The sequence below is a fragment of the Pezoporus wallicus genome, unplaced genomic scaffold, assembly GCF_028554395.1.
Source record: "Pezoporus wallicus isolate ANWC-B61680 ecotype Strahan unplaced genomic scaffold, APGP_CSIRO_Pwel_v1 contig_13954, whole genome shotgun sequence".
Taxonomy (NCBI): Eukaryota; Metazoa; Chordata; class Aves; order Psittaciformes; family Psittacidae; genus Pezoporus; species Pezoporus wallicus.
In genome coordinates, this window is record NW_026638000.1 from 1 (window position 1) to 52,325 (window position 52,325).

Sequence of the window (52,325 nt, forward strand, 5' to 3'; positions counted from 1 at the left end):
TTCCCTCAGCGTGGCCCCGGGAGAGGCAAAGAAGCAGCAACTGTTATTACCATAGATCACCCCTGGCTGGAGACCCTCCTCCTGCTGGTGCTTCTGACAGCACATTTGAGGTCTATCTGGCTGCTGCCACCTCAGGACCTGGGGGAGGCCTGGGCCAATGGGAAAAGCTTTTGGGGAGCAAACAGCACTCACCAAAGGGTCTCCCTTGCCTCCAGTGGCTTCAACCCACTCATGCTGCTGGCAGCACCAAAGGCCACTGTGCTGCCATGCTGCTGCTGGGTACTGTACATGTGCCTCTTGGATTAGGACAGGAAAGAGGCAGAAGCAGCAGGATGTAGGGCAGGGTAAGAGGGACTGGAAAGGGGCAAAGAGGGACTTCAGTAGAAAGAGGTAGAAGGATACGCAGAGAAATGTGGAAGTTTAAGGAGAAGGGAAGGATGAACAATAGTGCAATAGAGCAATGGAAGGAGCAAACTGGAAGGTGAAAATGCTGGTGCAGAGTATGCAGTATTTTGGCATTGGGGCTGAGTGAATCACAGGAGTACTGGGGGCTTTGTACAGGATTTATGGATGGTTTCAGAACTTTTAGGGCTGTTTTAGTGGTGGTGGAGAAGCATATAAGGTGGAAGGAAGAGGGCTGCCTCAGAGGGTCAGCAGGGGAGTCCCACCCCCGAGAGATGCTGAGTGCATGTGCGTCCTGCGGTTGTCTGCGCGCCCGTAGAGAGCAGAGGGCTCGCAGGCCGCAGCGCCTGGGCGCAGGCTCAGGGAAGGCTTTACTTGCTTAGAGCGCCGCCAGCTACCCGGCGGTCGGGAGACGGTTTTTACCAGTAACAGCTCTCCAGTAACTCTCTCACGGTTGCAGTTATTGTACCTCGATCAACCATTCTCAAATCTGCTCGGCCGTTCAGCTTTAAACTTCCTTTCGCCTGGCCAGCCATGTCGGGTCGGCGTCCACGGCAAGCCCGTCCTGCTACAGGCCCTGCCCCTCCTGCTACAGGCCCTGCCCGCCGCTCCCCGCGTCCCCAGCGCCGAGACACCAGGACCCTCACGGCAGGACATGGCTGGGACACACACACCCCCCCCTCCCCCCCGCTCACCGCGTTCCTGGCCTGAGCGCCCGCTGCGGGCCGCCTCCGGAGCCCGGGAACCACCCGCCGCTACCGCAGCGCCCCGCTCGCTTCACCGGTGTCAGCGCATGCGCTGACCGGAAGTGAGGCGTCGCTGCAGGGTTACGGTGCGGGATGGGCGCGGAGCTGTTCCTCCATCGCCGGGGCTCGGTCCGACCCTCGCTGCAGCACGGGGCGGGGGGGTGTAAGAAGCGTGCCTGCAGGCGTTATGCACGCCAGAACAGTGAGGAAGCAGCACTGCTCTCGGGGGAGGGGGTGCAGAGGGCAAGTTTGATACCTATTTGTACCGAAGGTTTATTTTTCTTTAGTTTCATATAAAAGTTCACATGGGAGACAGTTGCGTTATTTATCTACAATAGTAATCAATACAAAGAAATGAGATATAAAAGGTTTCTTGGTCAAAAGCTTATGCATTTGAAACACCTATGCTCTTATCACAAGAGTAATCAAATACAAAGAATGAAAGTGTAAAGCTTTCTGGCTTTCAAGAGCTGCCTTGACCATAAGGCAGAAGGGAGAAAAACAAAACAAAACAAAAACCAACCAAACAGAACTCCAGCAGCTATCTGCCTTGTTCTCAGAACAGACAGCAGCTGAACAGCACAAAGACTTAGAAAAAACTGATGCTCTGCCACTAAGCATATTTGCTATGAGTAACAGGATACAAAAAGAACGCAGCAGGTATTTAAATCTTCCCTTAGTTACCTGTGTTTTGAAGAATTCTATCTCTGGGAGAAGTCAGGTCAGTTTGCAAACACTAAGAAACAGAGTCAGAAATAAAAAAATAATCTCACAGATAGGATAATTTGGTATTTGTTGTACTGTGGAGTGACTGAGAACAATGTTCCTGAGGATGAAAACTAAACTCCATCTCCAGAGTGCCCTGAAGTCTGAACATCTCCAGGAACTATTTATAGCCCTGGGGCTTCCCGCTGCCCTCATGTTCTCAGTTGGTATTTCTCTGAGGGAGAGGCAGGCTCTCATGAAGATACTTCATGCTCCCATGCTCCGAGAAGTCAGAAACAACGTGATTGTCCCCCCTCAGCAACCACTTTGTAGTTAAGAGTCCTTCAATTCCCACTGGTCCACGTGCATGGATACGAGAAGTACTAATTCCCACTTCAGCACCTGCAGGAAACACACAAGATAAAAGACAGTTAATCTTCAGATGTTCACTTCATACTTACAAGTTTTGCACCTTTATGTAAAACCAGCTGCCTCTCAGTGACCTGCTTTTCTCTGCTCCCCTCAAAATGCCAGATGTTTACCTGATTTAAAAGTTAAGAGGAGCTTAACTATTACATTATAACTTATAATGTTTGTACTTCTGGCTGCTACAGTGTTACTTTTAGAGAGAAAGATGTGAAAGAAAAGGTACCTCTCATATGGATCTTATTTCCTGAGGGTTTAATCTCTTTTTTTTTTTTTTTAATTTTCAAACACTACATTAGTCACAATTGTAATCTCATCTTCTGTCCTTTGTAATCATGTTGAGGAGGTACTGCAAGACCCTAGCTAGAATTTTTTTAATCCAATAGAACACTAAATGTTCCAGCTGACACAGTAATAGCCTGCTATGGAGATTCCCGAGTTTCTGCCTCAGGAAGGAATGTTTCCCTTGTATTCTGCAATCAAGGTAGGTGCACCTCTTTATTTAAGCAACAGATACTCTGTTTGGTCCCGTCTTTCATTTTCAACACTGCACCACTGGCACACTGGACAGCAGCTCAGTCAGCCCAGCAGGAATGAAGTATGGCATTCCTTACAGCATCATTGGAAAGATAAGCAAAAGAAAAACTACTCACTAGTTTCAGATCCTGTGTTGCATTGTTCTAGCATTATGTGTCTACAGCATACTTTGTTCTGATTGGATAGAACTTCAAAAGATCCAAACCATCTTTGCTTCCTATGCTAAATTAATCTATAGTCTGTGTAGCAGTATTAGCTGGTGCTGACAGGAAAGAGGTACTAAACTCTGTCATTGCAGATGGATGAAATGTCTAGGCTTCAACTTTTCCTATGGTACCTTTCCTGAAAACCTTGTATTAGACAATAAGATCGGAGACTAATTCTGCCTTCCAGGATTCAGACTGCTACACTTTTCATACAACAGCAAATCCTGCAGTCACATCCCTGCAGTATTTTCTCCCTTACCAAGTCCAAATCTATAGCCATCAGAGAATCGGGTGCTGGCATTCCAGAAAACACATGCGCTGTCCACATGCTGGAGGAAGAACTCTGCTGTTTCCTCTGGGGAAGAGGCAGAGAAAATACAATCCAGTACACAGAGAATAATCATGCCCTCTAGTAAATACAACATAGTACAGTGAACAGGTAACAATACAACTTTCACATGGAGACTTATCAGACAGTATTTAAGCAGCCTGGGCTAAGACATGTTTATTTATACCATCTTCACAATATGCTTATCAAGTAGACACAGCTGCAAATGTTACAAGAAGCTTGCAAAGATTAGAAGAAAGCAAAAGCACTCCAATTCTAACCACGTCTTGCCCAGAACCTGCAAACAGGGATAGTTACATGACTGGGGAGAAAGGACAACTGCCTCAAACAGTATTTTCCAGTCAAACTGAGACAGTTAAACTACAGAGTCAGCTCTCCATTAAATCTCAGACATGGAATTGTTCCAGATAATAAAAAATCCTAAGCTTAACTGCTATTGCAGGTAATACTTGGGAAATACCCAACTGCAGAAATACCCCATGAAATCAGCTAACTAAATCTGTTTAACACAGAACATGCAAGACCTGAGCAAGCTCAAGCAGAATTATACAAGTCTTAGTCCTCTGGAGGACTCCGTTCTCTGTAAGACTGAGAGCTGCAGGTCAGTCATCCTTAGTGACAAGGACAACTTATAAACTTAGTATGACCACAGATCTTTGTGACATTAAGTTTATATTAAGCTATATTAAAGATCAGCTATATTTCCGGTACACTCCCTAGCAAATCACTAGTGCACAGGCCCCATGGCAGTAGGTTATGGTATCAAATGCATACCTTTTAGTGACGCTCATTTAAACTCAGCAAGAGGTACAGAAACAGAAGTCTGCTTGATTCACACATCTGCCCAGCCACAGACCAACATGAACTTAACTGCAGCTGATCCTCAGGAGTTCCAGGCTTGGTCTGGTTGGAGAATCAACCTTTGGCTGCAGCCCTAGCTACGTTTTGAACTGGCACAATGTTCAAACTGCATGTGGGGCAGGTGCTAGGGATGGGAGCAGCACAGAGCTGCAAAAAAAGGAGCACAGGTTCACAACTAAGAGGCAAGAATCTGCAAACTGAGATCAATGCAGCTTTTGTACTAGGGATGCAGAAGTGGGAAGTAAAGGACTGGAAGAGGTAGGGAGAAAACATCTGCGGTCCTTGTTTACAAGGCATAAAAATGACATAGGAAGACAAAGTGGATAAAGTCTCATCTTCCCTATAATCCTTATTCCCAGCAGCCTTTAGAGGCCTAAGGACATCTTCAGGATACAGGAGATGTTCCTGCAAAACCTTCTGATGCAGTAAGTCTGCATGATACAGGAACAGAAAGCAATTTGCCTGCAAGAGCGTGTGCTGACTTGCCATTGGCCATTCACTCAAGCATATTCCTTAAAATGGTGAATAAGGGTCAAACAACATGTTTTCTGTGAGCTAAACAGGACTGTAGGCACATTTAATTCATAGGCCTCCAGTTGGTTATGCCGACTACAGACCCGAGAAGAACAACTATTGCAATTTAAGTGGCTACACTAACACCAAGAATTGGCAAACTAAAACAGTAGCTTAAGGAAGCAGACTGATCACTAACCATTCTCTGTAATGATAACATCTGTGTGAGAACTTCCATACTTGTGGATGTGTTCAACAGCCTCTTGGACACTGTCCACCACCTCAATGCAGCACTCCAGGTCCCCATATTCTGTGCGGAGAGATTTCACTTCTGAAGGGCTGAACGTCAAGTAAGATGCAAACTTTGGGCCAGCGTGAATCTTCACCTACAATAACAGAAACATTTTGGGCTGCTGACCATACCAGTGTGTTCCAGGTGAAAGTGTGGCTTCTGGTACTCTGTGTGGGACAGAGTGAATTTTCTTCTCAGCAGCCCTATGGTGCTATGTTTTGCACTTGGGACTAAAACGGTTTTGAAAACAAACTAATATTTTTGGTTGTTGCTGAACACAGCTTGCACAGCATCAAGGCTTTCTCATCCCTAACCCCCACCACACTGTTCCCCAGGCAAAAAGGTTGGGATTGCGCAGGAAGTTGGGAGGGGACAGAACCACCACAGCTGACCTGAACTCACTAAAGGGATGTTACATGCCATATAAAATCATGCACGGCAATACAAACTGAGGGAAGGGTTTTTTGAAGAAGATAGGTGCTGCTCAGAGACTGGCTGGGATTTGGTCTGCATGTGGCAGATGGTGAGTAATTAGCTTTGCCTCACTTGCATGGGCTTTTGGGGGTTGGTTGTCCATTGCTGCCTCTCCTTCCCTCCTCCTTCCCCTTTCTTCTTCCTCTTTCTTTTGCATATCAAACTATCTATCTTTCAACCCACAATCACAGCAGTTGAGACACCTAAACAATGAGAGACAATATACAATCGATACAGCAGAGAAATCCCCATGCAAACAAAACACAGGAAATTTTGACAAGACAAGCATAAATGGGAAATACGGCACAAGTCTGCAAAACTTGAAGGCTTTTAAGAAGGTATCCATAGAATGGCATTTTCTTGTGCAACTGTAAATTACTTTACTTGCAAAATCCTGCTCAATCTGAAGGAGGCCTGCAAAAATGCTGGAGAGGGCCTCTTCATCAGGGACTGTGGCGACAGAACAAGGGGTGATGGGTTTAAACTAAAACAGGGGAAGTTCAGGTTAGACATAAGAAGAAGTTCTTTACTGTGAGGGTGGTGAGGCACTGGCACAGTTTGCCCAAAGAAGTGGTAAATGCTCCATCCCTGGCAGTGTTCAAGGCTAGGCTGGATAGAGCCTTGGGCAACATGGTCTAGTGTGAGGCATCCCTGCCCATGGCAGGATGTTGGAACTAGATGGTCTTAAGGTCCTTTCCAATCCAAACCAGGCTGGGATTCTGTATTTGCATGTTTCTTGTTGTCAGGTCATATCAGACAGAGGTAACATCCTCCCCACTGTATTAGGAGCTACATGGGTAGTGGTGGAAATGTACTAGTCCTCACACTCCCACCATCCAAAGTCTGGAGACCCACCTTTCACTCTGCCCTTCCCAATAAGCAACCAAATGACATTTAAAAAAAAAACAAAAATAAATCCATTAAGTGTGGACTTGCTCCTGATTATCTATCAGCTTCTTCTACTGTGACCCTTTCAATATCACCAGGACATATGGCCTCCCTAATTTAACTGCATTAATCACTGCCTGTATTTGCCAAACACACACTGCTGTGTGAAAATCCTTGATTTATGTGCAGTTCATGCTACTTCATGGATATTTCTCTCCCAGTGCATCTCTGCTACCTGTACTGAGAAAACATTACCCATGTCAAGACAACTAATTAGTATGCTGGCCTTTCACTGTTTCTTTGACATACTAGGAGGGTGGGGATAATGGGCAGGCAAGATGAAAAGTTTAAAAAATGGGGCTGAAGCATATTCATAAAGGAGAAAAACAGAAAGTGAATTCACTAAATTAATGGAGAAGAGGCCTTGCATCTGGGAGGTTAACAGCAATTAAATCATAATTAAGAAGGGTAGAGAAAGGGTTGTGTGTATGCTTTTCTAAGTCTGATGATTTGTGCTATATAAAAGGAAGTATTTGTATCCCAATAATGGCACATAGCTGTCCTGAAGAAGCTGCTTTCAGGTCATTTTTACAAAAAGCCTTGAGGTTGTGTGGAGAATTAGAGAAAGTTCTTCTGTAAGTTCATTTACATGTATGAAGAGACATGCAGATAACTTAAGTGTTACGCCATCATAAAACTAAATATGGCTACACTAGCCAGACCAAATGTTTCTAAAGTGCTAGGAAAAAAAAAAGGCAACAGAACAAAACACAAGTATGAGTGACTAACCTGTTCTACTCTCAACATGTCTATGATTTGATCGAACAATGGGGTTCTCAGCAAGTCTCGATGAATTAAGAGAGTTTCCAAAGCATTACAGGCAGCAGGATATTCACACTTTGAGTCTCTGACTGAGGTATAAGAGTAGATAATTGGTTACATAGCATTTACAACAAAAATTTTGAACAGCGTATGAATTATCAATTACCATCACCATATTGCATACTCAAGATATCAAGTTCAATTACATCCATGTGATTTAAGTCACACTCTCCCAGCTTACTTATTCGTGTAACCTTCTCAACGCTGGCATCTGTGTCCACATACACATGACAGATCCCTTCACTGTGTCCCATCACTGGGATTCCCTTAGCAGCTTTCTGGATATTTCTGACTAGCTGTGATGAACCACGTGGAATGATTAGGTCTATCAGCTTATCCAAACGACAGAGATCTTCTACTTCTTCTCTTGTGTTCACCTGTAGTAGTTGAATACAAACAATCGACAGTTTGAACACTCAAGTTCTGCCCATACTTTTTATACATACCACATCAAAGAAATCACTGATTTAATTCTAGGCTCTTACTAGTTGCACTGCATCTTTGACTCCATGAATGGAGAGTGCTTCTTGCGTCAGATGATGAAGGATTTGATTGCTATGTGCTGCCTCCTTCCCTCCTTTAAGAAGTAGGCCATTTCCACTGGCTATGGCCAAAGCAGACACCTATCAGAAAAGAATTTATTCGATGGGGGGTGTGTGCAGAAACAGAGTAATCTGTCTCTTCTATCAGAATAACACCCACAAAATAAGAACAGGATTTTTAGCCCTGTTGATTTACTCAATGTGAATTTACAGTTTTCATTCTACCACACACCAAAAAAAAAGAAAATCATTACAAATAACAGCACATTTAACTCCAGAAATGAAATGTGGTAAGTGTCTCAGGACCAAGCCTGAGTTTTCAGGGTACTATTGCCGGGGCAGACTGCAGCGGAGAAGTCAGAGAAAACCCTGGATGTAGACTCCAGTATGAATTAGGTAGCTATATGGGCAATCACCCCAAGGAGAATAATTTTAGGTGCAAGAACCTCTGTCCCCAATTATTCTCTCAGAAAACGGCTAAAGAGCTCTTCTATAAGCAGGAAGAACATTTTTATCGTGCTGTCTAAACAGACGTCACAATCAGACAACACTTGCTGCAAGTATGAGGAAAAAACATTGTAGACAATAGGCCCAGCATCACCTATATAGTTTTGCTTTCACGTTCCGAATCAGAAGCAACTGACTGATGCTGTTGCCTTTCCGTTTAAGGTGCCAGATTTCACCCATTTGAGACCAGCAACATGAGCAGACCATATTTCAAAAAGTGCTTTGAAAATGCCACTGCTTTTTGGAAGTTAGATAAAAAATTACTTCTGCTGTTGAAAATATATAACCAATTTGTTGAATCTCCAGACACTAGTTCTTATTGGTGTTTTCCCCACAAAACTGAAAAACAAGTGATGGTAGGTCTTACTGTTTCAGTTTTTTGTTCTTTTCTACAGAAGAGTGTGTCAGACACGACAAGGCTCTATTCCCAGACTTTTGTCATTTTTGTATCCCTTTTTGTCTTTCTCACCCCGATCCTATACACAATGGCCTCACAATTTGTCCATCTCTTTGGGAGAAGGGGGAGGGAAGCAAAAAAAAAAAAAAAATTACACTCCTTCATAAAACAGTCATCTCCTCTCCAGAACCAATGTGTGCAGCCATCCAGCCAATTCTTTAACCACCGAGCAGTCTATCCATCACACTGATGTCTCTCCAGTTTAGAGACAAGGATGTTGTGATGTTGTGTGAGATGGTGTCGAATGCTTTGCACAAGTCCAGGTAGATGACATCAACTGCTCTACCCCTGTCCATCAGTTCTGCAGCGCCATCATAGAAGGCCACCAAATTGGTCAGGCAGGATTTCCCCTTAGTGAAGCCACGCTGGCTGTCACCAAGCACCTTGTTGATTTTCGTGTGCCTTAGCATGCCTGCCAGGAGAATCTGCTCCATGATCCTGCCAGGCACAGAGGTGAGACTGACTGGCCTGTAGTTCTCTGGGTCATCCATTTTCCGCTTCTTGAAAATGGGGGTTATATTTCACTTTTCCCAGTCATCGGGAACTTCACCTGACTGCCATGATTTTTCAAATATGATGGCCAGTGGCTTAGCAACTTCAATCACCAGCTCCTTCAGGACCCGTGGATGGATCTCATCAGGTCCCATGGACTTGTGCACTTTCAGGTTTTTAAGATGGTCTCGAACCAGATCCTCTCCTACAGTGGGCCCAAGGTCTTCATTCTCACAGTCCCTGCATTTGTCTTCCAAGGCTTGGGTGGTGTGGTCAGAGCTTTTACCAGTGAAGACTGATGCAAGGAAGTCACTGCAAACCTCAGCCTTCTCCAAATCCAGGGTAGCCAGTTCTCCTGTTTGCTTCCAGAGAGGGCCCACATTACCCGCAGGCTTTGTTTTGGTGGCTACATACCTACAGATGCCCTTCCTGTTACCTTTATCATCCCTGCGCAGTCTCAATTCTAACTGGCCCTTACCCTTCCTGACCTGAGCCCTTGCTTCCTGGACAACATCCCTGTATCCTTCCTGGGCTGCCTGTCCTTGCTCCCACCTTGTATAAGCTTCATTTCCTCTTCTAAGTTTTCTCAGCACTTCCTTATGCATCCATGGAGGCCTCCTGGCCTTCTTGCCCCATTTCCTTCTTGTCAGCACACAACACTTCTGAGCTTGAAGCAGGTGATCCTTCAATATCAACCAACAGTCTTGGGCCCCCCTACCCTCTAGGGCTTTATGCCATGGAACCTTACTGAGCAGGGTCCTGAAGAGGCCCAAGTCTGCTCTCTTGAAGTGCAGGGCAGTGAGCTTGCTGCGTGCCCTTCTCACTGCCCTGAGGACCTCAAACTCCATCATCTTATGATTGCTGCAGCCAAGGCTGCCTTAGAGCATCATGTTCCCCACCAGCCCTTCCCTGTTGGTGAGCACGAGGTCAAGCACGGCCCCTCTCCTAGTTGGCTCCTCTATTACTTGCAGAAGGAAGTTGTCTTCCACACAATCGAGGAACCTCCTGGATTGCTTGTGTTGGGCCCCCCTGAGATATCAGGGTGGTTGAAGTCCCCTACAAGGACAAGGGCCTGCAAGCGTGAGGCTGCTAATAATGGTAGACATGGGAGATTAGTGCCTTGTCATTTCACAGGAACTTTGCCTAGAGCATACTCCCTTTCAATATGTGAAATGGGAAGCACTCACAAAATTTAGCCATGAAGTACCACACTGTCCACTGGTTGAATCCCTCTTCCTTCTAAAGTGTCTGTAACCATCACTTTCCCCTCAAACACCCGCTCATGTTAGAGAACCCTTTAATCCATCTTCCTAGACACTAATGTTAATGTGGGAAACAGCTTGTGTTAACTGTGAAGTTTTTTTTGTTTACTTATTAAAAATCTACTACAGCTGCTCAGTATAGTAGTTGGGAGTTAGAAAATAAGATTAAGGTTGCCTCTGTAATATTAGTTCAGTCCCCATATTTACATGCATTATAACAGCATTTACTGACAGCAACAGTCCCACACAGTGCTGCAGATGAAGGTATTTGATTTTTAAAATGCCTGCCTTATTCCCAGCACAATATAAATGACATTCACTTACAGTACACCAGTCAAGATTTCACCAGCCCTTCCAGAAATGTCAGTACCCAAGAACTCAGAACAGCATTCTTCCTCAAACCCATCTCACAGCAACTGAGTAACAGTTATCATTCTGCCTCACACAAGCAGTGTCAGTACAGGACAGACCTCTCAAAGCCTGCAACTTCTGTGCTTTCTGTGCTCAGCAATTTTTTATTGGTTTATTTTTTTAACCATGTATTCCTAAGAGTTACAGTTAATTGCTAGCATCTGTATTTCACAGTTCCTGTTTAATCCTAGCCTGCAGCTCAGCTGTACGCAGCATAGACAGATAAAACAAGTGCTCATTGGTAGGAGCCTCCCACGTATCAGTTAGGCACTGAACATAAATTTTTTAGACAAATGCAGAACTTTCATCATCTGAAAATAAGATCACTCTTATGCTGGGTTTATTAAAAACAAAACAAAAAAAAAAAAACAAAAACCCAAACCCAACAAAAACACACCAAAAAGAAACCCCAAAACCCCCAAAATGCAAAACAAATTAACAAAACAAAAAAACAAATAAACAAAACCCCCACAACCAAAACAACCCAGGCCTGAATATCTCCGCAGAAGGAAGTCCTAACAGTATTGCTGCAGGAAACACAGGGACGCCAACAAAACCAATTTTAGAATAATCTACACAAGAATCCTCCCAGTACTTCTCACAGCCTCCCAGTTGCCCACCCTTTATTTTGGCTTCAAAGAATTCGTAACAGTGTAAATATGCCTTCCTTACCTGTGGAAGGCAGTCAGGTCGGGACTCAAAGATCACAAGAAGGACGCCAATAGGCACTGTCACCTGCTCCAAATTCAGGTCTTTTGCTATTCGTGTTCGGCGAATTACACGGCCAACGCTGTCCTGTGAGGATGCCGCAATCTGACGCAGACCAATAGCCAAGCTGTTCAGCTTCGATGTAGACAGACTCAGACGTTTCAACAATGGAAGGGCCAATCTCCCTAAAAGCAAGGAAAAATTGTGCTGGAGACGGGGGGGCCCCTGCTACAAGAGAGACATTGAGGTGCTGGAGCGGGACCAGAGAAGGGCAATGGAGCTGGTGCAGGGCCTGGAGCACAAGTGTGATGGGGAATGGCTGAGGGACCTGGGGGGGTTCCATGTGGGGAAGAGAAGGCTCGGGGGGATCTGATCGCTCCCTACAACTGTCTGACAGGAGGTTGTAGTGAGGTGGGGTCAGTCTCCCAAGTAACAAGGAAAAGGACAAGAGGAAATAGCCTCAAGTTAAGCCGGGGAGGTTTAGACTGAATATTGGGAAAACTGCCTTCACCGAAAGGGCTGTCATGCATTGGAGCACGCTGTCCAGGGCAGTGGTGGAGTCACCGTCCCTAGACGGATTAGAAGTCATACAGATGTGGCACATGGTTTAGTGGTAGATATGGCAGTAGCAGATTTATGGTTGGACTTCATGATCTTAAAGGTCTTTTCCAACCTAAACAATTCTATGATTCTATAGATTGGTCTGCCTTGGCTCAAGCAAAAGCAACTTACGCAAGTGGTAAACCTAAGGAAAATTCAGTTATTTCCTACACCCTAGCAAGAAACCCACCTGAGATGAAAAATGCACAGCATTAAGTCCAGTCGCCACAATAAAACCGCTCAAACGTGACAATGATTTCACCCATCACCACATTTTCACTTAATGCGGTTTAAGTGATGTGTACATGAAGCAACATCAACATCCACAAAGATAAGTTTTTTTTTAATTTCTAGTACTGCTATATGTCTGAATTTCTTACAAATTTATACCTGGCAGTAGTTCTGGAAGGTTTGGGCAGTAATTTCATCTTTCTATATTACAGCTAGAAATCTCAAAGCACAGATGCATGCATAGCATTTCTGTACAGACTGCTCAACAACTGCCTGCATTTTCTAGTCTGAACATGTTCAGACAATAAGTTAACCCAGCTGCGTCCCCTCAAGTGCTCCGGTCAGTAACAAAACCAACCAAACAAAAAATGGTTCCATGGCTTCTTCCACAAAGTACTGCAATTCATGATATGTCATTTTCATACATTTGCTATCCCAATCCCAATTTCTGACTGAATGTTATCAGTGAAACACAGAAGAATGGGCTTAATCCAAGCTACCTAAAGGGAACCTTCCTCAGTCAGAAGGGGGCATGATGTTTTTTTGATACCAGCAATTTAAGTATAGAGACAATAGCTTTCTCTTCAGGAGCCAAAAATAATTTTAAGCAGCCCAGAAAATATTCACTTTATGCATGAAAGTATCAGAGGTGATGTTTGTCATATTTAATTTTTAAGCAAGCCTCCTTTGGCAAAATGGAGCACTGATTTTTTTTTTATTTATTTATTTATTACAATACACTGCTTTATGTTTTGCAAGGCCTCGGGATCTTCCCTGATGAAGGCATCTGTTTTAAGTAATTAAGGAAGCTGTAGCTGTCTACACTGAGAAAGTCTCAAGGTCCTGGGTTCACGACTCTGTGACAGTCATACCGCTCAATCCCAGGAGACGGAAGATGCTAGTTCTGCTCATTTCCTTTGAAGCCCCAAGAGGCTCGAGACAATAGGATTACCATGGAAGGACTTGAAATATTACCTTTATTTTCAGCCTCTTCTAAGTCCTTTTTGTTTGCCAAGAGAATTTCTTCTCTCTGGTCAGTCAGTAAGTCAGCAAGACGATAAATAATTTCTGCTCTCTGAAAGAGAAAACAGTTTCTGAACTGACTTCTTATACAAAGTCCACGTTAGTTGACATCTGGTCACCTTCAGTCCATTTATGTTGACCACCTCTCAGTGTCTTGACTCCCTGAATACTTGGGGCCTGCATCACATTGAAAAAATGAGGCTGAACACTGCTTCGGCCTTTGCTTTGCTGTTTATTATCTTGCTTTTCATGCCCAGTCTTCTTCCCCAAACCCAGAATGTTCTTTCTTTAAGACCACCTTCTCTTCTTTGCAACAGCTGCAACTATTCTACCCAGCTGCAGAGCAGTAATTGGTTGTCTGCATCTCCTCTTTTGCATACACTACCCACAGGATTGAATGGAGCAAGTTTTTCCAGACAATTCTTCAGCAGCAATGAGCACAATTAATTTCTGTGTGATATTCAACACTATTATCATTTTAAAAAACCCACATGAAAGCATATATTACTTCATAGCCCCAAGGTACATTATGTTTTTCTCATCTCTTTAAGCACACTCCAATCCAAATGATAGATCTGACACACAAAGAATTGATTCTTGTCCTAAGTGGACCATCTGTGTTATAAATCGATGTTGTAAAACTTGCCATACATTCACAACCTTAACAAGTGAGGCCATATTGTTCTGTCACCTGCTCAGGCTGTAGAGCGGCCAGGGTCCTGCCACCAGTTCGAGCCATTTCACCCTGCTGCTCTACTGTAGGACCTGCAAAAAAACAAAAAAAAATGATATACAAAGTAACAGCACATATGAAAGTAAACACTAGCCCCTCCATTTTCCACTTTTTTTTCTGCAGGAAAGAAGGTACAGAGTCTGAAACTGACATACTCAAGAAAACTGATGTACACTAGAACAGGAAAATCTGTACCTGATACAATACTACTGTGGTCCCCCAAGGCAGAGAGTCATGACAGAGATTCTGTAAGGTCACTGCATCAGAGGCAAGGGTGCACCTTGCATCAAAAAGACTTGACAAAGGGGAAAAGAACCAGGATTGCTAAGTCTCAGGCTACTGAAAGAAGAGGCAAACTTTGAAAAGTATTCAAATGAGGAAAACAGAAAGGATTATAAAATAGCATAGGAATGTATAAACAATTATGGAAGCCAAACCCCAACCTGAGTTAACAGTTCACAGAAAATTTGCTTTCCCCTGTCTCTCTTTGGACACAGTTCAGAAGAGCTCCTGCAGAAGAAGGGTGGGGTTTCTCTTTTTTTTTTTTTTTCCTGGCAGGATCTGAAACGATCCCTCTCAAACTGAAATGATACAGAACAGGTCAGTTGTTCCTATTTCTGAACAGGTCACCAGGTTCAAGCAGCACTTCCCCAAAGAGTCTGCAAGCAGCTCATGGATAAACCAAAGTGTGAATTTAAACTCCCCTAAAATTGCCCAGTTCTGGGCTCCCCAGTACAAAAGAGACATGAACACTAGGGGGAGAGTCTAATGAAGTGCAGCAAAGATGATGAAGGGATGGGAGCACCTCTTGTACAAGGAAAGGCTGAGAGAGCTGGAACTACTTAGCCTGGAGAAGAGGGTTTAGGGGGATCTCATCAGTATGTACCTAAGGGAAGGCTGTGAAGAAGATGAAGACAGGCTCTTTTCAGTGATGCTCAGCAACAGGAGAAGAGACAATGACACAAACTGAAGCACGGGAGGTGCCTCTCATCAGAAACTGCAAGGATGACCAAGCCCTGGCACAGGTTGCCCAGGGAGGCTGTGGAGTCCCAATTCTAGGAGATATTTAAAAGCTACCTGTACACAGTCCTGGGCAACCTGCTTGATAAGGGGTAGGACCAGATGACCCTGTCATCTGTCATATTCTCTCTTCCAACCTTGGCCATTCATTAATTACCACAGAATGGTTTTGGCTAGAAGGGACCTTAAAGCTCACCCAGTCTCAACCCCTGCCATGGGCAGGGACACCTTCCACTAGAGCAGCTTGCTCTAAGCCCCTGCGTCCAACCTGGCCTTGAACACTGCCAGGGATGAGGCAGCCACAGCTTCTCTGGGCACCCTGTGCCAGCGCCTCGGCACCCTCACAGGGAAGAGCTTCTGCCTAAGAGCTCATCTTAGTCTCCCCTCGGGCAGGTTAAAGCCATTCCCCTTGGCCTGTCCCTACAGGTCCTTGCTCAAAGCCCCTCTCCACGTTTCCTGCAGCCCCTTTAGGCACTGGAGCTGCTCTAAGGTCTCCCCTTCAGGAGCCTTCTCTTCTCCAGACTGACCCAGCCCAGCTCTCTCAGCCTGGCTCCAGAGCAGAGCTGCTCCAGCCCTTGCAGCATCTCCGTGGCCTCCTCTGGCCTTGCTCCAACAGCTCCACGTCCTTCTTGTGCTGCTGCTCCAGAGCTGGATCACGGCTGCAGGATCCCCTCCCTGAGCTGCTGCTCACACTCTGGGGGGGCAGCCCAGCACACTGGGGCGGTTCTAGGCTCAAGTGCACGCTGAAGCCAGGTCATTGGGAGCTTCTCACCCAATGCCCCCACGTCTTTCCGTGATTTCTTCTGCAGCCAAATTACTAAGCCACAAAAGGCCAAGTGTAATTCACACTAAATAAACATGAAGCAATGTAGAGGGGAAATGGAATAATCAGACCTTAATACTGTCACAAATAATATGAATTACTATGAAAACATCATCTTGGTGAACATCAACATCAAAAAGCAAATTAAATGTTTGGAATTATTAGGGCAATTAAAGAACAAAAAATATCAATCTTACTAAAACTCAGCTAGGTCCTGCCATCAGATAAATTAAAGCTTCATTTGCATCTTGAAATCTTGATTTTTGCCCATCTCAAAAAGATCACAACAGAATGAAAACAGTTTCAAACAAGAGAAACAGGGATGACCAAGTTTTTGGAACAGTGTCAGTACAAAATGTCTAAGACCAAACCTCTTTCACATGGAAGAGAGATGATGAGTGGAAAGACTATGTCTCACACCTATGAAGTTGAACAGGGGCTGATCACCCGTACAGGCAGTAGGGGCATTCAATGAAGCTATCAGGACGAAAATTCAAAGCCTTCTCCACCAACCCAAACATTATTTAAAGCAAGCAGTCTTCACATAATTCTAGATGCAGAGTTTACGCACAGTATCTAGTTAAGGTTCTTGACTATTGTGACACTGTGTATGCAAAGTCTTTACATGGGTTCAAAGGATGATCCAACAAATTCATACAAGAAATCAATTGAGGATTATTATAGACAAAGAAATTTGCTTGGCTTAAAGCTCAAGTCAAATGTGTCACTCTGTACTTGTCCTATTCAGCTAAGGACACATCTTTGGTCTGATTTTCTCCAGTGATTGTTAAAGTGATTCTCCAGTGACTGCTGAGCTGTGCCAGCAGCGTAGTGGCCAGAAAATATTTCTACCTACCATACCAGAAGACTGAGTTGTAAAAGGAACTTATGTTAAATAGAAGTAAACACTATCTTAGTTCAGCTGCTCATTCTATGTCCACATTTTCACACTGAAATCTTCAATGTTAGATGACAACCTCTAAAACTAAAAATGGCAACAACTCTACTCATTGCAGTTTATCAGCTGGAGGGAACCACAGCAGAGAATCCAAAATTTTCTATTCCTACTTTAGAAAATACCTTTCAAAATCCATTTTACAAACAGAGTGTGGCTTCCCAGTTATTGTACAGGTCTAGCCAAACTGTAAGTCTAACCTTTCACAAAATCTCTGCAAGTCTCAATGTACACATTACCTCTGTACTCACCTGCAGGTTTTACCTCTGAAAAAAAAGTTCCAACTTTTTTCCCTTCCACAATGTCTGTGATGACATGACCAGAGATCTTTGGGTGGGTTCCATTTGCAATCACTACAGAGGTGCCTCCCTGGAGGGCCCATAGAGCTGCTTTCACCTAGTGAAGGATAGAGCCAGTTTCAGGAAATTCACTTTTTATTTGAATCACCACTCTCAACAAGACTTTTTGCTCCACTTTGATGTCCAAATTCAAAGAACATTCAACACAATTCCAGGATTTCTATAATGATGTAGCATTGAATGAGATCACGTATTTGTGCCTTACCTTCCTTTCCTTAACTAGCTGCCCCTTTATGAGCATACTTCAAATTTTCCTAGCAGCCTGCTTTTGTCAAGACTTCTGCAAAGGCATTATGATCATATGTTATTTTTCACCATTACCTTCTGTTTCAAGTTCTTACTGTTTGAAGAAACCAATTTTTCTTTCTTTGTTTTTTCTTTGGTTTTTGTTTTTTGTGGTTTTGTTTGTTTGTTTTTTAAGATTCTGTTGCCAATTTCTCTGATATGGATCAGCCACTGATAATTAATCACTTTAAAAGATCGCAGAACACTACTTGCAATGCAGAGGACTGTTCTTGCTCCAGGCCTAGCCACTACCATATACCACTAAAATATTATTCAATACCTTTAGCTGTTCAAATTACTCCCTTAAAGTTTGAGCAGCTAAGCACTCCTTGTGGTTCTGGTTAAGATGTAGATATATTCTCATTGTTTATAACCCTCTGGTGAAGTTATTAAGTTTGTTGAAGAAGCTCAGGTTTCCACACAATGTTTTCACCTACTCTGTTCAATTTCCTGTTCATCTTCTAATCAGTTTTTTTATTTCTTTGCTTCTACTTTTTGCTTGGGAGTACAGCTACTGTTGGAATAGTAATTTCATTCAGTAGGATCTCAGCCTCTCCAGGTGTGTTAGATGCTGCAATTCTGTAATCATATTTATTGATTTACGGCTCTCTGCTGGATTCACTGTCATATGCTATGTCCTCCTTGTGCTACGGTGTCCAGAACTAGACACTGCTCTACACATGTGGTCTCACTAATTCTGATAGAGGGAAATACTAATTTCCCTCAATGATGACTATGTTCTTTCTAATGCAACCAAACCAAGACCCCTGCATCCCTGCTTTCCAGCCAGTCAGCTCCCCAGCTCTTATCCCTGAATGGAGCTGTTCCTCCCTAGGCACAGGACTTGGCATGTCCCATTACTGAACTCTATGAAGTTATTCTGCCCATTTCTGCAGCCTGTCAAGATTCATCTGAATGGCAGCACAATCTTTGTACCTATCTCCCATTCCCAAATCTGCTTTTCCTTCCCAATTACAAAACAAATGTTCTATATTTCTACCTTGGCTTCCATGCCTCCCATTCCTACTCGAGATTTAGTTCCAAATGTCACAGATTGCTGATCTCCTGGGTAGAATATGTCAATTAGCTTTGCATCATCAGATCCTGGAGGGCTGTCAAAGAGTCCTGAAATCAATAATAAATATCTGTTAGCGTTATATACCCTCATCTCCAAAGCTCACCATGGAAAAAGAAAGAAAAAAAATAGTAATAATCCCTGAGGCTGAAAAGCTGTATTCCACTTCACAGGACAGCAAACTCTGACTGAACCCTGCTTTTCGTGGAACTCAATGTTCAAGAACTACACCAAAAGCATAACGAGTAAGAAACTGAAAGCCGCCATGCTGAATGGCGGCATCCAGGCTGGGAGGTAGTGACATTTGGTTGAGGTTACAAAGACTTTTTTATATGTTCAATATAAAAATACGTATGTAGGCTTACATATACATGCCCATAACTAAACAGGCAAAGGACAGTCCTCCTCACCAAAATCTCAGCTGACATTCTTGATTGCTGGGTTGAACAGCGATAAACTGGGCAATTTAGAAATAGATAAAAAGGGTAACTATCAAATTCTGCTAAGAAGGAACACCACACTAGAGGCATACTAATTTAAAAAAAAAAAAAACAACTATGTTGTTGACTGACACTTTGGTTTACATAGCATAGAATCACAGAATCATAGAATCACAGAATCATAGAATCACAGAATCATTAGGGTTGGAAAGGACCTTAAGATCATCTAGTTCCAACCCCCCTGCCATGGGCAGGGACACCTCACACTAAACCATATCACCCAAGGCTTCGTCCAACCTGGTCTTGTTAAACCTGAACTTGTTACACGTTAAACCTAAACACCACACTTCCCAGAAATTCTATGTGAACAAATACTGTCATTACAAATTAGAAAGCACATGTGCAGACTATCTGTGTCCCCCTAGCTGGCAGAGGAGAGAACATTTATCTTTCCATAAACAAGACGTCACAACTGAATGAATAAGATTAGGGGATGGTGGTGTTGGGGGTTAATTTTTTTACAAGTTGTTTTTACTATTGCTTTTATAAGTTGTTCTCAGTAATTTCAACTAGAATCAACTATGAAATCCATATCTCCTTCCTCCTCAGGGCTTACAGTATGTGCTAAAGTCCAGGATTCTTTCAGGATCCACTGAAAGAAACCTGGAGAAGATGAAAAAGACTATGTGAGTTGCATGATGTGGACTGCACTGATCTGAAACTGCACTCACTACCCTTTTCTCTCTCTAGAAAAGGACCTTTAACATCCATAGGTGACAGACTTATGTCACAGCAGCACAGCTCAGAAGACTAGGGCAGTGTAAGCAAAATGCCTGGGAGTCAGGAAAAGCTAGCAAGTTCCAGGTATCTGGCAGGCAATAAGCAGGACTTGTAATGTACCTGTAATTCACTGAAAGAAAGAACCTGCTGCCAGGAGAAACAAACTATTGTAGAACAGTATTTGGCTTATATTTCTGATTCTAAACACATACGTATAAATCATGACTGCATTATACAATTCTGAGAAGCTAGCAGAAGTACCATAGCACATATGGCATTCTGGGTTCTGGAACAAGTCCAAGTTCACATGCATTCTGACAGACAGTCTTTAACTTATGTAACAGTATCAACACTGAATATATCTCTTAAGGAGTTATGTGGCAAGTTGTAATTGTCCCTGTAAAATATACGAGCTGAAGAGATCAGTAAACCCCAGTTAAAGAAATTACTCACAAACCTTCTACATCTGAGAGAACAATCAGGAGATCAGTCTTCATTTCCACAGCCAGTCGTGCTGCCAGACTGTCATTATCCTTCACACTTATCACCTGCAATGCACATGCATATCAGCACTACTGAATAGTGGGAGGAACTAGGAAATACTTGGCTGAGGCATAGAAAAGCAAGCTACCTCAGCACTATCGGGTCCTTCTGAGCTTCTTTGTTCACACCCACCAGAAACTTAAAAGGTGATCTCTGTGTTAAAGTAGATATACTTTTGGAATGCAGTACAGTGGTGTCAAAATGACTAGCAGTGTGACCAATACCTGCGTTCTTCACCTTGGTGCCCAGTGACAGGGCAAGAGGTACTAACTGACCCTGCTTTTAAGCAGGGGTCCTGGACTAGATGACCTGCAGAAGCCCCAGCTTCAGCTCTTCAGTGAAAACCAAACCAGACATGCTTGCTTTTGCAGAGCAGACATCACCTGCCCTGCTTTTCCCCCACAACACTATACCATGCCATAAATAGGCAGGTCAGCATAGTCTTCCAGTACCCTCCATCCACACTACTAATTTTATATGTTTGTTTCCCATCTGCAGGCTTCAGAGGTCCCTGATTACGGCATTAGTTAAGTACAGATTAATGCTGTACCAGCAGAATCCACCCCTTTGCAATACTTTACCCACATTTACCCCCTGCAGATCACTGTTTGGCTCTGGAGGAGGAACAACAGCATCATTAGTGTTAATTATAGGGACGATATTCATTCTTAAAAGCTCATGCAATGTTCCATTTAAGTTCCGACGCTTCTGTTCATCATGGAAATCCAGGTTGGTGACTAAAATCTACAAGAAGGAAAAAAATTAACATTACTTAGCCTACCACTTTCCCTAAGAACATCCTGAGTGTATGTATTAACATGCCGTAACAGATCAGTGGTGCCTTTCAGGTCACTGAAGAAACACAGGATAAAGAATACAATTAAGAAATATTCTCCCCACAACATTTTCAGGTTTATGTGCCTGAACTTCCACTGGAACCTACAATAGCCTTTCTTAGGCTGACAGATCACAGGCTCCAAGAATCAACTGGACAAAAAAAAACAACAACATAAGCAGAACATAGATGCTGATGATAATTACTAAGACCTAAAACAATTCAACTGCTTACTTAATACACTGCCTTTCCTGCTCTCCCTCACACTGTAATGTTTCTACTGTTACAAGCAGGAGAGATGCTTTGTCTCAAGACTTCTTCAGCTCTAGAACTCACTTTTCTGAAAGAATCTTGGTGTTAAAGCCTCCTGCATGCAGACTCCACCCCTTTCCTTTTAGTATTCTAAGGAAAAAACCCTCAATGTCTGAAGAGACTTTTGTTGGTTTTTTTTTTTTTTTTCATTTTTTACTCTGCCATTGGCTATTTGAGAACTAAGCAAACACAACCACGACAAAAATGTTACAATAGCACTTGGAATCAAAGTGTACACTTACTTTTCTGGCATGGCCAATCAATTCTTTTAAATCAAAGGAATGACAGTTGTCTACAGACTTCAACAAGAGTAAAATCCAGTGCAACTTACAGTGATTGTTAGATATACTGTAAACATTTTAGTGATGTTAGTCAGACAGTCTCCCGGCAAGACTTCACACTTTAAGTACCTAAATTTATTAAAAGTGTTTAAATAAATAAGGCCTTACAGTTGATGCAATTCTGTATTCTCACAGTATTTAAGATAAACAAAGCTTGTTTACGAGTATTAAACACAGTTGCAGCATTTGGTATTGGTAGAAGACCCAGGCTAGGAATAGCATCACCCACAAGTTAGAAAGGATTGAGGAGAAGATAGACTGGAAGTTCCGAAGTGTGGATATGCACTTCTGTCAGCATTACAGAACGCATGACAGCAGTTCGGCCACTTGTGATTTTTAAGCACTCACTTTGGATCACCAACTACAGCTTTTGCTACGAGATCTTAACAGGCACTCCCCCACCATACATAAGTGCAAGACACACATGAACACCAAAAAGAAAAAGCATATTTGCTTCACCTTCATGACAGCTAACTCCATTTCAGAAATACTTAGCAGGGCACTCCTGTATAAGCTACCGTCTACACTATAATAAGCCCCCAAAGTAGGATGGCAATAGAAATAGAATGGTTTGTGTTGGAATCGACCTTAAGGTCCTGGCAGTGTTCAAGGCCAGGTTGGACGGAGTCTTGGGTGACATAGTTCAGTGTGTGGTGTCCTTGCCCATGGCAAGGTGGTTGGAACTAGATGATCTTAAGGTCCTTTCCAACCCTAACTATTCTATGATTCTAAGTATAGCAGCATATAAAACATAGAAAAAATGCAACAACAATTCCATAGCTGACTGAAGTAGCAAGTCAGTCTAGAAAAGCAGTAATCCCTTACCTGAGCTGCGCAGATGCTGTACTGAGTAAACATGGCCTCATACAGAGCCATCAATCCACTCTGGCCAGCTGCTGCACAGGCTCGGGCCTCCAAGACTGGAATAGCCTACAGAGATGAAGAGCTGTCAGGCAGTGCCTTGAGCAGGTACTACCCAACATTCAAGGGAAAACAGGAATGCTGCTAGCCACTCACCATATCTTTCAGCTGACTCTGGCCTGAATGAAGCGCTTGCCTCACACTCTGAGAAAGCAAGATCTCATGACGCAATCGCTGCTTCCCAAAGGCTACAGCACCACTGGTGACAATCATCATCTCCCGGCCCTGATTTTGCAGCACAGACACCTGTAAGCACAGTACATAAGAAATAGGAGTATGATCACTGCAAGCATGACAGCTCTGGCTATTTATAGATAAACCTTAGGTTCACCAGTTCTTGCTAACACAAGTGTTTCTCTTTATCCATGTGCAAAGCAAGGCAACCACCCTCTAAGATACTCCTGCACACCTTCCCAACCCCTTAGGAGCTATGCAAAGGACTGCATGCAGTCTATAGCTTCTGCTAAACTTTCTTTCCACAACACCAGGTTTTATGTCAAAATTATGCTTAAATTTTCAGAATACCTATTACATGGTAAGACTTCCATGCCCCTCACCCTCCTCTTCCATTGCTACAGATAAGGAATGATAGGATGAAAAAGATGTAAAGTAGAAGCTGTCCCTTCCATCAACCTTCTTATTCACAATCCATTCCCAAACCTGCCATTATACAGTAACTTTGGACACTACAAGTGAAGAAGCTAACTCAGTACAGCTTTTAACTGCTTCTTCCTCACATGCATCTGGCCAGATTCCTTTCAAAGTTCTAAAGCTAAATGTCTTACATTAATTTAAAGTATTCCGTTAACTTTACTTCCCAGAGAAGACATGTTCAATTTCCCCTCCCAGAGTCATAATTTCATTTTAGAGACTCAATCCATGAGTTAATCCCCAGTTGTTTCTACAAGTAATGAGGTTTCAGGCTCTCTCCTGGACAAAATCTGCAAGCGCTCAGGTAATCAGGAAGGATCTACTTTTTCTGCAGACATCACAAACTTCAGTGCAGCTTTCCTACTAGATCCAACTAATGTCCCAGTCATGTCTTACCTACTACATAAAAATCTCACTTTGCAAATCTCTCTCTCTATATACTGGGTCTGGCCAAGACAGAGTTAACCTCCTTCAGAGGGGCCCGCATTGCACTGTGTTTCGGATTTCAAGACCAAAACAATGTTAATAACATTCCAATGTTTTGCCTTGCACAGCATTAAAAGACTTCTCTTTTTCCCATGCTGAAAAATACTTTCACAGCATCAAGGCTTTCCTTTTCCACCATGTCCCATCACAGTAGGTAGGCTAGGGGCTGGGCAAGAAGTTTGGAGAGGACACATTATGGACAGCTGACATGAATTGGCCCAAGGGACATTCCACAGCATATAATGTCATGCTCAGTTAGGGAACTGGCATAGCAGAATAGGAAAGGGCAGGGACTGTCTTTCAAGGTGGCAGTCACCTGGGCACTAGTTGAGTACATGTCTGCTTGTGAAAGCTAGTGAGTGATTGCCTTAGTATCCTTGTTTCTTTTCCCCTTGGGAAGTGAATAAGGATTTGGGTGCTTAGCAACCGGTCGGGGTCAACCCACCACACCTTCAGACACTTATTTACTGAGTTACATGGTTTATCCGCTACCACAGCACAAGGGATGAAAAAGCAAAAGGCCAACATACTGCTTTAATGGGCCACCACTGTTTTAAGAGTTTTACCCTACAGTCTTCTGTGCCATCCAACAATCAACAAGTATCTGAAGTTAAAACATTCCACTTCAGTCCCAGAATTACCTGCTCTACAATAGATGCCAGCCTCCCAAGCGCCAAGCCACACTCATCCCCTCGAGTCACAACAGCACTACCCAACTTCACTACAATCCGCTTTGCATGCTTCAGCTCACTACGGTGCGCAAATGATTTTCCATGTGCACGGCTGAGTGGCATAGTGATAAATGGGATGCTGCTCCAACAACGGATGGATTCATTCCTTAATCTTTGGTTATGGCGAGGGAGATCTGTGGTTAAAAAAAAAGGAAGAAAAAAAATGCAGTTTTGTTTCATTCAGACTTTAAGGCCTTGAAGTCATGTAACGTTTCCTCCCTTTCCAAGGCTACAGCTCACAATATACACTTCTCAGTGACTGGGAACGAAAAGCTAACTTTCAAGTCACAAAAAGAGAGAATAATATCTGAGCAGCACTAACCATCCTTAAAGTATATAAGGCAATACCCCATGTGTCACAGAGCTTTGACTCTGCAAAAGTAGGAGCCCAAACTGAGGGATGCTGTAAAAGAGCCCAAACAGTTCACATTGGAAGTAAAAGTACTAGTTTTAAAAACATTTTCCCTTCCTTGTCTTATTAGATACAGCTAGAGAGCTTTCCTGCCTACAGCAGCGCTGAAAGCTTGACTGTTAGGAAAGAAAAGAAACACAGCTTTTACAACAACTCTAAGTCAGGTGGTTTTGCATGTTGCTTAACTAGGGGCAGCAGAAGGAGGATAACGGACATATGAACTGGAAGTCGCATTCACACAGGATAAATAAGCATTGGAGACAGAAGAGACAGTCAGTGTTACTCAGTTAAGATTCATGAGCCTGGCACTTCACCCAAGTCAGTGAGCTAGGGATCATTTCTCCACAAAAATCTGTTTTCAAAATGCCTGCAAAGGACAGCAAGACCACTATCAGTACAGCAGATTAAAGAGAATAGTGAAGATTTGTCCTGGTTTCGGCTGGGACAGTTAATTTTTTCTTAGTAGTTGGTACAGTGCCATATTCGGGACTTAGTATGAGAATAATGTTGCTAACACACCAATGGTTTAGTTGTTGCTCAGTAGTGCTTACCCTGAATCAAGGACTTTTCAGTCTCTCAATGCTCTGCCAATGAGGAGCTGCACAAGAAGCTAGGAAGGAGCAGAGACAGGACACCTGGCCCAAACTAGCCAAAGGGGTATTGCATACCATAGAACATCATGCCCAGTATATAAACTGGGGGGTTAGCTGGAAGGGGATTATCACTGCTTGGGGATGGGATGGGCATCAGTCAGTGCGTGGTGAGCAATTGTACTGTGCATCACTAGTGTTCTTGAGTTTTACTCCTCTTTTTCTTTTTCCTATTATTATTATATTTTAATTTATTTCCATTACTAAACTGTTCTTATCTCAAACCATGAGTTTTAATTTTTTTCAATTCTCTTCCCCATCCCACTGGCTGTGTGGTACTTAGTTGCTGACTGGGGTCAAACCACAGCACTATTACGGTACGATCACAAGGAAGGGTCTGGATCCTTTCTAACTGACAAAGAGGTGGACCCAAACACATAGAGTCTCAAAGTTAAGCTGAAGAAATGAAGGCAGATGGAAAACACTTCCAACATACCTCACATATGAAGCTCTGCAGAGCCACAGTGATTTGTGTCTGAAGAAGGAGTCATGCACATAATATATGAATAGCGTGAGGCATCCCTGTCCATGGCAGGATGATTGGAACTAGATGATCTTAAGGTCCTTTCCATCCCTAACTATTCTGTAATTCTATACCTGCAGTCCAAGCATGTCAGCTGGATAATTAACATAATACAGATAAGCCATACTACTTGAAAAAAATTTAAACTACATTTCCTTATTGAATATCTTCTTGTATTGCTATTCAGAAACTGCATTAAACCAGGTCAACTTTGGACAGTCTCAAAAATGCCCGGACAAAAAAAAACAACAAAAACAAAAACAACCAACAACAAAAAACAAAAAACAAACAAACAAAAAAAAACCACAAAAAGCAAAAAAAAAAAAAAAAAAAGAGAAAAAAAGGCTACTGGCATCAAATTCTGGGATCAAAAGTGCAACTTAGTTAAAAATCATGTCAGACATTCATGAAAAAATTACAGAGAAGATGAGAAGATCACACCGGATACTACTGAAAGGCATTTAAAGCACAATGCAATCATCAGGCATGGTCAACATGGTCAGGCAGTTGGACTAGGTGATCACTGCAGGTCCCTTCCAACTGAACTGTTCAATCCTAAACAATATTTCATCTGAAGATGCAGAGGCTTCTTTACAAATCAATAAACATGGTCAGATTATGTGACTTTATTTAATCTGTTCAGTCTCTCTGATTTTGATGCTCTATAATACAAATAGATTACTTTACAATTTAAAGTGACTATTCTGGGTGTTATTTCTGCTGGAGAAAGATAGAAATGAACACAGTGCAATAGAAAAGAGAAATCAGTAATTTATTAATGTTTTAAGTAAATATTTTGTTCTAAATGCAGAAGCAGCTTAAATGATTAACTGTAACTGAGGGCTGCACTAACATGGCACACACATAAAAGTAGAAAATGGAATCGTCTAGAGAGGAGTTTTACCTACCCCTCTTTTTTATGAGGTACTATTTGAGAATGCAAATAAGGCCTACAACACATATGAAAGAATGGGTAAAGGAATCCAATTTAACTGTTCTTTCCAGCATTATACATAACCATATAGCAGTTGCCTATCCTCATACAATATGACCAGAAAGCAGTACAAACAATTCATTTCCAATTCTCTTGCCTAGAGCTTTGGGATTTAGAAGACAGCTTTTGAGGGGTAACCACTGTCTGAAGAGAAACCAAGAAACTACTCTGTTTTTATTTTTTTTTTCTGAGAAAGAAAACGGTTCTAGAACAAGCAGAGAATTTCCTTCCTCTCCACTAAAGTATTAGCTGCTAACCTGGTTCTATCCTGCATAAATCTGTCCTTTGAATGATGTTAATGAGGTGATTTTCCTTAACACAGGAAAGAGTACAGGCATGCCCAGACACATACTGACCAGCATTATTAGAAACGTGTGCTTTCTCTCATACATACATAAACGTGAAATGGCTGCAATGGCATGTGGCGATAACACAAAGCACCATCCAGGGGAGCGGACAAGGGGGCTCAGAGCAGCTCGACACAACATTTTGAGATGCCTTCTGCAAGCCAAGGATATCTGTAAGTTAAAGTAAGGGAGGAGGGGGGAAAAACTGGTTAAACATCAGTGACTTTCCATCTATATTTCTCTCTACACCCTCCCCCCAACTCTTCTTTGTCCTTTGCAGTCTTAATGAAATTTCCCTGTGCAAGAGACAGACAGCCCACACTCTCCATTTTGCAGAATCCTCAGGCTGTGACTTAGAAGAATCAAAGGCCCCTATTCCCTCCCTACATGCTGGCAGAAGACCATTATTAAAGATCAAGAACAAAATATAGTTCTCCAAGAAGGGAAAAGAGCATTAGTGAGCATACCGACAATGGAGAAAAGTGGTAACTCTGTCCACAGAGAAACCTGGAAGAAGAAAGAGGGAAAAAAAGAAAAAAGAAAAAAGATACTGAGAAGGTTGTAGCAGCCAGACTTCTCTGAACACCTCACAACAGAGCATCTATTATACTTCATATGAATCTCAGACCTATTCAATATAGAAGATAGGCTGATTCCCTTTTACCTGAGCACTACCAAATGACAAGATGTTAACCATGATTACAAATAAGGACACCAATTTCCAAGGTATTTGGCATTAGTTTCTCTTGGCTGAACTTGTAAACACTCAGAATTCTTGTAACAAAAAGTCCACTAGAGCAAGTACTCAGCAAACAAGGGATACACAATCAGCAATTTCCTGTGACAGGTCTAGTTGAAGTAATGCATCCAGTATCACAAAGGAAAGAAAGGAGATTAACAAGAACCCAGTTCTCTCTGACAGTGCTTAAGCCATGAAACCTCTCCTCCCCCTTTTACAAAATTTGGCTTCCTTTACTTGCTTTCTATCCCTCAGCACTATTGGAAGAGAGCAAACAGCATTGCACAAGCTGTGGTAAGGAGAAGGTATTGAAGAGAGAAGGAAAGCTCATAATAACTGCACTGGAAGACTGCTATTACAAATACCATGAAAATTACAGCACCTGGCAGTTCAGCATATGTGCACATGAACACTTAAAGTTGCTTCATTACCCTGCATCAGTGTATTGTTATTATACCTCACTATAATCCTTACCAAAATATACACCTCCACATAAGGCAGCTGTCAGCAGGTAACATTCTCCTGTTTTGTCTAGTAAACATTAAATGTTTTAACGATATTAATCTGCAATGTCCCTCCAGTTCTGCATTTCATCTGAAATGCAGTATTGACCACTGCCAGGATGAGGCAGACAAAGGACTTGAAGCAGATGATACAACTGAGCAAGCAGTTCAAGTTCTTGTAACAGGGCAAGCTTAAAGGAGCTTGTTAACAGTAACAACCAGATGTGCCCTCTTTGAACCTCTCCCAGGCACCTCATGCACCTGCCTCTGGGAGGCACAACAATTCCCACTGTTCATGTGTCTAGCTGTTTGACCCTTCCACCTTGAAGTTCACTCTGGCATCTACTGTCACCCATCATCTTTCCAGTAGGTAGGGCCTTAGCTGTGACTCAGAGGGATGCTCGGAGTTCAGCAGCTCCTGGCTAACAGCAGGTCCTTTATCCAGAACCCTTCGACCACAGTTACCCTAAGTAGAACTGCCTGTTCTTCTGGCAGCTCCTTTCACAGACCATCTGCCTTAGGGAACAGAACCAGGCACTCTGCTTGAAGTTTCAACCCCAGTTCCTGTTACAGCCTTTCCTGACAGGCCTTCAACTCCCACTGCAGTAATAATCACCTGGTGTTGCAGTCAGTAAAATACAGACCCATACTAGCCAGCCCAAACTGTGCTGTCTCCTCGGTTGCTTGTACTGATGTGCCAGAGGACCACCTCACATTCTGACTACTGGGCTGCTGGCAACTAAGAGCAACCTTGTCTTTTGGAAGACTGCCCCTCATTTCCCTATGCCAGAGACAACCTTGCTAATAAGCAGACAATGAGGAGTGAGAGAGAAGTGGTAGACAGTGCAAACCTTTCGAAGGAAGAAAAATAGGAAGAAATAAGAAATAGTGCTAGCACATTTTTGAAACTAGCATGTGAGAAAAGGCAAAAATACTAACTTAACAAGAAGATAAAACCAAAAATTTTAAAGCAGCAGCAGATACCAAGAAAAGGAGATACGTGAAATGGGAATGATGTTGCCAGAGAGCACAGAGAACGACACACTGTTACAAACTGTTTTTCAGGCTAGCACGAGGCTGCAGAAAAACTCCCTTCTCTCCTCTCACTCAATAAAGGATTTAAAGTTAATTTCAGTCATCATTTTCCATTCTACTCCCATTTCCACAATTTCCATGCCTGGGATGGTTCTGGTCTACAGTAACAAACCAAAAAATGGCACATAATTTAGGGAAAAAAACCCAAACACAACAAAAATTAAACTCTTCTGCCTTACTTGGAGGGCAGGGAGCAATAACATGAAACACAACATGCATTATTCAGGTATTTCTCCAAGACTAGTATCAACTTAAAAATCTATTTTTTTCATTATCAGAGGAAAACCCACTCCCTCCAAACCAGTCTCCAAACCTGATTTTTAAAAATATAATTCTACTATCATCTCTTTCATGAAAGTTATCCTTACATTATCGCTTATAGAAAGAAATACCATTGGTTAGTTTTCATTAATTTATGATCTTCAGAACGGCTGTTAAAGTAACACAGTATACTAACATTCAGTTCAAAAATCAGTGTTAGGTGACTCTGTCACCTTCCCAAGCATCAGAGCTCTAAACCCTGAAACTGATGCCTTTAACAGCAACAATCTGTAACACAGATTTTTTAGTCTGTTGGCTGCAGGCCCATGGGATGTTCAAAACTATTTACGGCGAGTTAATAAAACTGAACATACATTTTTCAGTTTTATATACAAGGAAACCAAAATCCTATAGAAAGTTACACAGAGATAAATCGAGGTTTTGCCTGGTTTTGGGTTGTTTTTTCTTTTTATTTAAACAGCTATGTTAGCAATTAAAACTTTTGTGGGAAAATTTAAATCTGCAGTTCTTGGTCCAAACTCAGAAACCTTCCCACTGGGAAGCCAGTTCAGAAGAACTTACTAAAATAAAGAAAAGCTTCAAATAAACTGTCTTCCGAACAGTTCGCACATAGCTTTGCCCAGGTTCTGTACAAGTTACACACACAGAGAACAGGGAATTCAAAGCAACATGCACTACACCATTCCTTTCTACCAAGAAGCAGCAGGACAGTGTGGTCATGGCAGTCCGCAATTCTTAGCATTGCCTTGTGCAGCAGAATAAAACCCTGTCACTGGCCAGTTAGAATGGTTCCAAGTATCCCTTTCAATCTAGTATCTCAATAGAGAGCATCTGCAGAAGCTCAGTATCGCTCCATTCTGTTATACCTTGTGTGTAAGATAAGCAGCACCAGCAGGGTGTACAACAGCAGCACTAGAGAGAGCACCAGGACCTCCTGCCCTGGAAAGGGTGAGCTGAGGAAGGGCACAATTCACACTAGGAGACAGCAGCACCCACTTGAGCACAGACAGGAAGCTCAGCTTAATGAAAAGCAATGGCAGACAAACTACTTCTTGCACACGTATCAGTGACACCTGCAGGCGTCACGCCTTGGCCAAGCAGGTAGATCCAGCAGAATTCCCGTACCTGACCCCACTTGCTGAAGCTGCAACACGGGTGTCCAGGAGAAGCAGCACCTGCAGGGAGCACGGGAAGCAGAGGTGGCCGCGCCAGCCCCAGCCTCTCCCGGCAGATGCCACATCAGCGCTGCAAGCACAGCCTGAAAACCAGCCACTGGCTGACGTCACCCCAGCGCCTCCAGCCTCATACCTCCCACCAGCACGCACACCTTCCTGCCTGCTGTCCCAGCGGATGATGTAATTCTACTCCACGTTGCAGCACAAAATCCAGGGCTTTACCAGTTACAGCATTAACAACTGTTTTCTGTCTAGCCTCAGACTAGTCCAGACAGCCCTTCCCACAGCTCAGGCTGCCTAGCCATCTCCCACATCCAGCTTCCCTTGACCTGGATTCTCCCTGTGCTGCAGACAGTAGATGAAAGCAATCTGCAGCAAAACTTTTAAGAGTAGCTTCGCTTCCTCAAACCCTTTATCTCCTTTGTTTTCTCTGCAGCCCAAATCCCTCCACAAGGGCCAAGAGTGCTGGCTTTGCCCTTCGCTTATCTCCCATATCTCTTTTACATTAATTTTTAAATTAAGAGAATAATTAAACATTTAGGTTGGAAAAAGACATTTAAGATTATTAGGTCCAACCGTAAGCCTCTCACTACCAAATCCACCACTAAACCATGTCCTGAAGTGCTGCATCTGCATGTCTTTTAAACCCCTCCACCGCTGTGGGTATGGTGAGAGAGGTGACTCCTCCACTGTCCTGGGCAGCCTGCTCCAATACCTGATCCCCCTTTCAGTAAAGACAGTTTTCCTAATATCCAGTCTCAACCTTGTCGACACAGCTTCAGGCTATTTCCTCTTGGCCTACCACTTGTTACTCGGGAGAAGAGGGACCCGCACCTCCCTCCATCCTTCTGTCATATATAGTTGTAGAGAGTAATAAGGTGTGCCCTGAGCCTTCTCTTCTTCACACTAAACCCCCACAGGTCACTCAGCCTTTTCTCATCACACTTGCGCTCCAGGCCCTGGACCAGCTTTGCTGTCCCTCTCTGGACCTGCTTCAGCACCTCAAGGTCTCTCTTGTAGTGAGGGGCCCAGAACTGAACACAGGATTCGAGGTGCAGCCTCACCACTGCCCAGTACCAGGGTGTGATCACTGCCCTGGTCCTGCTGGCCACACTATTTCTCACACAAGCCAGGATGTCATTGGCCTTCTTGACTACCAGGAAAAAAGACGGCTCATGCTCAGCTTCATCAATCCACATCCCCAGGTCCTTTTCCCTGAGCAGTTCTCAACCGTGGAAGCCTCATGAAAAGTGAACAATATGCATGTGCTGGGGGTACAGTTCAAGACACTTGCAAAAACCTCAAGAGTCTCAAGAATTAACAGAAGACCCAACTCACAATTATCACTATCTCCACACAAGGGAAAACAAAACAACACCCCCAAAACAGCCACCCAAAATAAATATAAGGTCATCACTTTGTTAAAAGACTGTCTAGAGATTTCCACTTGCTAGAAGTGGATTTTGTTTTCATTATCATAGTGCACATAAACCCTGCTCTCCCCTCCTCCCACTCCAATTATTAGCAAAGATAAACCCAGTGTATATAACTGCAGAATAAAGACAACTCCAACACCAGCATGTTGGTCACTCACAATCACAGCAGCTGATTTTTTACATTAAGCCAAGCCTTCATTGTTTTTTGGGCTTTTTTTTTTTTTGTCACAGATAACAAGAAACAGTACTGCCCTCATTTTAGGCTCACCTGGCCAATTTTTAGCACATGCAACTTCTTTGAATGTACTTCCAAATAAAAAGCAACAGGTTCTCCTCTATCCCTGCAGATGCTGAGGAGCTGCTTTTCTTTTTTTCAGACACTGAAACAGAAGAAGAATTGGTAAGAGAAAATGAACAGAAACTAAATTGGTAGTCTCTTTTGTCACACGAAACTAGTAGTTTTATGGAAGGATGCTTGTTAGTGGTAAGGGATCCTAGAGTTCCTACCTGGTCATCAGTTATTTACCCCGGTGTACAGCAAGTATAGTAGGAAGTGAGCAATGGAAAACTATGGTTTCAGATGGTTAACAGTAGTGAACACCTTGAGTAATCTTAAAGAGAGTTCCATCTTCAAGAAGCATGGGACCATCCTGATGGCATTAACAGTTTGTGCAGGCAGACATGCTACAGTCCACCTTCAGTCCTAGACACAACTGCAACAAACACAGGTTATCTCTGTGCAAAGATTTCCCCACACACACCTAATTAAAACAAAAAAAATAAAAAGCACACAGAGTAGCTGCTTTAGTCAAGATTACTAAGTGAGGAACACAGGGACACAGATTCGTTTAAACAAGCACTAATCCTCACTAGGAAACCTCAAGATAGGGTTACTTAGCATCTTTCAAGCATTTCCTTACTCCTAACATCACCTCTCTATACTCTTGCATTGATCAAATCTGCCTACTTTCTTCTACCACCTGTTTTCAGCACTGAGCAGCAAAACATCCAGTTCCACCAGCTGTTAAGGATAAAGATCACAGAACTGGTACCCCAGTTCTGCTCCAGTTTTCCTACAGCCCCCAAATGAAAACTGTACAAGGGCCAAAGGTCATTCAGGAAAAGCAGTCAAGACTGAATAATCATTTCTAATAGCTATGGTTAGTAGAGTGACAATAATGACACTAAGCAACAAGATGCAAATCAGGTACTTGGACACATGTTCGTATCCAGGAGAAACTGTAGAAAGGGACATGCAAGGATAGAATGAAAATTCTGAAAAAGGTAGACTGAAGTCAGCACTTTTGTTTAATGTTTCAGGAGAAGGACTGACTACTACATTTAGTACCCCAGCCTTTCTTCCAGAACCTCTTACAGAAATTTTAGGTGCACTTTTTCAGCCTAATTTTCTTTCTATTCATACTCTCCATATCCAAATCCCTATTGTGGAACCCCTTCAACAACTGCCTTTTGGCAACAGTTAAGTCAGCCAGCCACAACTTCCTAAGGAAAACTAGAAAATACCAGCTGTAGGATTTATGTCTAAGCCCCTGTCCTATCATTTCCACAAGAAGAGCACCACTCAAAGCAGTATTCATCAGCATCTCAACCTGAGGGGAACCATGCATGCTCAGCTCAGCAGTCCCTCCAGTTCCTTATTTTTAAGCCATATGCCTTTATCTACCTTTCCTTTTTTTTTGTTCTCTGCCCTCACAATGTGCTTCTTTTGGGGTTGGAGAGAAAAAAGATGGCATTTAGTTTCTATAAAGGCTAAGCTAACACCCAAATCCTAATGAGGAAAATTAAAACACAACAGTAGAAGAGCAGTCTGTCAGATGCCCAGACAAAGTACACAAGCAGGACAAGAAAGCACTTAAAACTACCTGAGTACTCTCCTAGTCTCCAGCTTTGTGTAGCTCTGGGGCTATTCACCTTCTCCACACCAATCACGATTTTACAGACTTACAGTGCACTCACCCTCTCATTCCTCCTTCTGCTGTTGTCCTAGTACCAGAAGTGTGCCAGTTTTGGCACCTCTCCTGCTCAAAGCTGCAGTTCCCACCCCCATTCAAAAAAAATGGCTTTTTATCTATATTGCCAGTGATCATGGTAATATTCTGGTCATAGACCAACTGATCCACCTGTCTGTACAATCACGTGAGTACTGCCACCACCAAGAGAGACCCACAGTCTGCACTGCCGTTACTAAATCAGTATAGGATGCTCTTGTTCTTGTATCAAGGCTATTTCATATGTACAATAATTTCCATTGCTCTTCCTCCACCTCCCCAATTATCCTAAACAGAGTTCAGCATACTAGTCAAGGGAGAGTCCAGAACTGCACAAAATAGTCAAGTTTGGACAAAGCAAGGGTTTATATAGTTACATGATACAGTCTTTTAATCTGCACTTCATTCCTTACCTGATAATTTCTGCCATTCTATTTGCTTTTTGGCTTTCACTACACCTTGAACTGACTTTTCAGAATATCATCCACAGTGACTCTCTTCTTCTTCACTCAGGGAAGATGGTTTCTTCCCTGGATGCTGCAGAAAAACATAAGAAAGCATTGCATTCATATTCTTACTAATACAACATGCAACAAGAGCAGCTGAAAAACTGCTGAGGCAAAACTGAAAGGTGCTCACTCTGCCTCTGAATACATTTCTTATAACAACTCCGGCAAAGAGCAGTTTAGAAGGGGAAGGTGGTACAGCAAACAAAACAGCACTTAACGAAAAATCAAAACAAAAAAGGTAGCACTTTCTGAAATGGCTAAATATAAATATTTTAACACAGGGAAGAAAGAAACCCATTACTTTAACACTTAATAAGTTGCCTCTCAGTGTCATCAAGTTTGAGAAGAGAAAGAAGGTAAACACTTCCAAGCATCCATCACTGTCAACGCAGCCGTAAGCATTTGTGTGAGCATTTTAGTTATTTTTCATTTAAGAAATTAAAACTCCTCTTGATTTCATAGTTCAGAGACACTTGCCACAGGCTTTTGGAAAACTGTCTAAGCTTTGCTCGTTAAGTCTCCTTTATCTACAGTTTTATTACTTCTTTCAGGGAGCTATCAAGTTTCTTAAAAACCCTCTTATCTGCTCGTGTTACATCTCCACTGAGGAAACAGCAAACAACACCGGCTTATCAACACCAAGAGTCAGATCACAACCCAGGTAATCGCTTTTATGTGTCATGCAAGTGTCAGGAGGGTTTGAATATTTTCTTTGGATATGGAGAAATCCTGTGAGTAGACACAGGAGACGAGCAAGAAAAAGGAAACCTCAAGAGGGGCAACACGAAGAATAATGAGGCCAACACAGCTCTTATCTAGTCTAGTGCTTGCAGCCTAGTCTAGTGCTCACCCTAACTCCACCCTGCCAGTTATCTCCACTCAGCAGCAAAGCTCTGCGGCCGTCAAGATCTGAACCAAAGCCTACGAGGCTCGGGGAAGCTGGCGAGGACCAGGCGCGCAGGGAGCGTCCCGCAGCAGGCAGCACTGCAGCGACTGCCCACAGGGGTTACGGCGTAGCTCGCTTCCCCCACCGCAAGCCCCCATCCCTCTGCTGCAAGCAGTACGGAGCCCGCTCCTGACCCTGCAGCCGCAGGCGGGGAACCGACTCACGGCAGCGACTCTCGAGCGAGCGCAGGCGCCGCCACAAACTCCGCCGGCGGCAGGGCCGCAACCAGGCCCCCCCCTCACAGCTCGCGACCCCGGCCCAGCACCGCGGCAGCACTCACCCGCCCGACGCAGCCGCTCCAACCGCGCCCACGGCCCCCGCTGTGTCGCTTCCGGCCCCGCCCCACGGGACGCACGTGCGGCCGTGCTGTTCCGGCTGGGGGCGGGTGCTCAGGCGAGCGGGGCGCTGCGGACGGGCCCGGACAGCGGCGGCAGCGGGAGGCGCGGGACTCCGGTTTCCCCGCGGCGGTGTTGGGCGGAGCCCGGAGATCGCTTACCGCGTGGCCGAGCCGCTGCCGCGAGCGGGGGGCGACACACGGCGGGGGGCAGCTCGCGCCCCGCGTGGCCCGCGCGGCGGCGGCTCCTTACTGGGTGAGGGCGCGTGAAGGGACGGTCGCTGCGCCCCGCCGGCGCCGTTTGCCGTGCTCGCCTTGCGGGGGCGAGGTTCGAGCGGTTCCTCGAGCATTAACGGCGCCTTCTTCCCCGTTACAGGCGGTGCGTGCTCCTCGCGCCTCCTGCCGCGGCTCGGGGCCGTGGGGAAGCCGAGGGTCAGGACAGACCCCCTGTGCCGGGCGGCGGTGCCGGCTCCTCGCCGCAGGACGGGTGTTGGTGGGACTCGGCTTTAGCCCCCGGTGGGCATAAAGCGGCGCTGGAGGAAAATACCGCTCGCTAGGAGTGCTGAGGTGCCGCCGGTGTGAGGCGGTGACACGCTCCGTGCTCCGTCGGTTCTTAAGTGATCTTGTGATGAAGCAGGATCGCGTTTATGTGTTCTCGTGGTAACTTCCTTAAGGCACATGGAGATAAGGGTGGCACAGGGAAGACGAGGAACGCAGGTGTTGGAAGCACGGTTCGTGAGGCACCTCTCCTTTCCTACAAACCCTATGGTGGTAAAACGGCGGCTATAACTTGGCAAACAAATGTAACAGTGGATCATGTACATAGTGCCTGAAGAAAGTGGCAGCACATTAAGGAGCTTACAAACATTTTTAAGATGACTTCTTTAGCTTTTCTTTGCATTTTATGTACATTTTACATTATAGAAGGGGAGAATGATCTCAGAATATTTAATTTCAGAAATTCATTCTCCCTGTTTCTGTTTGCTGGGGGGAGGTGGGGGGTTGTAATCTATGACAGCAAGAATGGAAACTCACTGCGCTTCATTTCCAGCATAACAACGAACTGACCACCCCATAGAGAGATGGTTTGTGTAACAGTACTGCTAATGTGAACACTGATTAAAGCAAAAATTTCAATTTGGTATCTGTATTTGAAAAGGTAAAACAGTAAGTAAAAAACTCAGAGAGGTGTGGTTGTCATGTAACAAGGACAGGTAAAAGGTCACCAGTAGACATGTCTACCCATAAAATAATACTTCAGTCTGCTTGGGAGGACTCCTGAATTCTAAATGTTTGGTTAGTTCCATGTAGAAGAATCACATGCTTCTCCAACAGGAGGATGAACGAATGCAATGCCAAGATGCTTGCATTGAACTTTACTCCTCTCTTCAGATTCCTTTTTTCAGAAAGCACTCTTGTGTTCTGAGAACATGAAATACTCATTTCAACATCTTCCTCCTTGTTCCTCATCAGTGCAACATCTCTCCATCCCTCCATCTCTCAAGTGTTTCACTGCAGTAACATTTGCAGATGGTGCATACAGAGAATAGGGCGTGAGAGTACACAAGACAGAAACTAGTCACGTAGCTTAATCCAAGAGCAGAAGGCACACAGATGTTATAGGCACAACATAAGAATCCAAAGAGAAAAGTCTGATCTAGATCATATTCTGAATGTATAAATTCACTTACCAAATTTTAAGTACAGGACCCAGCTATTTAACTTTTCAATAGCAGAGAATACTACAGATTATTAGAATCAAGAAAAAATAGCCAGCCAGACCATCTCTGTAACTTCTTTCCAAATTCACTGCCACCTTAAATGGGAAAAAGATGTCAAATGGGAGTTTCCAGTGTACTTGGGGCTGGCCTCTTGGAGGTTCTGGCCATTCCGTCATGTCAGTGAAGGTAACAACAGTTGTCAAAGGTACGGTGCTTGTGTTTAGGAACTGTAACAAGAAGGAAAGCACAGAGTTCAGCAAGCTAAATACAAAAGATACCCCCCCCCCCCCCCGGCCTTTGGTTTGCTACAGCAGAGACCCACTGTAGATTACTGGCAAGCAAAGTGTCTTTAGGATAATAGAAGTATTCCAGATAAAATTTTTAGTGGAGTAACTGTTCGTTCCCAAGATTGATACTTGGCAGGTAAACTGAGGACACAGGTTTTGACAAAGATCAGTAACTACTGAGCATTGTGTTACAGAGCTCCAGAATGTAAGCAGTGACTCAAGCTCTACTACAGTATACCTTCTGTTGAGAGAAAAGACGTACAAGGAAGCTGGTAATAAGAACAGAAGCAAAGCTAGCTTTATTTTTTATTAAATTGTATTTCTTCTGTAAGGTAAGATCACCTGGCCCTTTGCTGCCAGCAGACAAGATTTGATCCCATCAATAAGATAAAGCAAGGACTCAATAAAACATTTCTTACATTTTAGGATATTGTTTCAGAAAGGAGACAGACTGCTAAGTCAGTTGGTAAAGACAGAACAGGGGACTGAATGTCTAAGACCTCAGTTCCTTTCTGTTTCAACCAGATGCTGCAAGACAACCAATACACTCGCTTCTTGAGCCATCTGGAGTTTCATGACCAGCTTGGGAGACTAAAGACCATGCTGCTGTCAAAAGAGCAATCTCACTCCTTGCCCCAGCTTCCCATTTCTGCATGCTAATCTCTGGCAGCATACCTTCTGTGCTTGCACTGGTTTAAGCCAATGTGTGAAATCACCACCTCGCTCACCTCCCTGGAAACAAAGCGGGTCAGCATGGGGCACATCAGCCCTGCTGTGGGTCTATCCCCCAGCCCAGCTCTGCTGCCCAAAGGTGGCACTTGAGTCTGGGACCCAGAGTGTTCCCATTCCAGGATGGCTACAAAACAAAGCTGAGGCTGTTTCTTAATCACCCAGGGAAATCTCACTCCCTCACAAGAAGTCAGTCTCTGGCATTCCTGCTTCCAGCCAGTTTAACCCCTTCTTCCAGTTGGGCCTTCTTACACTCAGTGCCAGCTCATTCCTCAGTTACAAACTGCCCCTGCTTAGCTGTTAGAATTATCCCTTCACTCCTGATGAATAAAAGTTCTCCTATCAATGAGTAAACACACGACAAACAAGCAGCAATTTCAGGTGATCAAGTTATCTGCAGAATCTCTGCTTCTTCCACCTTGGCTGATCCTTTCTTCTCAAAGGCACCAGCCTCCTCAGCTTGGCCAACAAGCCTTGGAATGATTCTGGCTTTGTGACTGGACCTTCAGAACATGCCTTAAGATCAGAGTAATGCAGAAAAAAACTCCATACACAACTCCTCTTCAACTGCTGGGAGAAGGCAGTCAGAAGTGACTTTCAGCATTTACCTGTATAGCTCTACATCATTTAAGACTATCTTATATTTTCAGGAAGTCCAAATGTAACTGCCACCAGGTATTGTGGATGGGTGTAGAAAACGGGATGTTTTTCCTGGGTTCTGTGTTTTCTGGTCAGCCACTAAGGCAACTCTCCAGTGTCAGAGTGTAGTCTAAAGGAAAAGATTTTCTCTAAAGAATGGATAGATCTCAGATAGAGAATCTGTAGACTAAAACTGGGCAGTGACATAATTCAAAAATAAAGCAACATACAGCATGCATTGGTGATCTCACTGCTGCGCTTACAAATAGCTGTAAACGTTAACTGTTGGGTATGGTACCAACCAGTACCTGTGCTAAAATGTCTTTACTAGCAGCTCTAATTTGTGGATTGCCACTGGTGAAGTGGTTTTCTCTTGCTGCCAGACTTGCTTTTTTACCATTTGCTTTGCAATATACCTTACAGCTCTAAAGTAATTAGCATCAGTTGCTCAAGCAGATGAAATCTAAATCTCATAGTTCTTGACTGGCTAATACTTACTGAGGCATACACACCCTGCACCTTCACTAGGAGCGCAAATCTTCCTCAGACAGAAGTTTTCTTAATGGAGCCAGGTAACAGTTCAGATTTAGGAAATAACTTTGTGGGGTGGAGGTGTCAGTTTGCCTCAGGGCAACATGTGTTTTACAAGGTGAACATTTTCCTATTGTGTTCTTTTCCTCTGTGTTGCAAGAAGGGAAGATGAAGAGGTACCAGGAGACAAATCCAAGTAAGTGATGCAAAATCACATTTAGACAAGTCTGACATTCAAAGTGTGATAACAGATCACACACTTGCCATGTCATACCCCACTGCCATAAGAATGTCATGCGCAGGTGTCAGCTGCTCCCCCTAAAGCCCTTGTAGAGGAGTATAAGCCTTGAAATACATGTGCTGCTCAAAAGATTGTATTGTCAGGGCCTGCACCAAAATTGGATCCACTCACACAGGCTTGAAAAAGGCTATTAATTGTCCTGTTAGCTCTACCTTCCTGCTGACATCATAGTATTGCAGAGTAGTTTGGGCTGCAAGGGACCTTGAATCTCATTCAGTTCCAACCCCCTGCCATAGGCAGGGACACTTTCCACTATGTCAGGTTGCTCAGAGCCCATCCATTCTGACTTTCAATGTGTTTAATCATCTAAGGTTCTCAACTCGGTGATCTCAAGACCATTTGATTCCTTGCTTCATAAACAACCATACCTTCAGGGGGTGACACTGATAGAGGTATCGTGCACCCAGTATTTGAGCCTGTGGGTTGGACAGGAGGCCCACTTTTGTCCACAGTATCTGTATCTGCAGGGTCAAAGGAATCATGCAACAGGAAGTGCAATCCACAGCCTGAAAATAAGACACCCAAACATCAGAATAGAGTATTTTTAAGATTAAAAAGGACCACTGTGGTCAAAGTCTAATATTTTGGATAGCATATGTTACAAAATCTTAAATCAGTCACTTCAACACTAACCCTGTAACTCCTGGTCCAGTCAACCACCCATTTTAGAGCTATATCCATCTCAGTGTCTTCTCATTTCCAAACAGAATTTGTCTCAGCACTACCACTTGGATTTTGCATTCTATTAGCCCACTTCCCGACAGATTTATAATTATTAAAATAGAATTTCTGTCCTCCAGAAGTACTTGGATCACAAACTTTTACCCTTATTATGTAATATATAAATATCCCTAGAAACTGGAAAATCAGGATAATCCTAAAACCATCTAATTAATAGGAAGTGACTAGGTAGTATTAATTCTAGAAGGCTGTGAGAAAACAAATACAACACTGGATTGAGTCTGAAATTCTTTTTTCCCTTTTAAATGGCAGTAACAGAATGCAGGGTTTGGTTTGGTTTTGTGTTGTTTAGCAAGTACAATAATACGAACCATAATAAGAATCACTGCTTACAGGCATTGAGACCCCTGAGTCAGTGGCTCATCACACAAAGAAAGTAAACCTAGATGAACAAGCTAGTTCTTTCCACTCCCCCATGCCCACACTTCCCCAAGGCAAAGATAAGAAAGGAAAAATATTCACAGCTGATCATTTTGCATTCTTATTACCTGCACACTGCAGTTCTGAATCAGAATGGTGACCCACTGTTCTGCCTGGGTTGAATGAGCACTGCCAGTTATAGCAAGGTCCTCTGCTCTCTTCATCCCCTGAAAAGCCTCATACAACTTCTGCTGGGTGTAACTACAGTTACTTTCTTCCAGTACTGGGGATAGGCTGGAAATGAGAAAATAACAGCTCTGACAAAGTGATTTTCAGGATAGGAAAAAAAAAAGCTATAAAGATCCTTCCTTCATAATGAGCATTTCTTCTGCTCTTATAATGAGTCAACAGAATCATTACAGGAAGAACTGGTATTAAATGGACACAGTTTCAATCCCTTCTGCAATGAGAAGGGAGAAGAACCACATAGCAAGGTAACACATGGTAAGATGGCTAAAGAGCTGTAAGCTTTCAGACCTGCTCTGTCACCACCAAAAAAAAAATTACCCAAATCAAAACAATCACTTTTTAAGGTTCTGTTATACTTCATTCCTCAAATACAAACTCTACTCTTGCCCAAGACATTGCCATACTCCAGCCTCAGAAAACATTCACAACGCTCAGACTGTTCTAGAGGTCCATCATCTTTCTGACATTCAAGTTCCCTAAGAAGTATATGAAATATCTGTAAAAACCCATTGGTGACCTCAGGGAAGGACCTAGGTTCCACAGCAGTGCATGACAGGCTACAGAAAAATGTGCTCAATGAGTCCACAACTTCCAAATGCATCGGGAAAGGTGACTTCAGAGTGTGCTGCTACCTGAGCTTGCAGCCTGATCTCACATTTCTTCCAAATTGTACTGTGTGTCGGAGGAACTGTGAGCAACTTCCATCACCTTCACTCTGTAAAATGCTCATCTGACAAGACTGCGTGTCAAGAAGTCAAACAAAAGCGTAAACAGATGTAATACAGGACACCCAATTTGTATTTAGCTATTCTCTCACCCAACATTCCTCATCCTTTTTGCTGGACTGCAATTCAGTCATGACCAAAAGGGCTGCTGATGGCTGCAATGTAATACTCTCCTCACAGGTAACAGCAGAATCTGAAAAGTCCAGACAGTAGAGTACCAGAAGTCAATAAACCAAGTGACTAATGAAACTTGATAGCAGAGAAAGGATACATGCTGCATTGCACCCCTGTTTGTAATCAACAGTGGTGCTCCAGTGATATAGCCAGGGTTTCCACTTCTAGGCAATGTGTGAGAAAGAGTTCTGGTCTACAAAGAGGCACAGGGAAGAAAGACAGGGGAAAACATTAGTACCAGTCAGATCAAATTTGCATTCTCAAAAATGTAAGTGTAACCCATTTTTGAATGACTGAATATTATACACTACTAAAGCCTCAATTACTTGTTTTCAATTCTCTTTCTTACCTGTCAAGTTTATCTGCAGTCCAGGAGGTAAAAAAAAAAAAAAAAAAGTCAGTACCCTGAGATGTGGATTCTACTAGGACAGTTCTTGAGACAACGAATTCCTATTGCTCAGCATTTGTCTCTAAGGAAGTGAATGTATCAGTCTGGGCAATTCTACAGATGATCTGCAGAACAAACTGCCTTGACCCTGATTCCGAGTGGCAGATTCCACTTCTAAATTGTTTTATGGGGAGAGCCTCTGCGGATACCTTCAGCAAGGTTACACTGCACACTTACCAAACCCTGAGGTCACCACTTATCCCACTTTACATTGCCCTTATGATGCAAGGTTTATATGAAATTCAAACATGTATTTCCCAGATTTCCACCCCCTCCAAAGCAGCTCTTTTTCCCACTGCACAGGCAAAATTAAGTAAGCACCCGGAATAAATTCAGTAACTTTGCTCACAAACATTGAACACCTCAGACACAGCACCAGCTCTTTCACAAGATCATACCGGTGACCCCGATCTCATGCTCTCCCCTTCTCCCCCCCACCACTGAAACAAAACAAAACAAAACAAACCACCCATATCACCAAAAAAAAAAGGATAAAAACCCAAACAAAGCAAAAAGACCAAAAAACAAACAAGCAAACAAAAAAAGCAAACCCAAATACAAACCAAATTAAACCAACAGCAAAAAACATTCAGGTAAAAATAGCCAACCCCTTCAAACTGGTGCCGTGCAAGACTGCGTGCTTGTACAGAGCCTGAGTCTTTCTGCTAACAGGGTTTACTTGAGACCAGAGCAAGCGTCCCCTCCTGCTTTCAACCACTGTGTCCCAGGGTTCTGGTACTACCACAGCACAATGCCACTGCTCTAAACTCTTCACATCTCATCTGTACAAAACTGGGTCACAAACTTGGTAAGAGCCTGGGAGGGTGGGGACACTGACCCAAAAGTGCAAAGTGAAGCGCTGCTGCAGAGCAGATCCTGAGTTCCCAGAGATGTTGCTCATTTTGAACCAGACAGAAACACTCTGAATCCCATGTGTGCCACTGAATTCTATCTCATAGATCACCTGTAAATCCAATTGAGGGAAGAATCAGAGGCAGAGTAAGATAATAAGGCAATGACTTCAAGCGAGTGTTGAGCTGCCCAAAGGGAAGAATGACCAGATACCTCAGAAACAACGTTGATACATGTGTTGTCTCTCATCTGGGGAGCTTCAGGTGGTGCGACTGCAGTGACGTTTATCTGGAGATAGCAGGCATGTTAACTGTTAGTAATGTTTCAAAGGAGTGTGCCTTTCCTATTCTTCTCAACTGCTTTTCTATCCAAGTCAGATTTGCCTTCCTGCTGTAGCTGTCATATGTGGACATGTCACCCTGCTCTAGATGCTCACTTTTTCCTAAGAAAACAAGCTACCTCCATGATGCCAGCACTATCTATGCCCATTTATTTAAAAGTACATCTTTCCTTACACCCCTAATTTTTTTTTTTTCTATAATATCACACTCTGTCAAAAAACAAATCTTGTCTTGGACACAGAACATTCCCATTCTCCCACGTTCCCAACCCATGGGCATTACAATGAATGAATGCCTAAGATTCCAGATACGTTTTAATTTAGAAGGAGAAATTATTGTCATTGGCAATAGAGACTGACCTTCATGGACTGCATAATGGTGTCATTAATTGGGACCTGGGGAAAACAAACAAACCAACATACAACACGAAAAGAAACAACCGATTTTCTGGGTTTGCAAGTGCCTGAAGTCATAAAGCCATCACTAAATGCAGCCTACATATTACACTGACAAAAATTTTTTTATTACAGATGTGTAAAACTTGTCATCAATTTGTGATCTAGAATTCACAGACATAATCCACAGAAAGCATTTTTAGAACATCAGCAGACAAATTTTGTACTTGGTTCTGTTACTGGCCTGCAGAATGCAGGCATCCTTGACCCATTCCTGGAACTCCCCTTTCTGGAATCGAGTTAATTACTTCAGCTTCCATTTAAAGAAAAACTAAATTTGGGCCACAGTGACGAGAGCCCTGAAAACGTGAGTTAAATTTCATCAGTAGAAGACTTTCTACTACAGTTATGTAGCTTTAGATTTCCAATATAAGGTAAACTGAATCATTAGTCTTAATAAGATGTTATTATTTACAGTGCCATTTTTTCCTGGAACACCAGAGAAACTTGAGAAGGCAAGAGGAGATATTTTCATATTAATGTTCAGTAAGACCAGCATGATGAACCCAGAACAATAAATCTGTTATTTTGAAATTATTTTGAAAACAGGATTTCCAGCAAGAAGGCCTTAACAATTGGGAGATCTGGGATGACATACCGGGTGACCTTTAGTTTTCCAGTTAGCTGAATTTGCAGTGGAAAGTCAAGCAAATAAGATGTTGAGCAAAATGAAGAAATACAGCATGCACCTTTAGCACATAGAAGTCACGGTAGTAGGAGGCAGCATCTAGGGCAGGGTCAGTAACGCAGCTCTTGCTCAAGTTGGCAAAAATCCGAGTACAGCTTGTGCTTTTACTGTCCAGGAAGCCTGAGTTAAGACACAACAACAGATAAAACAAGCAAACCACACTGAGAAATTCTTCCCCCTCTACTAACCAGCAGGATTTCCATCAACACAAAGTCCACTGGATCCCATTTTTACTGGCTGTCTAAGTGTGCTCAGTACAGATGATGAATCAAAGTAGACTAGGATTGGATCCCCAGCCTGCAAAGACAATTTGGAGAAATCACAGACAAAGTGACTGTGGAATACTAAAGCCAAATGCAAGATGATGACATAATCAGGGCACAGAGGCAAATTTATACTTCTCCTTATACACCAGTTTTGTTTAAAGAATTGTCCAAAATTTTAAATACAAGAAAACTAATCAGATTTTTTTTTTACACAATAAGGAATGAAAGTAAATGAGTGATAATATAGATTACAGGTAGAAAAACAAGAATCTTTCACTCTGTTCTCATTAGATCTCATTGCAGACAGCTTTAGTAAAAGTGTATCTGCAAAGTGCTATTTTCTTTCAACTTACCCGGTAAAAGGAAGAGAACGATGGCTGGACTTGTGATGGTGCTATGAAAGAGTGTCTGCCATACTTCTCTGAAAACTTTAAAAAATCAGATTCTTGGATATCCTGTGGCTGTTGGTAGTAGTTCAGTTTTGCTGAAGGTTGAAATGAGGAAGAAAAAAAAAAAGTGCCAGTGTCAAATTACTAGGAAAAAAAAAATAGATCTAAGACAAAGGGAGTATTTTCTAAAGGAAAAACTTCAGTAATTATAAGCTAGATAGTGCCTTGTATTAAGTAACTCACAGTAACACAGCCAACAGACTAATATCATATAATCAGTAGTACTTTGTACAGTTTCATGGAAAAACATGGAAAACAGGTGTTTCAGAAATCATTTTCCAAAATTTTTTTCAAAAAACGATTTTCCAAAAACGATGGGAATTGCTGAAGGCAATTATCTCAATATGGGCTTTAATTTCTGTAAGATGTCCAAATTAGACACACACGACATTTAAATGACAAAACACTACCAAAACATGAGTCCACAAAAGGCAACATTAAATGGATTCAAAATAATTAAGGTTGGTAAAACCCAAAATAGGTATGAATAGAGAATAGGCATCCTAAAAACCCCGGATTTTCTATTAGCATTCCACTGTAATGCCCTCCTGAGCCAGTGGTATTCAGTATGGTTACAATGGTTTAATGTATTATTACTGCTAAAACACCAAGTCGTAAAAAAATGGCAAACTATTAAGGCTATACTATGTAGACTTATCCTAATGAGTCAATAAACTTTTGAATCCATCCAAATAAAACATCTTACAAGGTTTGAGGAACTACAGATCATCCTGACAATAGGAGTGAGTGGCAGTATCCTTGATTACAGTAGTACGAAAGAAGAATTTAGGCTGTCTAGTAGGTTAGGGGGACGGAAGAGAAGGGTGAAGAAAATCTCCAAAACTTCAGCTCTCAATGTAATTTTGTTGTTGAGCAGATCCTCAGATGTATAGAGCAGCAGGCTGAAATAAAAGCTTTTTTATATCCAAATACAGCATTAGTCCAGCTTAAATCTTTTAATGTCATAAAGGCCAAAGGAGTATTAAACTCCTATTTCAGTCACAAAAATAGTTGCACAGAACAGCTTTCTTATTATTCACTTGAGGGTATAACCATTACAGTGAAAAGGAAAGCATTGATAGTTGTGCTAATCACAACCATTTCTTTGGAATGCAGTTCTTTAAGTACTCTCCTGCTATCAGAGCTGAGTACCTGCTAATGCAGACTAACAACTCTACATAATGCAAAATATACCTGAAAATTGGAAGAAAAGGCCTTCTGCAAAACTTAAGATATCCAAACTGCTCAAGTTTTCAGAGAAAAGACATGTATAAGTTGTTCATAGCACAGTCTACTTGAGAAAGCACGCCAGCTACTAAAGGGTATTTAATCTTGTAGAAAAGGGAAAAAAAGAATTTCAGACAATTTAATTTGTCTGAAACAAAACAAAAAAAAAAGAACAAAAAAACCCACACAATCACTCAACCGAAACAAAAACAAACAAAAACCCCAAACCTAACCAAACCCCACAAACAAGCAACAGCAAAAAAAGAAAACGGGAGTCAGGCTCATGGATGGTTCTTGTAAGTTTAAAACTTATTTTAGTTCTTCCACTGATTTAGAAGTGGAAATAGCAGCAATATTCTCCTAACACCTGCAAAAGCTAAAGACAAAGTTGTTATCTTGAGAAGTTAGTGTGTGAAACAGGAATGCTTTTAAAAGTATTTTATATATTTTGAAAATATCCAGGATTTACAACTGTCCCTAAGAGCTGATATCTTCCTCTTAAAGAGTTAGTTTCAGTTGGATCAGCAAGACTGCCTGACTCAGCCAGCTACAGTATCATCAAACAGAAGGAACTGTTAGGGATGTAGTGCGCAGTCACACTGCTCCATTTAGTATCAATACAATCTAAAATCCGTTTAAGACATACATGAAACTCAATCCTTAGCACAAGACAGGCAGTACTGGGAAAAACTGCAAAGGAAAAAAGGGCTACAGAGGGGACAAAAGAAAGATCGGGTGTGATTAGCTCTCAAGGTTAGAGGAATGCCAGAGTTCTGGACAGCTGTCAGATAGAGAACAACAGTATGAAAAAGCAGAAACATAAAGCAACTGAAGGATGGCAATAGTAAAAAATGAAAAAAATAGGCAAGAAAGATGACAGGGCGAAGCAAAGTAAGTTTTATACTTCAGAAAAGACAGCTGAAAGAGTCCTGCAGCCAGGAAAGAATGAGGACAGTCATGGAAAGAGACATTAGTAACAAGCAGAGGAATAAGAAAACCTCCATCTTTTAGCAGTATCCTTTCTGAAGAAGTATTAGTAAAACTTGAAAACTATGCTGGTGTCTACTTGCGATGGTGAATGATGTTTGTGCATCACACCATCTTAGTTACTGGCCACAATAGCTCATTAGGGTCAGAGCCTGTTCCCACTCGCCCTTTTCCAGGAGGCCATCTGGAGTTAGCTTGATTGTATTTCTGCCAGATGCAGCTCATGTCAAGTCCATCCTGGAAAGGCGTCTTCCACAATTACTTGATGAGAACATGTGTATTTCTATGTTTCCTTGGGGAAGGCCGAAGGGGAGAAGCCTGTTTCTACCAGAGAACTTTATCATCCTTCAGGTGATCTCAAATGAAGTTTCTCAGATTTCTTTCAGCAAGCACAGAAAAAGAAAAGGCTATGTAAGCAGTGAATTCTGTTGTTCCCAGGTGTGCTACACCTAACAGACATGTGCAATCAAATGTCTATGGCTTGTTCAGTTGGTCAAATCACATGATAGATACAGGGCCCAAATAATCAATTGACAGAAAAATCTCCTGACATCCGTCTGGACACAGATGATCCTTCCTTTGGACAAGATTACAGATTCAGAATTCTTCTAATCCTATGATTAGATATGGGTGGTATGGGAAAAGGATAAAGTTTAGCTACTTCCAACTTAGAGGCTGCAATACCCAGGAGGCTGATGGCACTTTCAGCTATGGTTAAATCCTCATCAAAATTCATCTTTACTCTGAGACCTACTGAAAATTGGAATGGGTGAAGTTCTAGCACTACTACTTATCACGTACTATGAGGCTCTCATTGTTTCTCAGCTCCTCCCCGTATGCAAAACATTGTCATCAGCTGTGAAGACCTGAAAGCAGGACTAGATAATGGGAAGCTAACCCTATTTTGACTAATTGTTGGACCACTTAACCTCCTGAGCCCCTCCCAACCTAAAATGGCCTATGATTTGGGTCAGAACTAGATGGGACTGTGGGTCAAAACTCCCAGGCAAAAGACTCAAATGGGAAAACCGTAAGTGTTCAAATGTTAGTGAATTTCAATGAATGTCAGAGCTGGACATAAAATCAGCCAACTGACATACAATGTGGAAAGCAGAAAGAGGAAAAAAGTGTTAATGGAGTGTTAATCCTATGAGGGTATATGATTAGTAGAGAAAAAGCATTGCCAGAAGAGAAAAAAGTATGAAAATAAGCATATGAAATAAAGAATCCAAGACATAACAAATCGCTTTCTGGTAAAAGCAATAGTGGTACATTTCAAACACCAACCCTTATTTGTTGCTGTAAGTGTAGCAAACTCAGATACAGAAACAACTGATAAAAGCTGATTTGTATTTAGCAAGAGACTCTACTCTTAAAGAGTCTTTGGTTTTGTTTGTCTTTGGAGATCGGATCCTGAGTCACTGTGGTCTCTCTGGAACTCTTAACAGCCCAAATACTTAGTAAAAATCATAACATGCAAGTTGAAAGTTTAAAAAAAAAAATATCCCTAAGCAGAGGCAATCTATCAATTAAATGCATGGAAAGATAGGCTACTTACAGTCATGCAGCTGCACACAGAACAGAACAGGTCCATCAGGGACAGGAACGGTATCAGTTGGATAAGGAGCATTACTTCTGAACAGGATTGATTTTTCCACACACACTTGACTTACAGACCTGCAAAGACAAGTTCCACCCCCCAGCAAACTGTTAGATACTATTCTTGCATCATTTCATATTTTGCATTACTAAATGCCAGTCACAGAACACTATTATTTTTCATGACTTTACATGAGATATTGTACAATTCGCATTGATAATTAATTACTGAAAGGCCCTCTCGTCATTGTAGTAACTCTGAGGATACTCTCTAGTTGAATATTCAGAAATCACTCTGAAATTTCCTGGAACAAAAAGTGGTAATTTAATGTCTGCGTATTAGAGCTCTCCTCGGTCCTCTTCACAAGTGCATCTGCAAAGACGGTCCGCAAAGATCCACGTATTTGAACTCTCCAAGCAGCTGAAGCTAACTTCCTCACTGACAGCATCTCGCAATCTGGAACTGCTTCACTGTCGCTTCACTGTCTACAAGCTGTATATTAAAGTTCTTTTTCCCTGAGGTAAAACTTACTAGCTCCCACCGCCAGTGGCCTCACCGCAGTAACCAAGCCCGGCTCTACTCGGGCCATTAAGGCGTTGGCCACGGGACCTCTTCCCAAGCCCTCCACTCGGGGTTAAACTGCCCCGTGCCCGCAGGCGCGGCCCGCACGGCAGCAAAACCAGCACTGCCGGACGGCGGCTCCCACTGCCCGCCCGGGTGCAGGGGCAGCAGCGCCTGAAGCGGCGCCAGCTGCGCTGCGGGCCTGTCCCCTGCTCACCTGCTGCCACCGGACAGGCGGGATGACTCGGCGGCCCCAGGGTCGCGCAGGCCGCGGGCGCCGGGCGGCAGGCGGCGGGCGGGGAAGCCGTCGGCGGAGAGGCGATGGCGGGCTGCCCGCGGGGCGCGGCGACGGATGTGAGCAGCGGGACCGTCACAGCAGGGCCCGGCGGCGGAGGTCTGGGAGAGGGCCCGGGCCGCCGGGGCTCGGCGCGAAGCCACTTTCTGGCTTCGGGGAAGGGCTCGATGCGCGGTCCCGGCAGCGAGCTCGGCGGCGGCTCCGGGCGGAGTCACCCGCACCAGCAGCAGAACCAGCACCACCTCCCAGAGCCCGCGCATGGCGGCGCCTCGTCGCTAAGAAACGTCGGCCGCCGCAGCCCCGGACGAGCCGAAGCGCATGCGCATCAGGGACCCACGCCCGCCCACGGGCTGGGGGTGGCCGGCGCGGCGCCCGTCCGCTGCCCCGTAGCTGGGTCGCGTGTTAGGAGGTATGAAGTTTGGGTGCTAACATGGTACGGGCACCACGGTAAGTCCCAGTAGGCCGTTGCTGTAACTACCTGACATAATTACACAAGGCCAATACATAGCTTTCTTCTTCAGAAATCACCGCAGATTCACTGTAGGGTTTTGTTTCCTTTCCCACCTAAAGTACACAAATGAGTCTTATTTATTAACATTTATACAAGCATATTCATACATATTTATTAACATTCAGACAAGTTACTTAATTTCAGAGGGCTTTGTGGACAGGTAGGAGAACAGATAGAGAATAGGAAGGAGTCTACTGCTGAATTCTCATCAGATTCTTGTACATACGTGCAATGTTTCCCATGCTTCGTAAACCGAAGGACCTTCTACTGTTCTGAAATACACAGCATATGTGACTTATTCAGGAGCTGGGCCTCTAGCAAAAGAATTCGTTGTACTTACCATTTATATTTTTTGTTACCCTTATGGCCCTGCTAATAGTCATCTTTCATTCAGCTAAGGATGGCTGCAAGAAAATGTCTCTGGAAAGTC

The 52,325-nt window shown here is 43.2% G+C and overlaps 2 protein-coding genes across 6 annotated transcripts; both read right to left on the minus strand.

Moving 5' to 3' along the window:
* Window positions 1-1,444: 1,444 nt before the first annotated feature.
* On the minus strand, window positions 1,445-35,468 carry ALDH18A1 (aldehyde dehydrogenase 18 family member A1). 5 transcript variants are annotated; one of them, XM_057408639.1, is made up of 20 exons: window positions 35,383-35,468; window positions 33,229-33,340; window positions 31,475-31,524; window positions 27,778-27,901; window positions 24,715-24,938; window positions 23,033-23,182; window positions 22,841-22,945; window positions 21,113-21,271; window positions 20,442-20,532; window positions 18,690-18,814; window positions 17,297-17,441; window positions 14,206-14,279; window positions 13,467-13,566; window positions 11,625-11,845; window positions 7,767-7,904; window positions 7,463-7,658; window positions 7,189-7,310; window positions 4,945-5,131; window positions 3,282-3,377; window positions 1,445-2,255 (listed from the first exon to the last, which is right to left on the minus strand). In XM_057408639.1, the coding sequence occupies exons 4-20, from the start codon at window positions 27,869-27,871 to the stop codon at window positions 2,074-2,076; spliced, it is 2,409 nt and encodes an 802-aa protein (XP_057264622.1). In that variant the 5' UTR covers window positions 27,872-27,901; window positions 31,475-31,524; window positions 33,229-33,340; window positions 35,383-35,468; the 3' UTR covers window positions 1,445-2,073. The 5 variants fall into 5 exon arrangements, with proteins under 5 accessions (XP_057264622.1, XP_057264623.1, XP_057264620.1 ...); XM_057408640.1 differs by lacking the exon at window positions 31,475-31,524 and adding an exon at window positions 33,468-33,663 and having other exon boundaries at window positions 21,119-21,271; window positions 35,383-35,462; XM_057408637.1 differs by lacking the exon at window positions 31,475-31,524 and adding an exon at window positions 33,468-33,663 and having other exon boundaries at window positions 35,383-35,462.
* A 2,444-nt stretch (window positions 35,469-37,912) lies between these two features.
* Window positions 37,913-51,644, minus strand: TCTN3 (tectonic family member 3). The gene is made up of 13 exons (XM_057408702.1): window positions 51,307-51,644; window positions 50,487-50,605; window positions 46,619-46,749; window positions 46,188-46,296; window positions 46,001-46,119; window positions 45,216-45,251; window positions 44,729-44,803; window positions 44,502-44,627; window positions 43,313-43,408; window positions 42,949-43,046; window positions 42,196-42,361; window positions 41,335-41,472; window positions 37,913-38,706 (listed from the first exon to the last, which is right to left on the minus strand). Exons 1-13 carry the CDS (start codon window positions 51,642-51,644, stop codon window positions 38,485-38,487), a joined length of 1,773 nt encoding a protein of 590 aa, XP_057264685.1. The 3' UTR covers window positions 37,913-38,484.
* Window positions 51,645-52,325: the final 681 nt, after the last annotated feature.

What these genes read in the sequence shown, in the direction of transcription:
- ALDH18A1 (XM_057408638.1), bottom strand. Translation starts at nt 27,871, where the DNA reads ATGTTGTGTCGAGCTGCTCTGAGCCCCCTTGTCCGCTCCCCTGGATGG. An exon ending in AGAGTCAGCTGAAAGATATG is followed by an intron (nt 22,946 to 23,032) that starts GTGAGTGGCTAG and finishes TCATCTCTGTAG; the next exon opens with GCTATTCCAGTCTTGGAGGC. An exon ending in GTGATCTGCAGGGGGTAAAT is followed by an intron (nt 20,533 to 21,112) that starts GTGGGTAAAGTA and finishes TGTGCATTGCAG; the next exon opens with GTGATAAGTGTGAAGGATAA.
- TCTN3 (XM_057408702.1), bottom strand. Translation starts at nt 51,644, where the DNA reads ATGCGCGGGCTCTGGGAGGTGGTGCTGGTTCTGCTGCTGGTGCGGGTG. An exon ending in CCATTATGCAGTCCATGAAG is followed by an intron (nt 44,804 to 45,215) that starts GTCAGTCTCTAT and finishes TGCTATCTCCAG; the next exon opens with ATAAACGTCACTGCAGTCGC. An exon ending in AGATCAGGCTGCAAGCTCAG is followed by an intron (nt 42,362 to 42,948) that starts GTAGCAGCACAC and finishes TCTCATTTCCAG; the next exon opens with CCTATCCCCAGTACTGGAAG.